The 72089-nt window shown below is 37.5% G+C and overlaps 2 pseudogenes; both read right to left on the bottom strand.

Moving 5' to 3' along the window:
- Nucleotides 1-11907: 11907 nt before the first annotated feature.
- On the bottom strand, nucleotides 11908-12474 carry LOC149230291 (DNA replication complex GINS protein PSF3-like; annotated as a pseudogene).
- A 25921-nt stretch (nucleotides 12475-38395) lies between these two features.
- Nucleotides 38396-39711, bottom strand: LOC149230290 (aquaporin NIP1-1-like; annotated as a pseudogene).
- Between the last annotated feature and the right edge of the window lie 32378 nt (nucleotides 39712-72089).

Here is a 72089-nt window from a genome sequence, read left to right as displayed (position 1 = left end):
TGACATTTTACACCTTTTTGACAAAAAATTGATTTTGGCGGGTTTTGGCGCGCTTCGGTTAGGTGACATCAGCATGATGTAATATTTGTCATGTAGCGGGGTACGGAGGTTGACTTGGCGGTGATGTGGTGGATGCCATGGAAGTGAGGCGGTAGACGACGTGGGTGATGACGTCAGCAATGGGAAGCGGGAGTGGTATATGGTATTATCCCGCACCGCTTTTGGACAAAAGTTGTTTTGGGCGGAGGGGTCGTGATAGCACCGAGCGGGCACCATGTGATTCTTGTACGATGGAAAAACCGTTATTTTCCCAGGCGCTAATGTTCGGTCATTGGAGGGGTTCCGATATCGTTGTCGGTCATCCGATGGAAAAGCCCAGATCGAACAGTCAAGAGTGGATGAAGATGGCGGAAGGGTACGGCGTGGGGACCCGCGTGATAAATCAACGTTTTGTAAGGTTATGCAGTGTATTTAAATTTCGGTTTATCGGGCGGGTTGGTTATTCATTTAATAGAATGTTGAATGAATCCCAATGTTTATATGCGCGCGCGGGGAGGGTTGTCCATAAGGTTTCGTATAAACCTTGGACCCCCTTAAAACATTAATATGTGGCTATAAATAAGCCCGGGGCGGGATATTAAAGTTTTGGGTTTTTTATGTGGTTTATATAATAGGGGAGGGGAAATATTCATGTAGGAGTTATAATATAAAGTTAGTAGGTTAATATGAAAGGTAGGTTTAAACAAAACACTAAGTTTGAAGAGTGACTTAGGCTTTAGGGAAATGAAAAGGATCTAGGTCATTAATTCTGAGAAGCTTAGCATAATGGAAGAAAAGAATTTTTACACAAGAAATGTGGCTTCCTTTGCGTGAGTAAAAACAAAGTCTCACTTACTCTTTTTCATGAAATAAAGTGAACTAGAGGGGAATTAGTAAATGTTGTTGGAGAAATGAGGAGGGAAATTAGTCATGCTCCATTTGTTTTGTAGCTACCTTGCCATGGCATTTATGATATCCATGAGATGCAAAATCTTAAAAAAAGAACAAAATTGTTCACAAACCTGCTTCTGCAACATCAAAACTGCCCACCCAGCCTAATACACCTAACATTTTTTCTTCCTTCTTCTTTGGGTGCATTTGAACTAGCAAACCCTTACTCTCTACTTTTTTTTTAGCTGCGATCCTATCTAAGTCTGCCCTTATTTCTTCCAGGGGCTCAGATTTAACTGTTGAGCTCCCTTGCTTCTCTACCTAACTACTTATCTACCAAGCTTGAACTGTTTGGACAGAATTCATTATCTACCTCTAAACAAGAAATTGAAACAAGGACCAGCCAAGTTTAAGCCGTTTGGACATCCATCAACTGTGACAGAAGTCACTGTTTGCACATTTTGGACTTCTTTGCAAAAAAAAATAGGATAGTAGTGGAATTTTGGACTAGCCAACTTTCCTGGTCTTTTCTTTGGGGTTCATTTCTTTCTTTTTGACCAATTCCTTCTTTTTGCCCTTTGATTTTTCTTTTAGGGCATACCCTCTTTTCATTTTTAAAATTTTTGATTTTTTGAAAATATGCAACCTTTGCAGCATGGAAAGGATGAACATATTTTGCATTTTAACAGTCAATCATGAAATATGACACCTATTGGTATAGGAGCATAACATCATCATCGTATATTTGAAAACAATGTGCGTGTCATTCCAATAAAGGGGCCACCTCACGGGGGTCATCCGTTGGTCACGCCACTGGCATATGACCACAAACGGAGTAGTGCAATGGCCTGACCTATGGGAGTAGGCTATTGGCCTTCGCCCCCATATGGCCACAATTTCTGGAAATAAGGCATTGGAAGCTAATTAAAGCATCCAACAATTTCACCAAATCGGTGAAATTGTCGCTCCGTTAGCGCGTTTTGGGGCAAATTTGTAGGATGGTGCCATATTTTGGGGAATTTGTGGTGTGATTAGCAAAAAACTTGGAAAGGTCATAGCTTGTTCTTTTTTTTACCAAATCAGGATCAAAAAGAGGTTACATAGGCATTTTTGGGCATTTTGGAGCCATTGGAATAAGTTTCAGAGCTTTTTGAGCATTGTAAACTAGTGTATTCATGCTTTTGAGAATAATAGAGAGGGACAAGCCATTGGAAGCTAGACCAAGGAGACAGAGCCGAGGAGGGGAAAACTCCTTCATCATGTGCTACTGTGATACTATTTATGGTGATGTTTATGTCTGTTATAAGTTTTTGTTCAGTCATTGTTTATGTTAATTTGCACATAAAATTTACATAAAAGCATTCAAAAACTCATGTTTTAAAATTGAAATTAACCTCATGAATCCTTAAGCACATTTAACATAATCTGAAAAGAAATTTAGTACGACAAACTAATTATCCCAATAAGATCAAGTTTGGTATCATAGTTCTTTGTTTTCTTTGTGCAAGAAGGATTTAACTGTTTGCAAGTGAATGTCATGCTTACAAGGTTGAAGCTCAAGAGAGGAGAAGGGAAGTTGGTTGAAAGTCTGGAAGTTGGGTCAAGGAGAAGGAGTGAAAGGTTGCAACAATCTCCACCACCTGTTCTTCCTCTAGTTGCAGTTGAGGCTTTAGTGAGCATGTCTCATGATGGAGAGCCTCCAAACATCAAAGAGGATGAGAAGGTATTTAGGAAGGCTTTGTTTGACATGACAAAGATGGTGAAGGTCCTCTATGAAGAGAGGAATACCAGTTTGTAGGGTGAAAACTCCAAACCTCCCAAAGGAGAAGGTTCTTCAAGAGGAGGAGGTAATGGAAATGGAGGTTAACCTCCACCCTCTCCACCAATTTCTTCATCTCCTTCTTCATAGGAATCTTCACCCTCTTCCATTAATACAACGCTTGCTCATAGTCATCAACATACGTCAAAAGGAACTGGTAAATCACCTCTGTTAAAACTTGATGTTAAATTTGAACTGCCCATGTATAATGGTGAAGTGAATAAAGAGAAGCTTGACAATTGGGTTCGTCAGTTGGAGGTCTATTGCATAATTCAAAACCTTCAAGAGGATGACATAAATATTTAGCTAGCTTCATTGAGGCTAGAGGGTGCAACACTAGTATGGTGGGAATCAAAGACATGACAAGAGATCAAAAAACACGGTAAGATCTCAATTTCTTGGTATAATTTCATTACTGCAATTAAAAGACAATGCTACCCTCTGTCATATATGTAGAAATCCATAATGAGTTGGCAGAACTTTAGATAACTTAAAGGTAAAAATGTGCAAGATTACAACCAAGAATTTAGAAAAAGGTCTCTAATGTTAGGTGTATATTTTCAATCACAAGACACATTGCTGAAGTACATAGGGGTTTTACATAGTTACCTTAGGAATACTATCCTTCTATTTAATCTCAATAATCTAGATGAGGTGTGTGTGCAAGCCACTCAAATTGAGGTAAGAGGGAAAAACACTCCAGAAGAGGGTAGTAGAAAGCCATTCAAGGGTAAAGGAAAAGAAAAGGGTTTCAAAGGGAAGGGAAAGAAAAATTCATCCATTAAGAAGGAAACAAATAAATTAACATGCAGTAATTGTTCCAAAGAGGGTCATGATGAATCTTATTGTTGGAAGCTTCATCTTGAGATGAAAACAAAGAAATTCAACAACAAGGGAAAACAAAAGACAACTGCAACCACTCAACATCATTTGAAATCTGATTCGGGTGATGAAACTAAAATTACAACCATGGGTATGAAAGGAAACGAATCAATTTCTAGCACTAGTACTTCAAATTTACACAATGAAACTCCAAATGAAAAGAAGAGGATATAACTTCTTCTCATAAGGGTAATCTCAAAACATAGAAAAAATGATACTCTTTTTTATAGCGTCTCTGAAGCCAATATCATCTCTAAAAACATTGTCAAACTTTTAAACTTGGAAACCATTCCACATCATAAACCATATCCATTAGGATGGGTGTGTGACAATGCACAATTGCAAGTAACTAGAAAGTGTAAACTGAAATTCGCCATTACTACAAATTTCATAGATGAAGTGGAGCTTGATGTTGTGCCATTAGACATATGTGGTGTAGTTTTGGGGAGCACGTATCTCTGTGACAGAAAAGCCATCTTCCATAGACATGAAAAAAATTACCATTTGTTCAAATATGGAGTAGAATATATTGTGAGATCCCATAGCAAGAAACTAAATCTTTCAGTCGTTAATGTAGGGTAGATGAAAATACTAGTGAAATCTAGCAAGAATTTTGTGCTTCTAATAATCAAACACAAGAATGATATTGATAATGAAGCTTTTCAAGGTTGAGACTCAAGATTGAAATTTGAATTGGTTGATGTTGTTAACCAATATTATGAGATGTTTCAGGAACCAAAAGGGCGAATCCAACATGAGATACAGTTGCAGCAAGATAGTACTCTTCGAAACATTGGCATGTACAGGATGTCAGTGATGGAAAGTGCAGAAATTAAAAAGAAAATTCAAGAGTTGTTGGATAAAGGGATCATCAGGCCAAGTTCTTCACCATGTGGTTCACCTATTGTTTTGGTGCTAAAGAAGGATGGAACATGGTGCATGTGTGTGGACTTTCATGCATTGAACAAGATTACGGTAAATAACCATTACCCACTACCTATAATAAATGATTTACTTGATCAATTGAAAGATGCAAAGTATTTTACTAAGTTGGACTTGAGGAGTGGCTACTATTGGACACCTAATCCTCTATGGGTTATTGTGAAAGCGGAATAGACTATGGAATTCCAAGAGACCTTGGGATGTGGAACCCAACGGTAAAACCATGTACTATAAATGTATATCATTTGTTAATAAAAAATTTACTCTCATGTTTTATCTTTCATACTCTTTCTGCCATGTGTGTGTTTGACATGGTATCAGAGCAGGCGTATTCCTACCCTGCATAATTACTCTGAGCCATTTGTTTTATGGCCTTTCTATGCAGGTCATTTCTGCCATCACTTCTGCATTTCATGAATATTTTCTCAGCTAAATTCTAGTTGCAACCTCTGTCATTTCTCCAGTGCCATTTTTGGCATCCATCTTTAATTTGTAACTCCTATTCTGCCTATGTTCTACCTATTTTGCAAAATTCACATCTCTGCTCTGACATGGTATAATATAATACGCTGCCCATCCTCCAATTCAGTTTCCCATATAATACACTGCCCATCTGACAGAATTCAGTTTCCAATATATATGATGCTCCTTGCTCTAATACACAACAAGTTCTCATATAATCTATGGTATCTGTCATATACATTTTACTCTCTCTGAAATGGTCCACCCTCGAAACTGTTATGCTCGGTGATATAACTGGTTCGACTTGCTGGAATGGAATTGCTGGTGGTCTGACTCTGTCCCTCTACCAATTTTCCTGTATCACTTGATGCCCACGTTACACTGGATAAGATTAGTTTCTCATTCCCCTTTTGGACATTTGTGTTCCAACCCACACATGTTTTAGTTAAGTCACAATTATTGTTATCCAGATCCTGGATTGAGGAAACCTTCTTGCCACATTTACATTGACACAACAATTCCTGTGTTATAAGACCCAACAGAGAAGATGACTTCTCCAATCTTGGGCCCTCAAGTTGCCACTTCTTGAAAGCTATCATTGAAGTGTAAGCTACATCAAACAATTGGCTTTCTTCCCTCATTAGAAGCTGTAAAAATTTTGGTGTCACATAAAAAGTGATGCTATAAGCTTTGCAAAGAATGTCTTTGAAATGCCCATGCAATGTGTAGAGAAGAAAGGACCCAAGACTTCTATCTGAAACTAAAGGTGCAAGTTTGCATCCTAGCTCGTAGAAGTAGGGGCATCAACTTCTGAGCTTGAAATAAGTAGGATCAGCTTGCATTTCCTTCCTAATCCTGTGGTTATAGAATGTTAGATTATTGATTGAAACGGCTTATCTAGTGCACAGATCCCGGGCCAACCAGAAGGGTAGCTCCACCCTAGCACCTGCTTCTACATTATTATTTTTAGATCCAGGATCTAAGAGGCCCGCTCCGTTTGTGCCGACCCGAAACACTATAGACATCGGTTCGTGCTCCATGAGAATGTGGTCGATGTCACAGTAATCTGCCATACTCAATCATTGCTGGGTGGGAGATGGATTTCAATTTCAATTTTGGATTGGGCACATTAATCACAGTGATATTAAATGAGTTGAGAATGCATAAACTGTGAACCAGTGGTATTGTAGTGGACCGAAGATGATTCAAACAAGCTGGAGCAAGGAGTGTAATGCCAGTTAGTAAACACAAGCATAAGCAAATTCAGAGATTTGTTCTTCCCTGATCATAGATGCCAAACGACTCTTGGCATTCCCCGGCCAAACGCTTTTGCTCTATGATAAAGCATTACGAGGTTGTGCGTTAAGACCACACCTCCATGATTTTTGCTAGATAGAGGTATGGAGTATCATGTGAAGCCATAAATGAGTGCATATTGATATGGTGGTTGTTGTTTTCTCTAACAGATTGCTATTGGTCCTGTCATCCTTTACATTAAACTACTGGTATAATATTCTGTTTATATATGTTGTGTTTTTCCTCTAGTCATAAGTTGAATCGTTGTGGATTATAAAAGGAAAATAAAAGGAAGAGCATGAATACTTGCTAAGGAACCATTATCACTGTCCTATCATGAAGGCCGAAACGTTTTTTGAATCGACAAGCCCAGTGGCTTCATTAAATTCCCATGGAGAGTACAAGACTCGTGATCTGCGTTTCGGACAAACATGAACATGCATATTTAAAATATGTAGAAGCAAATCGATGAGTGATAATGTTACGATTCGAATTTTGCCGGTTTTGAAAAAAAAATTGAGAATAATGGTTGGAGTTACAGATATCCATCTGAATCATATAAAATTTAGAAATATTTCATAAATAGACAACAGAGATCAAATAAGGAACACATGCCAGTATCCTTCATGTGAATCTACCACTCTGCTTGAAGCAAATTTATACATTTCTTAAATCCTTGGCAAGATTTCTAGCAGAGTTTCCAGCTAGCAGTTGATTGGCATAATAGGCTCTCTAACAGTAGCTAACTCATCCTTGATAACCAACTTAGATGTTGAGGTGGAGCCTGAAATAGTTTTAACGGTTAAATCCACTAAGGAATGCTCTTTCTTTGTATTGAAATATTGATAAGGAAGTTTCTTATGTTGTGGATACTGTTTATTTTTACACAACTAGTGGAGAGTGTTGTGGGAGGTTCTGAAGGAAGCCCTTGGGAATGTTCTCGTGCCCTTTTGCTTGTGTAATCAGATTGAATAAGTTGTTGCCTCTAATATTCTTCTTTATTTCATCACTACAATCTTGTTGTAGAATTAAGGCTTAAGAACAATCCACAAAAAATAAGTCTATGTCGATCGAAATACCTATTATCGTATTACTCTGAGCACTTAGTCATACTATCAATTTGGCATTCCATTCTTTAGATAATTATTCCCACGTACTTCAAATAATTATTTTATTAATTTCAATACTTTCATTTCTATAATTTGGAAGGAAGATAATCCACAAGGGTATTTCCTTTTGATAGCCATTATTTCTGCTTTGAAAGTGAATATGTTGGGGGATTTTTGGGAATGACAGAGTTCAATGTTCATAAGAATTGGGGACTGTTTATATTCTTCAAAGTTACAACAATTTGGCATTATTTAGGAATTCAATGAAAATTGTTTCAGGCCAAGACCATTCTTTGTAGATCAAATTGGTGTATTTTATTAAATGTTGTTCATATCAAAGATTGTTGTTGAACTAGATTGAAGTTGTTGCCAGGATAAGTTCTCTTGGATTTAAGGCTAGTACAGTAACACATCTTTTTGAGGCTTGAATTGCTTATTGCCTTGTTGGAAATTAAATTCTCAGGTGAATTGGAGAAAATTCATTTTTGAATGAGTCGTCTATTTTCCGGATATCACCATTCTTTGTGTGTTGAATCTATTGCAAGCTACCAAGATTGATTTGAAGTTGTTTCCATAAGTTTATATAAAAGAGCAATTGGTGTCCATCTTTTCCTCATTGTTTTACTATTTTTTTGAGGTTGAAAAATGGCTCCAATTGGTGCAAAATTAGAGTCACTAGACAATCCAATACTCTCTACTATGGATAATATAATCAAAATCAGCAAGGATTTTCTCACCGATATTCATAGTTGTTTACAAGATCTACATGACAAGATTGAATTTTTGTAGCTTGAATCTCAACTACAGCAGGAAGAATTACGGAAATGGAGTTATCATTATAAAACTATTCCTCTTTAGAAAATTGAAACAGTCTCCCATAAGTAGAAAGTTCATTCATATCCAGTGCCCAATAAAGCTACAAGGTTACATATAGATGCAGAAATTTAGTTTGCACTTCCCAAGTCGGTCATCAGACCTTGGGAAGAGCTTGTCCACAACAAGCACAGAACTAGTCTTGGATATGACAAGGACGTGTCCTTTCATATTCCAGACTACTCCAAACCAATCCAATTTCAAAGTGCTGGATTTCTTCAGGATAGTTCATCTTCACCTGCTCCTCATGACAGTTCACCTTCAACTCTTCCAGATTCTGCCCCTCTTCCACAACAATAGATTGTGAAATGCCAACACTGTGACTGAGTTGGCCATCTGAAAGATCACTGTTTTGATCTTCATCCATGTAAGCATTGTCATAAAACTAGTCATTCTTCAAATAGATGCTTTAGAAACAAACCTCCTACAAGAACCAAGTTTCATCTTGGATGGATCGCTTCTTGGCAATGGGCATCAACCGCCAAGAAGATATTCTAGTCATATGTCAAAACTTGTTCTAGAGTATTGAACAGTATTGCAGTTGAGTTTTTTCCATCATCTCACCTTGTATCTGACAGGGGGGAAATGATGGTCATCTACAAGCTTCAAAGTCATATCAATTGAGCCTGAGCCACAACCTACCACACCAGTTTTAGAGTTGTAGCCAGAGACAAAGATATCCCTAAGCATGCCTTCATTTGGTAATGCCTCTTCAAAGAATTTAGGACACTTCCTCTAGCAGAAGACATCATCTTCTTGCCAGTTTTGGAAGAGTTCCAGGAATAGAATTGGGGACACTTCCTCTAGCAGAAGACTCCATCTTCTTGCTAGTTTTGGAAGAGTTCCAGGAATTTCATTAAGCATTCCAGAGTTGTTGGTCATCCTTAAACTATCACAAGTTGAGACTTCCCTTTTTAGGTTGAAGTTCTCCTTTTTATGAGGGGTGAGACCTCCCTTTCATGGTTGAAGGTTTCCCTCTTCAAAATAATAGGAGCACTTCCTCTAGCAAAAGACTTAAGCTTCGTGCTAGTTTTGGAAGAGTTCTAGGAATTGCACTAAGAATTCCAGTGTTGGTGGTCATCCTTAAACCACCACCCTTTATACCAACATTTCAGAGATCACATTCAACCTAGTGCTGCCATGCATTTTTTGCACGTTTTGTATTACATGTTAAAAAATTATATATTACAAAGCAATGGAACGCATAGAATATTGCATAAATATAAAGATAGAAAGCACATAAAACCAAAGAGACACAGTTATACGTGGTTCACCCAGTTTGGGCTACGTCCACCCTGAACAGCCAGTCCTTCCTTTCTATTATCCAACTAAATGAGGAGATACAACCTACAACAGATCCACTGTAACACCCTCTTCGCTCTCAATCTCCTCTCTGTTTCTCACTCAGAATATAGATCTACATAGATGCAATACAATTCCCTCATATATAGTGAGGGGTTTCCTTCTAGGGCAAAAAAACCTAAATTAAACATAACTTCTACCGTCAGATCATCCGCCTAATGAACAACCTAGATTGACTAGAAATTACTATACTTTTGCAAGGCAATTTTACATCTATTCTTAGCTTCGGGGGCGCTAGCGGGGGGGGGCTCGCTAAAGGTAGTAGTCACCCCCCCTAGACCCCGCCTACAACAAATATTTTACGGGTGGCGTTGCTGCCCCATTTCCAACTGGGGTCCAATGCGGCGATACCTTTGAATACAAAAGATAATCAGGTTCCACACCCAACATTACAGCTCTCTTCTTGGACTCATACATAACCCTTCAGATTAAGGGGGGAATGTTAGACACCTAAGCCTGTATGGGATAGTGTGGAAGTGGAATAGACTAAGGAGGTCCAAGAGACCTTGGGATGTGGAACCCATCAGTCAAAACATGTATTATAAATGTATATCATTTGTTAATAAAAAATGTACTCGCATGTTTTATCTTTCATACTCTTTCTGCCACGTGTGTGTTTGACAACTACCATCAAATTAGAATTGTTGAAAGAGACATTTGGAAGATAACATTCAAAACAAAACAAGGTTTGTTTGAATGGCTAATTATGCCTTTTGGTTTATGTAATGCTCCTGCTACCTTCATGTGTGTGATGAATGATGTGTTGAGGCCATTTATTGATGAGTTTGTTATAGTCTAATAATATGACAACTTAATTTTTAATAAATCTCATGATGAACATGTCATGCATGTGAGAAAATTACTTGATGTATTAAAGAAGCAACAATTGTATTTAAAGATATCAAAGTGTGAGTTTGGAAAAGCTTCTTTAGTTTACCTGTGTCATATTGTTGGGGGAGGTGAGTTGAAAATAGATCCCTCCAAGGTTGCATTCATTTTGAATTAGCCAAGGACCAAGATAGTTACCGAGGTAACAAGTTTTTTGGGAGAAACCCAATATTGGGGGAAATTCATTACCAACTTTTCTCCTATAGTAGCTCCTTTCCATAAATTGACTAGTGTGAAAAAGGTTTTTCAGTGGGGAGGAAAACAACAAAAGGTCTTTGATGCATTGAAGGAAAATATTCGTTCATCTCTAGTACTTGCACTTCTAGACTTGAGATAGTCATTTGAAATCGAGAATGATACTAGTGACTGCACCATGGGTGCAGTCTTCATGCAACATGATAAGCCTATGTGTTTTCATTCAAAAACTTCCAATGGCACAGTGTTTAATTATCCTACATATGACAATTAATTATATGCGTTGGTGCAAAGTGTGAAAAAGTGGAAACACTACTTCATGTGTAAGGAAACAATCATTCACACTGATCATCAACGATTGCAATACAATCTCATTCTAAGTTGCAGAAATCAAGGTAGTTTTGATGGATGGGTTTTCTTCAACAATTCCACTTGGTAATAAGGTATAAGAAAGGTATCTAAAATAAAGTTGTTCATATGCTTTCTAGGCCTCTTATCAGTGCAACTAAATTGCTCAATAATAATTCTATTTTGCATGAAATTTATAGTGAGCAATATGCATTAGACAATGACTTTCAGGATGTTTATGCAAGCTTGAGTCAAGGTAACCAAGTAGAGGAATTGGATTATCATTTGCATAATAACTTGTTGTACCATCTTGGAAAGCTTTATATTCTACAGGGAGAAAGAGTCAACATTGTAAGAGAGGCACATACTTCTCTTATCGTTGGTCGTTTTGGTGTAAGTAAGACAGTGGAACATCTACAAAGCTATTATCATTGTTCTCGTATGCTTGAAAGTGTGTCATGTTTTATTAAAGGATGTTCATTATGTGCAATCAGTAATCCTAGCAATAGGAAGTTAGGATTCTACACACCACTTCCAATTCCTTCATGACCTTGGGAGAGTGTTTATATGGATTTTGTAGGAGGTCTTGCATTTTCGACTTGCTGGAATGGAATTGCTGGTGGTCTGAATCTGTCCCTCTGCCAATTTTCCTGGATCACTTGATGCCCACGTTACACTAGCTAAGATTAGTTTCTCGTTCCCCTTTTGAACATTTTTGTTCCAACCCACACATGTTTTAGTTAAGTCATAATTATTGTTATCCAGATCCTGGATTAAGGAAACCTTCTTGCCACATTTACATCAACACAACAATTCCCGTGTTATAAGACCCAACAAAGCAGATGCCTTCTCCAATCTTGGGCCCTCAAGTCGCCACTTCTTGAAAGCTTTCATTGAAGTGTAAGATGCATCAAACAATTGGCTTTCTTCCCTTGTCAGAAGTTGTAAAATTTTTGGTGGCATAGAAAAAGCGATGCTATAAGCTTTGCAAAGAATGTCTTTGAAACACCCACGCAATGTGTAGAGAAGAAAGGACCCAAGACTTATATCTGAAACTAAAGGTGCAAGTTTGCATCCTAGCTCGTAGAAGTAGGGGCATCAACTTCTGAGGTTGAAACAAGTAGGATCAGCTTGCATTTCCTTCCTAATCCTGTGGTTATAGAATGTTAGATTATTGATTGAGACGGCTTATCTAGTGCACAGATCCTGGGCCAACCAGAAGGGTAGCTCCACCCTAGCACCTGCTTCTACATTCTTATTTTCAGATCCAGGATCTAAGAGGCCCGCTCCGTTTGTGCTGACCCGAAACACTACAGACATCGGTTCCTGCTCCATGAGAATGTGGTCAATGTCACAGTAATCTGCCATACTCAATCGTTGCTGGGTGGGAGATGTATTCCAATTTCAATTTAGGATTGGTCACATTAAGCACAGTGATATTAAATGAGTTGAGAATGCATAAGCTGTGAACCAGTGGTATTGCAGTGGACCGAAGATGATTCAAACAAGCTAGAGCAAGGAATGTAATGCCAGTCACTAAACACAAGCATAAGCAAATTCAGAGATCTATTCTTCCTTGATCATAGATGCCAAATGACTCTTTGCATTCCCTAGCCAAACGCTTTTGCTCTACGATAAAGCATTACAAGGTTGTGCGTTAAGACCACACCTCCATGATTTTTGCTAGATAGAGGTATGGAGTATCATGTGAAGCCATCAATGAGTGCATATTGATATGGTGGTTGTTGTTTTCTCTAACAGATTGCTATTGGTCCTGTCATCATGTACATTAAACTACTGGTATAATATTTTGTTTATATATGTTGTGCTTTTCCTTTGGTGATAAGTTGAATCGTTGTGGATTAAAAAAGGAAAATAAAAGGAAGACTGTGAATACTTGCTAAGGAACCATTATCACTGCCTATCATGAAGGCTGAAACGTTTTTTGAATCGATAAGCCCAGTGGCTTCATTAAAATCCCATGGAGAGTACAAGACTCCTGATCTGCGTTTCGGACAAACGTGAACATGCATAGTTAAAATATGTAGAAGCAAATCGATGAGTGATAATGTTACGATTCGAATTTTTCCGGTTTTGAAAAAAAAATTGAGAATAATTGTTGGAGTTATTGATATCCATTTGAATCATATAACATTTAGAAATCTTTCATAAATAGACAGCAAAGATGAAATAAAGAACACATGCCAGTATCCTTCATCTCAATCTCCCACTCTGCTTGAAGCAAATTTATACATTTCTTAAATCCTTGGCAAGATTTCTAGCAGAATTTCCAGCTAGCAGTTGATTGGCATAATAGGCCCTTCTGGTCCTTGCACCCAATATTTGACTTTCTCGTCTCCTATGAACCAGGTAGCCCCTTTATGAAGGGAATGCGTTATGAAGATGTCTGGGCTGTTGAGAAATTCTGCATTTAAAAGAAGTTTTTTTGTAATCTAAAGCTTAAATGTATTCTTTACAGCTTACCCTGCTCGCTTAAGAGTGATTTTGTTTGGTAATCGTTTGATTTAATCTAATTTGACACAAACAAAAGAAATGAACCCATTATCCATTCTTTTGCTATCCACTTTGATGAAAAGTCCAATCACGTTTATGATGCTCTTGAGAAAATTTGGGCCAATCCACTACATGGGTAAGTTTGAGAGTCTTACCGATACTAAAGTACCCAAATATTTCATGTCGAAGGTGTTGAACTTCAGGAACCAAGGTTGAATCGAAAGACCAGTTTGACTCTAGAACTAGGGCCTATGGTGAAAAACCCTTTTCCTATCTTTGAGATCCTTAAATACTACCACAAAATAAACTTTAGAGTAGAATAAAAAAATCTAAAATTTGGGTCCAATTTTGATGGACCAATCTTGGAGAGCATCAACTTTGGGCCAAATACCATTGTATCAATGTATGACCACTTGCTTCTCATAGTATGAAATCCTGATTTCAGTAAAGAACTCATTCACCTCAAGGGTTAGGGTGTCAGATAAATGTTCCACCTCAAAAGATGGACCTGAGAACTATAACTTGTCTTAAGAACATCTTTGGATGAGCAGCGTCACGCCGTTGCACCTGCGGTAGTATTTCAACCGCTTATAGCGAGGTGCGACACTACCAAACACTTTCTTTTCGCCAATACTTATGTTCGTGGACTACGCCTTAACATTTGATACTTAGTTTTATTTTTCTTCACCAAGTATTATTATTAGCCTTTATACTAATCAACACCCATACACATTCATTATCCACAGTAATTATAAATATACAACACATTTGCAACAGTATAAAGGGAGGGGTAACTCCTTGAATATGAGTCTTACCCGAATTCAATATATTTTCAATCTTTCATAAAATACAAGTATACCTTGGAAACCCCAAGTTTTATACTTAGCCAAACTTCTGACTTTGTGTCTTGCCATGAGCTGCCCACCTCGTGCATACTTGCATGGTGGTCACTCCTACATTCCACACTTAGCCAGCTTTTCCACCCAGTAACACCTCCGTGAAGCCTCACATGAAACTCCAACCACTGGTGGGCGCCTTCGTTTCACCCCTACCCGAGTTCACCATCTCGCCTTTGCACTGTCGGGCGGGCGCCATCATTCACCCTCCACCCAAGTTCGCCAACTGATGGGCGGGTGCCTTCGTGTAGCCCTCCACCTATGCACACGACTGACTGGCAGGCAGGCGCCTTCGTGCAGCCCTCCACCCGCGATCTTAACTGATGGGCAAACACCTTCGTGCACCCTCCACCCGTGCTACCAACCGACAGGGGGGAGCGCCTTCGTGCGGCCCTCCACCCGTGTCACAAGTGACGGCCGGGCGCGCCTTCATGCGGCCCTCCACCCGTGCTGTCAACCAAACCATTCAACCTGTGTAGTTCGTGCAGTCTGCCCAGCGGGCCGGTAAATGTGCCTCCATGCGACCTGTGCCTTAAACCTGCTCCTCCACGATCAGACCTGCACCTTCACACCTCGATCTCATCCCTTGACTTGTTCGAATGCTTTGATCGCTGTAACTTCAATGCCTTTGCTCTTCAACTGCGCCATCTATATATATGGCGGGTGGGCGAGTCATGCCACCCGGTCTACTCGTCCAACTCATTCATCCGACGCCCTCCTTACTTGCAAACTCGTTCAATTTGTTGGTCGACCTGCCTATCACACGGGACACTGACCAACCTTCACCCACATTGCAAGTCTATGAGGTTGGCCCATAGGTGACTTACCAACTCATCCCCACAATATAAACTCACCCAACCAAGACTCCTCCATGTACATTATCACATGCTCGCTCGTTTTCCTTAGCCGTAGCTCGCCTCTTCGCACTGGATGTGCATCCTGCCTGTCACATGGACCGCAGGTCCTTACATCCTCCTCCACCTGAAGTCATTGTCGTCCTCGACAATAAGCCATCTCAGTAACCATCCTGCCACCAAGATCATCATCTCATCAAGATAATCATCTCATCCTTGGTCCATGATATCAACCAGTCCATACACTGTCACCATCCCTGCAACATACGTAAAAAAATTGTCTCCATCATGTGAAGTCCCATACTGTGAACTATTGTCAGATACTCCAACATAATGCCAACATCTCTCTGCACACTTCCGGTCCTCATGATTCGAACTAGTCGGGTGATTAGTCCAACTGTCACACTCAAACCATAAGAATGCACATCCTTATGTCTACACCAGTCTTTCTCAGACTTTGCCACATCCTGGACTCTCCAAGAATCTCCCCCATGCTCAGGTCCATGGAAACTCCATCCCATTTGCAACATGTCATGATTATAATGCCAAACCATTCCTACACCATTTGTCATACCTACTCAACCTGTTTTAAGGACTTACTTCCATGAGCAGCTAACAATGAGCCCCATATTCTATGTCATCTAAGGAGATGTAGAGGGAGTAGAGCCTGAAGCCTTACCCTCACTAATAAGCTCAATCCATCTGTCAGGATCCTCTATCTCCATCCTCTGTAGATATGCCACTCGATCCTCTTCATGGACATTCGGTCTCACATAAACATCCTCATCATCATCATCCTCGACCTCCTCTAGCCTTCTTGACAAATCCAAGATACTATCAGATAGTGTCCTGATAACCAATGACTACTCGGTAAGCTTTGCCTCAGCAGTAGACAACCGCTTACATACATCATCCAATCGCTTCTCATCCTCCATTTGCATCACTGCTAGTTTACAATCAGGCCTTGTCACACCAATGGTTGGAACACCAATGGGTACATCTTCCCTTCCATCGTAAATGTATAGCTTCTTCAAATGTGGAACAATCATAGCATCATATTGTTTCAAGAATTCCATCCCCAACATAGCCTCATAGTCATCAATCCACACTATAGTGAAGTTGACTTTCCCGGTCCACTCACCTAGTGTTGTGTCCACCCTTTCAGCTACACCAAGTACAGAATCAGGAGGAGAATTCACCGTCTTCATTTGTGCCTTTACCGGTACAAATTTCAGCCCAATCCTTCTCGAAACATCTCCACTCATGAAGTTATGAGTAGCTCCATTATCTATCATAGCGAGTACCTCCATACCTCCAATATTCATCCGAACATACTCCAAGTTGTTCCTTTCAGGATATCTCTGAGAGACCACTTCCGTAGCAGCAACAGCTCCAAGAATCTGCATCATCCCCACAAAAGGTTCTTCTTTCTTCATATTAGATTGTGCAATAGCGGCCACTTTCGGTCTAGAAGGACAATTCTTCACCGTATGTGGTTCAGCACAAATCCAACACTTCAATGGTTTCTTTGTCTTCATCTTCTCATCCAATTTTGAAGCATCATATTTCTTCTTCTCTTTTGGCTTATCGAACTTCTTCTTTTTCTCATCAGAAGCTTCATCATAATGCTCCACCAATCGATCCACAACAGCAAAAGCTTCTTCAAGTGTCTTTATCTTCTGCCTCTTCACTTCATTGCGTGCCCAAGGTTTCAATCCAATAATGAAGTTGAACACCTTGTCCCTCTCCGCCATGTCAGGAAGTTCCAAAACTGCACTTGCAAACTCCCGCTGATATGTCTGTAGGTTTCCTGTCTGCTTAATAAATTTAATCTTCATCCTTGGTTCCCACGTTTCATCCTGAGAATTGAAATGAGCCTGCAAAGATTTCTTCATATCATCCCAAGAAGTAATTTCATCAACACTACCATTAGCAATCTGATCCATTCTCCTTCTCCACCACATCTTAGCATCTTTCGTCAAGAATTGAGTAGCCACTTTCACCATTGTCTCTTCATTGGATAGACCCAAGAATTCTAAGTATTTCTCCATATCCTAGAGAAAGTTACCAAGAGTGTTCACACTTCTTGTACCATCATAAGCTTCCGGTTCCTTGACTTTCACATGAGACACTCCTCCACCTGAGTTATGTCTCATGGCCTTCTTCAACACCATGATCTCATCTCTTGCATCGTCAAGATATTTCTGCAAGTTCAAGATCTTTGCCAGACCTCGATCCCTCGCTTCTCCAATCTCCTTGACTTCATCTTCAAGTTGTGTACACTTAAGATTAGTGTACTCATGTCGAGTCTGGAGTTCATCGAATTCTTCCCTCATCTTCTCATTAGCCTCTAGTTCCTTCGTGACCAGAGTCATCTTTGTAGTCCAGTAAGATTCCAATTCCTCCATTCTCTCTAGTATCCTTTCTATGAAAGCCTCGGTCGCATTGTGGCTAGATTCACCTGATACAACATGAGTTTCACCTGCCATCTCTGCTTCCTCTTTCCTTCTTTGCGATCTAGTATAGACCATCCACCAGCTTCACTAGTTCCCTGCAAACCGAACCAGTTCTTGTTTCACTTGTATGTGAAACCAACTTCCTTCACCTGCAAGTACCTGTTTCCACTGTCACTTTGTCATGAGAAACCCTGCTCTCGATCACCAGCTCCAACTGTGAGCTTTGATCAGCAGCTTCAATACCATGAATCTGCTTTGATACCACCTATCAAGGTGTCTATCAGCTCTTCATTGTTGACCAAATCAGATTCCTGATTAGCTCTGATACCACCTATCACGCCCCTACACCTGTGGTAGTCTTTCAACTGCTTATAGCGAGGTGTGGCACCACCGAACGCTTTCTTTTCACCAATACTTATGTTCATGGACTACGCCTTAACATTCAATACTTAGTTTTATTCTTCTTCACCAAGTATTATTATTATCCTTTATACTAGTGAACACCCATACACATTTATTTATCCACAACAATTATAAATATATAGCACAATTGCAACAGTATAAAGGGAGGGGCAACTCCCTGAATATGAGTCTTGCCCGAATTCAATATATTTTCAATCTTTCATAAAATACAAGTATACCTTGGAAACCCCAAGTTCTATTCTTAGCCAAAATTTTGACTTCGTGTCTTGCCACGAGCTGCCCACCTCGTGCACACCTTGCACGGTGGTCACTCCTACATTCCACACTTAGCCAAATTTTCCACCTGGCAACACCTTCGTGCAACCTCACACGAAATTCCAACCGCGGGTGGGCACCTTCGTTTCACCCCTACTCAAGTTCACCGTCTCACCTTCGCACTATTGGGCAGGCACTTTCGTTCACCCTCCACCCGAGTTCACCAACCGACGGGCGAGTGTCTTCATGCAGCCCTCCACCCGTGGACAGAATCGACTGGCGGGTAGGCGCCTTCGTGCAACCCTCCACCCGCACTCTTAACCGATGGGCGGGCACCTTTGTGCACCCTCCACCCATGCTACCAACCAACTCCACATGTGTCACAACTGACAGGTGGGCTCGCCTTCATGCGACCCTCCACCCGTGCTGTCAACCGAACTGTTCAACTTGTGCAGCTCGTGCAGTCTACCCGGTGGGCGGATGCATGTGCCTCCATGTGACCTGCGCCTTAAGCTTGCTCCTCCACGCTCAAACTTGCACCTTCACACCTTGAGCTCATCCCTTTACTCGTCTGAATGCTTTGATCGTTGTAAGTTTGATGCCTTTGCTCCCCAACTGCGCCACCTATGTATATGGCGGGTGGGTGAGTCATGCCACCTGGTCGACTCGTCTAATTCATTCAGTGAACGCCCTCCTTACTTGCAAACTCATTCAGCTTTGTTGGTCGGCACGCCTATCACACGGGACCACCCACCAACCTTCGCCCACATCACAAGTCTATGAGGTCGGCCCGTGGGTGACTTGCCAACTCGTCCCCACGATATAAACTCACCCAGCCAAGACTCCTCCACGTGCATTATCACATGCTCGCTCATTTGCCTTAGCCATAGCTCACCTCTTCGCACTGGATGTGCGTCGTGCCCGTCGCACGGAACACAGGTCCTTACAAGAGGGGATTTGGTGTCGAAGATGCTCCACCCCCTCTGACACCTCCTTTCACACATGCAGTGAGGATATTAGAAGCCTCTTTCTCAATACCATATTCTTTGAGTTCCTTTGTTGATTTTAATTGCCTCCCTTTGAAGAGGAGCACTATTGCCGCCCTAGGTAAAACAATCGAATTTTGAATGTTATCTTCAAGCAACGAAACCAAATCCCTAACACTTAGACTCAAGAAAAGTAAAGGGATTTTCTGGAAATGGTTTTAACAAAAATTGAGAATTTTTCAATCACCCATATCCAAACCTCAAAAAGATATTAGATGGGGTTGGAGGCACAAAATCCGAATCCCTCTTAGGGAATCACTTTGAAAAATTCAAAACAGACTTGGGGTCCAAATCTAGATGAATCATTAAAACAAACACTTTACATGCCAACAACCCCAAGAAAAATTGGGACTAGCGTTCCGTCAAGCATTTTGAAAGCAAACTCCCCATACTTGTCATTTACACTCTCCAAGGACCATACGAGCGTGAAGGCCTCTAGAGTGGCCCGAAAACCACAACCCGACCTGCAATGAACCCCTTCGGCCAGCCCTAGCACCGCCCACCTGAAGATGAAGGCCATCGACGTGATTTCCTGTACATGTTCTATGATAATCCCTTGAAAACTGACATCGATGAGTTGCCATGGCTCCTTGGCTCCAACCACAACCTGAGCTGAAACATACAAGGGGTTCCATGAGCGAAGCCAACCTTTGTCCACGTAAACTTTAAACAGTTTTACATTGACAGGCGATCACACCACCAATGAATGAACCCAATTCCGCCTTCGTCCAACAGGCTGGGGGAGAAGAAATCGTTATCCACTCAGAGCTCCCTGTCTTCTACAAATCTTTTGGCCTGCGGTGGTGCATTCGAAACAAAGAGCCCTAGCTGTTCACACGGCGACGATCACCGTTACAGTCTTTTTTGTTGTAATTTATAATTTTATTTCATTTTTTTGTATCAAATATTTAAGTTAACAATTTTATAGGTTTTCTTAATATGTAGGTTTTTAAGACTAATTCTGATTTTTTTGATGCGGAGGTTCTCACAATTACTTTGGGAAATCAGAAGTGTTTAAGAATTGTTTCCTTTAACATTTTTAGTGTATATTATATTTATTATTCGAGATATATAAGTTAAAAAAATAAATAATAAAAATGTGTGTTAAGTTGAGAATTTATAAGTTTAAGATAAATGAGGATCAATGTGAAAAAGGGCAAGAGAATTATACAAAAGTATTAAATAGAAAAGGATAAGAATTTATTTATCTAATTGGTCAACAACATTTTTATGTAGTATTTTGAGTGATTGGATATAAATTACATTCATCTTAAATCCATCTTCTGGCCGCTATTTATGAATTTGTTTATTATCATTTTCTATATCATTTTTTTTACCATTTTAATGGACTTTCACCATAAATTCAATTTACCATAAAAACTTAGAAAGTTGACTCCCCTTTTAGATGTCCTCCTCAATTATGAACCAAGTGGCACCCTTATTCTCCAATTTTGCTGTAAAGTGACTCCATTAACCATTATCTTCACTTCAACTCTCACCATTGCCTAATCTAGGAATCATTGCCATTAGACCTTTTCCCTAATTTCTTGAAAAAAAAATTCAGCTTACAAAGGCCCTTATCATGAATGGTTGCTCTATATCTAAGATCAATAAAACTTTTCACTCAACTTTATATTCCAATCCCAAAATATCTATGTCTTATAGCCCTCTCCTAGTTCTCAATGAACTTCTTTCAAAAATATTGACAAAAAATATTAATAATCATTTCAAACCCTAAAAAACCTTAAACAATTAGTCATATACATGAAGGATAAGCATGATTCTCTTCTTAGCTAGGAAGTTTTGTAAATCTCATGCTCTTATGGAGATTCATACATTCGCTCTCTGCTGCCAAGAATTCTGCCAGAAAAGTGTAGTTTTTCCATTTCGGACTTCCTAGAAAGAATGTTGAGTAATGAGATCTCAGTTCCCAACTTCTAAATTCCATATAGAGGATCATTTTTTGGGGGGGGGGGGGGGGGGGGGGGGGGCGCGTCTTGGTACTATAGAATATCCTTAGTTTGCAAAAACATGCCATATTTTCGAGTCCATATTATTTTCCAAAGGTCTTCGCCTTCCCTAATACATCTCCACCATAATTTGCCCCCCATAACTTGATTCAAGATAAAAGGGTCCCTGAGGCTTAGACCTACATTCATCTTGGGTTTCATTAGCTTAGAAAACGAGACTACATCCCATTTCTTTAATTTCTGCACACCTCCTCATAAGAATTTTTTGAAGATATCTGTCATCAAATTGCATGAAGTTTTGGGAGGTGCCATGCTAGAGAGCTGGTAAATAAGAATTGATTGGGGAACAACCTTAAGAAGGATAGTTCTACCTACAATATTGAGCGCTCTAAAAGCGCAATTGCTAAGATTACATTGAATATTTTGAAGAAGACTTTGCCAACACGAAGTGTTTAAGGAGTTGAATGCCAAAGGCATCCCAACATATTTGGTGGGTAGTGAGCCAATCCCAAAGCCAAGTACCCGAGCAATGAAGTATTGAATGTTCACAGGGTATTGAAGAAAAAAGACTCGACTTCTCATTATTAATTTGCATACTTGAGGTTTTCATAAATTCCTGAAGAATATATTTAATCTTTCTGAATTCCTTCAAAAACACTTGACAGAATAACATGATGCCATCCACAAATTGTTGGTGAGTAATGCGGAGATCCTTTCCCCAGGGCCTCAAACATTTGAGTTGGGCGAAGTGAACCATTGATTTTAGATATCTACCAAGACCCTCTGCATCTAAAATAAATAGAAAAGGGGAAATCAGGTCTCCTTGCCTTAGGCCTCGAGAGAGATTAAAAGTTTGAGTAGGAGAACCTTTCAATAGGATGGAGAAAACATGGATCGAGATAAGAGACAAGATTCTATTCAGCTAGTGATGATCAAAACCAAAGACCTTGAGAATAGCAATAAGGTAAGACCAACTTAGTCGATCATATCATTTTGAAAGCTCGAGCTTAATCAACAATCCAACAACTTTATGGTGTTTTAGAGAGTGAACCATTTCTTGAGAGGTAATGATACCATCTCGGTTTTGGCACCCTTCCACAAAACTAGTTTTCTTAGGAGAGATCAGGTTGGGGAGGAGGGGCTTAAGGTGTTTAGTAATGACCATAGAGATGATCTTGTAAATGACATTACATAGAGAAATCGGTCGAAAACCTTGAGGGTCTTTAGATTTATTAGATTTAGGAATTAAGTCTAAGAAAGCAGAGCTAAGATCTGGACATACCTTTTGATTTTGATAGGATTCCTCCACAACCTCCAGGATATCTTTTCCAATGAAGGTCCATGCCACTCGATAGATTTCTGTTGTGAATCCATTTGGCCATAGGGCTTTGTTTTTAGCCATCCCTTTGACAACATCCTCTATTTCCTCCATAGAGATCGCTCACATAAGAGCCATATTTTAATCAGAAGTGATCAATTGGGTAATATTCTCAGAGATTCTTTGAATAACTTCCCTTCGATCCTGTGGGGGTTCCCACAAGAGAGACTGAAAGTGGGTTACCACTATATTTTTCATATCTTCATGACTAATAGATTTGTTCCCCCTTTCATCCTTGAGAGAAGATATTCTATTGTGTTGTTAGTGTTAGATCATTACCTTATGGAAGAACGTGGTGTTTTTCTCTCCCTCCCCTAGTCATTGTATTCAAGATTTTTTCTTCCACATTATTTCTTCATGTTTCCTTCTCTCTTCATGTTTATTTATCAATCGGCCTTCCTCTTCTCTTTCGCCCTCTGATCTTCCTTCATGAATAATTCTCTGTTGGATTTATTGAATTCTATTTCGAAGTCGTTTTTGATCTTTGATAATGTTACTGAACTCGACCTGGTTCCACCTCTTGATTCGGGCTTTCAACTCCTTAAATTTTATCTGGAAGGTGTGTATGTGGTTTTGTCCTTGGGCGGGGCTCTCTTTCCACCATTTTTCCACCTTTGACATGAACGATGGGTCCCTTAGCCAGAAGGACTCAAAATGAAACGGGTAGGTAATTGGGGCTATCTTTATATGAATATCCAATCTGATCAGCCAATGGTCTGATCCTAGGCACGAGATAATGGAAGCTTCAAGAAAAATATCCCTTCTAATAACTTGTTCAAATACTAGGAATCAATCTAGGCGGGACACTACCTGATGAGGACCTCCTCTCCTGTTGTTCCAAGTAAAGACCCTGTTATTAGTAGGTAGATCTACCAGATGGAGCTCCTCGATTGTATCTTGGAAATCCTCCATCTTCGCATCCATGCATTGGAAGTCTCCTTTTTTTCTTGTAAAGAGTTAATCTGATTAAAATCTCCTCCTAAGATCCAAAGATCCTTTGAGTAGAAGGGTCATAGTTTTCCTAGTTGCTCAAGGAAAACCTCTTTTTGTTAAATAATGAATCCATACAGGTGAGTATTGTTTTAACAGGTCATTCCTTATCTATAAAACCTCTTTTTATTAAACTAAAATATTAAATTAACCTTAAATAAACTTTAATAACAACACTAACTTTATTATTAAACTTATTAAAATCAAAGTTATCTTTAATATTAATATTAACTTATTATTAAACTTAATACTAACTTATTATTAAGTTAATAGTTTGATATATTTTTTTATAATATAAAAATATAAAATTATTAAATGTAAATTATATTTAAACATTTAAAATTATTAAATATAAATTATATTTAAACTTTGACTAACATTGTTCAACTAATGTTGTGGACTATGATTGATTATTTTACAATAGGAAGTGTATTTTTTTTTTTAAGTTAAAGTTGACCCGTAACTTTTTTATACATTGTTAATCAAGTGAATGTGTGCGTTTGTAAGACATGCTTAGTGTTCCAATAGTTTTGTTGTTGCAATAGTTTTTTTGTTATATTTATGAAGCCTCTTGCTCTAGCAACCACATTAATATTTTTAATGTGGCATTATATATATATATATATATATATATATATATGGGGAAGATCACATATTTATTGTCTAAATTTTTGAGCCACTAACCTTCTGATTGATGGTGGTTAAAAAATAAATTTAGCATCTACTAATCTTTCTTTATCCAACTTCAATTACACAAAATTGAAAACTATCATATATATTTTCATAATTTATTTTTTATTCAATTTTAATTATAGTTTTTTATCATTTATATTTATGTTAAAGTAATTAACTTATTAAGAAATATTAAAAATTTAAATTCATTTATATATTTGATCAAGTGCTCAAAAAATAGCTCAAAATTCAAAGTTTTCGGATCAGTGTGGAACCTGAACGACCACATAGCACTCGTTATACTGTATCCACGCAACTCGTTTCATGCGAAAAAAACATTATATGTTCCCAAAATCATTTTCTGTTCATTTCCCAAACAAGGAAACTTTTGTAAAAATTTGACAGCTCAGTCAGTAGTCCATACTACTGATGTGGCATTGATTGTGAAAGTCTAAGTGGTGGTTTGACTGGTCAATGGGCTCAACAAATGATGTTGTGCCAAGTGGCACATTCTCATTGATTCATATTCGACGATTTTGATTGGTTGGATTGGCGGCCAACCATGAGCTGACATGTGGCCCACCTAGAGGCAGCCACGTGGCAGCCCGGGGGCCACCAAAATTTTGGGTGGAAGTCTGGGCAGCAATAGCGGGGGTCGAACCTACGACTACCAAGGCACAATTCCATAGCTATACCAACACACCATCGCAATAGAACTTAATATGTTATGTCATTGTTGTATATTTGAAAACAATGTGTGTGTCATTCTGGTAGAGGGGCCAGCCCACGGGGGTCATCCCTTGGTCACGCCACCAGCATATGACCACCAATAGAGTAGTGTGGGGGCCCGACCTATGGGGGTGGGCTGTTGGCCTTAGCCTCGGGCACGTGGCCCCCATATGGCCACAATTTGTGAAAATAAGGCATTAGAGGCTAATTAAAGCATCCAACAATTTCGCCAAAAATTGGTGAAATTATCGCTCCGGTAGCGCGTTTTGGGTCAAATTTGTAGGATGGTATCGTATTTTGCGGAATCTGTGGTGCGATTAGCAAAAAACTTGGAAAGGTCATAACTTCTTCAGTTTTTTACCAAATCAGGAGCAAAAAGAGGCTACATAGGCATTTTTGGGCATTCTGGAGCCATTGGAATAATTTTCAGAGCTTTCTGAGCATTGTAAACTAGTGCATTCACACTTTTTAACATAATAGAGATGGACAAGCCATTGGAAGCTATACCAAGGAGACATAGCCCAGGAGGGGTGAACTCCTTCATCATGTGCTGTTGTGATACTATTTATGGTGTTTTTTATCTCTGTTATAAGTTGTTGTTCAATCATTTGATTATGTTAATTTGCACATAAAATTTACATAAAAGCATTCAAAACTCATGTTTTAAGCTTGAAATTAAACTCATGAATCCTTAAGCACATTTAACATAATCTGAAAGGGAATTTAGTATAACCAACTAATTATCCCAATTAGATCAAGTTTGGTATCAGAGTTCTTGGTTTTCTTTATGCAAGAAGGATTTAACTATTCGCAAGTGAATTTCATGCTTACAAGGTTGAAGCTCAAGAGAGGAGAAGGAAAGCTGGTTGAAAGTATGGAAGTTGGGTCAAGGAGAAGAAGTGAAAGGTTGCCACAATCTCCACCACCAGTTCTTCCTCAAGTTGTAGTTGAGGCTTCAGTGAGCATGTCTCATGATGGAGAGCCTACAAACATGAAAGAGGATGAGAAGGTCTTTAGGAAGACTTTGTCTAACATGACGAAGATAGTGAAGGTCCTCTATGAAGAGAGGAATACCAGTCTATAGGGTGAAATCTCCAAGCCTCCCAAAGGAGAAGGTTCTTCAAGAGGAGGAGGTAATGGAAATGGAGGTAAACCTCCACCCTCTCCACCAATTTCTTTATCTTCTTCTTCATAGGAATCTTCACCCTCCTCCACTAATACAACCCTTACTCATACTCATCATCATACCTCAAAAGGAACTGGTAAATTACCCCTGTTAAAACTTGATGTTAAATTTGAACTACCCATGTATAATGGTGAAGTGAATAAAGAGAAGCTTGACAATTGGGTTCGTTAGTTGGAGGTCTATTGCAGAATTCAAAACCTTCAAGAGGATGACATAAATATTCAACTAGCTTCATTGAGGCTAGATGGTGCAACACTATTATGGTGGGAATCAAAGACATGGCAAGAGATCAAAAAACACAGTAAGATCTCAATTTCTTGGTATAATTTCATTGCTACAATTAAAAGACAATGCTACCCTCTAGCATATATGTAGAAAGACATAATGAGTTGGCAGAACTTTAGACAACTTAAAGGTCAAAATGTGAAAGAATACACTCAAGAATTTAGAAAAAGGTCTCTAGTGTTAGGTGTAGATTTTCTATCACAAGACACATTGTTGAAGTACATAAGGGGTTTACACAGTTACCTTAGGCATATTATCCTGATGTTTAATCCAAATAATCTAGATGAGGTGTTTGTGCAAGCCACTCATCTTGAGGCAAGAGGGAAAAACCCTCTAGAAGAGAGTAGTAAAAAGCCATTCAAGGGTAAAGGAAAAGAAAATGGTTTCAAAGGGAAGGGAAAGACAAATTCATCCATTAAGAAGGATGCAAATAAATTAACATGGAAGCATTATTCCAAACAGGGTCACAATGAATCTTATTGTTGGAAGCTTCATCCCAAGATGAAACCAAAGAAATTCAACAACAAGGGAAAACAAAAGACAACTGCAACCACTCAACATGATTTGAGATCCGATTCGGGTGATGAAACTAAAATTACAATGATGGGTATGAAAGGAAAAGAATCCATTGCTAGCACTACTACTTGAAATTTACACAATGAAACTCCAAATGAAAAGAAGAGTATATAATTTTTTCACATAAGGGTAATCTCAAAACATAGAAAAATTGATACTCATTTTGATAATGTCTCTCAAGCCAGTCTCATCTCTGAATTTTTTTTTAAGTACTTGGAAACTATTCCACATCATAAACCATATCCATTAGGATGGGTGTGTGACAATGCACAATTGCAAGTAACTAGAAAGTGTAAACTGAAATTCACCATTACTGCAAATTTCATAGATGAAGTGGAGCTTGATGTTGTGCCATTAGACATATGTGGTATAGTTTTGGGTTGCCCATATCTCTATGACAGAAAATCCATCTTTCATACACATGAAAAAAAATACCATTTGTTCAAATATGGAGTAGAATATATTGTGAGATCCCATAGCAAGAAAGTAAATCTTTCACTCCTTGATGTAGGGTAGATGAAAATACTAGTAAAATTTAGCAAGAATTTTGTGCTTCTAATGATCAAACCCAAGAATAATATTGATAATGAAGCTTTTCAATTTCATGACTCAAGATTGAAATCTGAATTGGGCGATGTTGTTAACCAATATGACGAGATGTTTCAGGAACCAAAAGGTTTTCCTCCCAAGAGAGGAATCCAACATGAGATACAGTTGTAGCAAGATAGTCCTGTTCCTAACATTGGCATATATAGGATGCCAGTGATGGACAGTGTAGAAATTAAAAAGAAAATTCAAGAGTTGTTGGATAAAGGGATCATCGGGCCAAGTTCTTCACCATGTGGTTCACCTATTGTTTTGATGCTAAAGAAGGATGGAACATGGCACATGTGTGTGGACTTTCATGCATTGAACAAGATTATGGTAAAGAACCATTACCATTACATATAATAAATGATTTACTTGATCAATTGAAAGATGCAAATTATTTTACTAATTTGGAATTGAGGAGTGGCTACCATCAAATTAGAATTGCCGAAAGAGACATTTGGAAGAAAACATTAAAAACAAATCAAGGTTTTCTTGAATCGCTAGTTATGCCTTTTGGTTTATGTAATGCTCCTACTACCTTCATGTGTGTGATGAATGATGTGTTGAGGCCATTTCTTGATGAGTTTGTTATAGTCTACTTATATGACATCTTAATTTTTAGTAAATCTCATAATGAACATGTCATGCATGTGAGAAAATTAGTTGATGTCTTAAAGAAGGAAAAATTGTATTTAAAGATGTCATAGTGTGAGTTTGGAAAAGCTTCTTTAGTTTACTTGGGTCATATTTTTGGAGGAGGTGAGTTCAAAATAGATCCTTCCAAGGTTGAATTCATTTTGAATTAGACAAGGACCAAGATATTTATTGAAGTAAGAATTTTTTTGGGAGCAACCCAATATTGGAGGAAATTTATTGCCAATCTTTCTTCTATAGCAACTCCTTTGCATGCATTAACTAGTGTGAAAAAGGTTTTTCAGTGGGGAGGAAAACAACAAAAGGCCTTTGATGCATTGAAGGAAAATATCTATTCAGCTCTAGTACTTGCACTTCTAGACTTGAGACAGTGATTTGAAATCCAGAATGATGCTAGTGACTATGCCATGGGTTACAGTCTTCATGCAACATGGTAAGCCTATATGTTTTCATTCAGAAAATTTCAGTGACGCGGTGATTAATTATCCTACATATGATGAGGAATTGTTTGCATTAGTTCAAAGTGTGAAACAATGGAAACACTACTTGATGGGTAAGGAAACAATCATTCACACTAATCATTAGCATTTGCAATACTTGTAATCTCAATCTAAGTTGCAGCAATCAAGGTACTTTTGATGGATGGGTTTTCTTCAACAATTCCACTTCATAATAAGGTATAAGAAAGTTATCTAAAATAAAGTTTTTGATATGCTTTCTAGGCCTATTATTAGTTCAACTACTTTACTCAAGCATAATTCTATTTTGCATGAAATTCATATTGAGCAATATGCATTAGACAATGACTTTCAAGATGTTTATTCAAGCTTGAGTCAAGGTAACCAAGTAGAGGAATTGGATTATCATTTAAATGATAAATTGTTGTACCATCTTGGAAAGATATGTATTCTACAGGGAGAAAGAGTCAACATCATAAGAAAGGCACATACTTCTCTTATTGTTGGTCATTTCAGTGTAAGTAAGATGGTGGCACATCTACAGAGGTATTGTTATTGGTCTCGTATGTTTGAAAGTGTGTCATTTTTTATTAAAGGATGTTCATTATGCACAGTTAGTAAGCCTAGCAATAGGAAGTTAGAATTCTACACACCACCTCCAGTTCCTTCACGACCTTGGGAGAGTGTTTCTATGGATTTTGTAGGAGGTCTTCCATTGTCAAAAAGAGGTCATGATTATTTGTATGTAGTTTTCGATAGGTTCAACAAAATGTTTATTTTGATGTCATGTAAGAAGAAAATTACAACTGAACAAACTGCTCAGTAATCCTTTTAGAATCCATGGGTTCATCTTGGATTTCCCAAATCTACTATTACTTATTAAGATTCTCACTTTGTTGAGAATTTTTGCTCAAGCGTGTGGGGATTCATGGGCACTAAATTAAAAAAGAGTACAAAATTTCATCCACAAACAGATGGCCAAAAATAGGTGGTGATCATGACAATGATACATCTTCTTCGTGGTTATTGTAGCAAGCATCCTAGGTTGGGGGATGAACATTTTCACTACATCCAACATGCTTAAAACCGGGTCAAGCACTCTTCAACTCAAACATCATCATTTGTGGCATGTTTGGGATACTTTCCTAAGTATCCTTTGGATTTCATTTTTGGAAAAGATGTTTCTATTGATGGCCATAGTGACATAGACAGAGAAATAAGTCTCATTGAACAAATCCAATTGGTACTCCAAAGAGTTCAAGAACAACTACAAAGGAGCCAAGGCAAGTACAAATCAAGGCACGACAAGCATCATGTAGATCACAAATTCCATGTCAGTGATGAAGTTTGGCTTCACATTAGAAAATAAAGGCTCCAAGGAGAAGGTAAAAAAATGAAACCAATTAGATATGGTCGATTCAAAATTTTGGAAAATATTGGTAACAATTCCTTCAGGTTGGATTTGTCTTCATATATGAAAATTTAGTTTGTTGTTAATGTTGAGAACTTAATGTTGTATGAGCCTCCTTTCATTGAAGATCAATGAGAAAATGTACAAATTCCTTCCATTGAGGATTTTTCTCCTAAATACCTTGATGAACTACAACAAGACACTATTCTTGACAAAATAACAAGGTCTTCAAAATGAGAGAGCATGGAATACCTTCAAGTGGGGCTCAAGGGAGCAAATCCTTCAAAGTCCAAATGGATTGAGGTTGGAAAGGTGAGGGAACTGTACCCCCATCTGTTGGATAACTGAAAGTGATCTTTTGGGGTCCAAAAGGCTTCCAGTGGGGAGGAATGGTCAGGTGCTCAAAAAGTAGCTCAAAATTCAAAGTTGTCAGATTTGTGTGGAACATGAATGACCACATAGTTCTCGTCATCCTGAATTCAAAGCAACTCTTTTTGTGTGAAACAGACATTATATGCTCCCAGAATCATGTTATGTTCACTTTCCCAATAAGAAATTTTTTGTAAAAGTTTGATAGCCCAGTGAGTAGTCTGTACTGCTAATTGTGCAGGTCTATGTGGAAGCTTGAATGGTCAATAGGCTCAGCAAATCATGCTGTGCCAAGTGGCACATTCTCATTGGTTGAGATTCGGCGGTTTTGATTGGTTGGATTGGTGGCCAACTATGGGCTAACACGTGGCCCAGTGAAAGGCCACCACATGGAAACTCGAGGGCCGCCAAAATTTTGGGTTGAAGTCTAGGCAACAACAACGGGGGCCAAACCCATGACTACTAAGGCACAAGTCCAGAGCTATACCAACACACCATTGAAATATAACTTAATATGTTATGCCATCAACGTATATTTGAAAACAATGTGTGCGTCATTCCGGGGGAGGGGCCAACCCATAGGGTTCGACCTTTGGTCGCGACACTAGCATATGACCACTGACGGAGTAGTGCAGGGGCTCGACTGGCAAGGGCAGGCCATTGGCCTTGGCCCTAGGCACATGGCCCCTATATGGCCACAATTTGTGGAAATAAGGCATTGGAGGCTAATTAAAGCATCCGATAATTTCGCCCAAAAATTAGCGAAATTTTCACTTTGTTAGCACATTTTGGGGCAAATTTATCCTAGAAATATAGAAAGGAAATTTAATTCCTTTTCTATATTTGTTTCTCAATTGTCATTTGAATGTCACCTTTATCTTCCCATTCTATTGTAAAGTGACTTGCACTAACAATTACCTTCACTTGCACTCTCACTATCGCCTAATTCAGGAATCGATTAAAACTTTGGTGTGATCTGTGCCATTAGATCTTCTCTCTAATTTATTGAAAAAAAATCTTGCCTTACAAAGGTCCTTATCATGAATGATTACTCTATATCTAAGATAAATTAAGATTTTCACTCAACTTTCTATTCCAATTCCAAAATATCTATGTCTTCTAATCTTCTCCTAGTTCTCATTGACCTTATTTCAAAAATATTGGGAAAAAATGATATTAACAATCATTTCAAACCCTAAAATACCTTAAACAATTAGTAATGTACATGAAGGATAAACATCATCATGTTCTTGGCTAAGAAGTTTTGTAAATCTCATGCTCTTATGGAAAATCATATACTGGCCAATGGGGATATCTTTCAAAGCTCATCTTAAGGAATGAAATCCAAACTGAAATTACAAACATCTTATTTTCATTTTTCAAACTAGAATTATTTTTCCTATATCCTTTAACTCATTTCGTTTCATTGGTGAGGCTCTAAAATATGAAAATCACCCTTAAATTTTCAACCAAGAAGATCACTTCAAATTAAAACAATCATAGGAATTAGACATTCATCATCTAAACCCATGAATTTTTTTATCTTCTCTTGTTTACTAATCCTCTTATATTTGGGTTCCATTCTCTATCTTATCATCCCACCCCTATTTTATCTCTTCTTCCATGTTTCCTCCACTTTTCCTACTCTTCCTTTAGTTTCTTCATTTTCCTCCACTCCCTTTCTCGAGTATATTTTCCTATGAGCTTTACAATACCATGAGTATATTTTCCTATGAGCTTCACAATCACATTAAATATACTTGTCAAATTTGAAATCAAAAGTGTTCCAACTTTTTTCAATTAAAAGGTAAACACATTTTTTTTCTTGACCCACAGGGAGATTTGAACTTTGAATCTCATCGTTTACACAATACTTTATAACAAAAAGATCGCCAACTGAGCTACCCCCATGATTTAAAGGTAAACAAACTTTTCATAATATGTTCTACATGCAATTATCTTTTTTTCTTTATTCACAAGCTTTCTATATTTCAAGATAATTAAGATAAATGTGAACAATTTTTCCCATATCATGATATTTTTATACAATAAAATCTTATAGTTATAGAGCTTATGAATGCACATATCAACTATTTGTGTAAACTTGGGAGTGGGAATTGAATATCTAAATCTTCGGTTGTGGCTTCTCACAAAGAATAAACAATTCCAATTCAAATCATGCTCCCATCCTCTTGATGGTACCTATCAGTCTTATATGGATCCACTTGTAGATCTCCTTACCTCCTACTCCATTTTCTTGTATTCACTGCCTACTTAGCATGCTTGATTTTACTACTTGCTAGGTTGGCTTGAGTTTATGAATATAACTTGCATGCCTTTTTTATACCAAGTTATGTCTGTCTAATATCAAGACACATGAATTGGAACTATGGATCAAAATTGATTCAATGTGGGTTTCATTCGTTGTTATTAAAAATTCAATGCTAAATAATTAGTATTCAATTTAAACATTCATTTGCATTGATGAAGAATAATGTTATTTGTAGGGTCTTTTGAAAGTGATGTTCTACATCATAATGCACATGTGCACTAATTACTTGTTAATATGAAGACACAACAATAAGAATTGGGGATCAAAATTGATTGGATGTAGCTATGATTTTTTATTATTAGAAACTCAAATCTAAATAAGTAGTATTCAATTTAAACATTCATTTTTGTTGACAAAAAATATTTTCTACATTTTTTGCGAATGGTATTCTACATCATCATAATGCACATGTTCGCTAATTACTAGACCTATAATTCTCATAGCCAATGATTTTTTTGTAAGTTATATTTTTCTTATGAGAATTTTTTTGTTGTTGGAGGTTTTAAATAGTTCTTGTTGTTTCTTTCATTGGATATTGTAGTGATATCCATAAAATAATATGTGTAGTCTAACTCTTCAAGTTTTGGCTTTATTGACCAAAATCCAACAATAATTTTTTCAGCTAAACTGTGATTTTATATTGCTTAAAATGTGTTTTTTCAATACATAAATGTATTCAACACCCTAACACTTAGATTGAATAGATTTCATAACTCAAACTTGAGTTTCCAACAAATCCCTACATATTTCAAGTACAATTGAACATAAAATATGTATCAAAAAGGGTCAAAATATATAACAATTAAATTATCCAAAACTAATCATTTGTATTTAATGCTTTTAAAAAATTCATTGCAATTGTTTAAACCATCTTAGATCCATCTAACACCAGATCAATCATGCACCTAGAGGAATTAAATCCCTCGAGGTGCAAACCTTCTTTTCAGTGTGTAGAACTTGAGGAAATATTTGCATCTCGATGGATTTGATCCCTCCCGATGCATGATAGATCCTGTGTTGGATGGATCTAAGCTAGTTCCAATTGAGGGTAACAATATCACATTTTTAGATTATAATTTTTATGTATATGTTTGAGATAAAATTGAAAATTCACTTTATGTTTTCTTTGCTTCGAATGACCATATCATTCTCTTCTTTATTTTGGTATGTGTTTCTTTCCTTAAATGGTTTGTACGTCTGTGTCAGTGTTCCTCCAAATATTACAAAATATATCTTGAAGAGTAGTTTTAATAATTTACTGCATCAAGATTACTCATGAAATAATTTGTTTCTTTGTTTATGTCTGAAATAATTAATTTCATTCAAGAATATTTTGATGATTTTTTTTATATATATAGTCTATTTTACAAAGTCAAGAAATAATGTATTTTAGATTTTTTTTAATGAGTGGCTAAATTTATAAAGCCTTTACATTATTTGTTTCTCCAAACAATTATCGTATATCCTTCAATAACATTTTGATTTGTTTTGATGTTTATAAATATGCATTTTCCTCTTATAAATATTTTGAATACATTGTTGTATGTCATTACTCTATTAATAATTTTGAATATATGTAATTTTGAACATATTTTGAATACATGTAGCACTCTATTAGAAAGTAGTTGGAGATGAATAAGGGACATGATATTGTCAAGGAGGATTGATTCTGCACATCTTTTTCATTTTAATTCTAGGTATTGCAATTTTTGACAACTAATTATTTCTTAATAACATCTCTCTATGTATTACTAAATATATCTTGATCTTTTTTTTAATAACCTATGGTTTCAATATTAACAACATCTAATGCAAACAATCAAATAGGATTAGAAGACAACATCTACATTGAAATCAATGCATCTAATGCAAATGATCAGATAGGATTAGAAAACAACATCTAGACTGAAATCAATGTATCTAATGCAAGCAATCAAATAGGATTAGAAATTAACACCTACAATGAAATAAATGCATGTAGTGCAAGAAATCAAATAGGATTAGAAATCCACATCTACATTGTAATCCATGCATCTAGTGCAAGCAATCAAATAGGATTAGAAAACAACATCTACACTAAAATAAATGCATATAATGCAAGAAATCAGTTAAGATTAGAAACCAACATATATATTGAAATGAATGCACCTAGTGCAACCAATCAAATATAATTAGAAATCAATATCTACACTAAAATCAATGCATCTAGTGCAAACAATCAAATAAGATTATAAATCACCATCTACGTTGAAATCAATGTATCTAGAGAGAACAATCAAATAGAATTAGAAATCGACAACTAAACTGAAATCAATCCATCTAGTGCAAGTAGTCGAATATAATTATAAATCAACATTTACATCGAAATCAATGAATCTAGTGAAAGCAATCAAATATGATTAGAAATCATCATCTACACTGAAATCAATGCATATAGCACAAGAAATAGTCTTCCCTCTCTCCCCCCTCCATCTATATTTCTATCTCCCTCCATATCTCCTTCTTCCTCTCTCTATCTCACCCCCCGCCCACAAACACACACACACACACTCTCTCTCCATATCTATCTATCTCTCCCTCCCTCTCCCTATCTCTCTCTTCGTCCATCTCTTCACCTCCCATCTATATCTCTATCTCCCTCTGCCTCTCCTTTGCCTCTCTATATCACCCCCAAAACATACACACTCTTTCTCCATATCTATATATCTCTCCCTCCCTTTTCCTCTCCCTCTCTCTTCCCCTTCACTCTCTCTCTCCCTTCTATCTCTCTTCCCTCCTACTCTCCTCTCTCCCTCTCTCTCTATCTCCCTTATCACTCCCTCTCTCTCCACATTTCTCTCTCTATGTACTTCTTCTTACCTCCCTCTCTCTTTCCCTCCAACTCCATCTCTCCCTTCCTCCTTCTCTCCTTCTCTCTCTCATGCTCCCTCTCTTTTTCTTCCTCTCTCCCCCTCTCTCTCTTCACCGTCCAACTTTGTCACTATCTCCCTCCCTCTCTCCTTCTTCTCCCTCTCTCCCCCCTTCCTTCCATCTCTCCTTCTTTGTCTCTCTATCTCACCCCAAAACATACACACTCTCTCTCCATCTGTCCCTTGTCACTCCTCTCTCTCTCTCCACTTTTCTCTCTATATTTATTTCTTCTTCACTCCCTCTCTCCCCCTCTCTCTCAAGTCCTCTCTCTAGTCCTCACCATTTCTCCTTTTCTCTCCTACCTCCCTTTCTCTCCCACCATCTCTCTCTTGGTCTCTCTTCTCTCCAACCTTGTCCCTCTCTCTTGATTTCTCGCCCATTCATCTTTGTGTCTCCCTCTCTCCCTCTCACTCCTTCCTTTTTCTCTCTCTCTCTCTCCCCTCATTCCTCCTCCCTCCTCTCCTTCATTTTATCTCCCTTGTCACTCCCTCTATCTCTCCACCTTTATCACTTTATGTCTTTGTTCTTCCCTCCATATATGTATCTAGATTTAATATATATATAATGATATATTAATATATATTATAATACAACAAATTGAATATCATATTAAATTTAATATTGTATTAATCCAAACTTATTAAATTTATTAATATTAATATCACATTTATAATGATTTTTATGGCATTATAAGAAAATTTATAATAAAACTACATTAAATTAATATTTTCAAATATTAGAACTTTGATATGGAAATATTTATGTCTTTAAAGACTTCAATATATCCATAGGAAATGGTTTTTCTATTTAAAGATTCATTTTACAAATATTTAGTTAAAAGAAATATTATAAGATTTTTTTGTGTTGAATTAACCTTTTCCATTTTATTTAAGATATGATATTGGCTTTAGTAAATCTGAGTAAAGATGTTTAATAATTTCCTGGATTTGGGATTTTAATGTGCTAAAACTTTTTGTTAAAGGTGAATTTATGATTCATTCAAATTATATATAATAATACATAGTTATCTTTTAATAATTAATCTTAGTCCATTAATATGATTAAAAAGCTATATATAATTTAAGATTCAAGCTAACGTTTGGAGAGACATTAGTAAAAAATATTTTTATTATTTTTTGAGGAAGTGTAATAAAAAATAATTTTATTGTTTTTTGAGGAAGGGACATTAGAATGCATGGAGAGATGTAGATGTAGAATGCACCTCTTGGCGCAATGAGTAAACCAATGGAAGAACAATTTAATTATATTTGAGGAGAGATGCAGAAGTAGAATGTACATTTGGGTGCAATGACTAAACCAATTGAAGAACAATTTAATTGTATTTGAGGAATGAGGAATGAGGTCTATCAAATAAAGAAATAAATAGTCCTATTGATTCCCTTCCATATAATAATTCCTTTAAATAATATAAATAAATACTCTAATTGAAATCACTCCAAGTAATTCATATCTAGAGTGTACTTACTCTAGTTCCCCAAGGAATAACTCAATTCACAATTGTCCTGTTATGATGTACTATATAAACTATCTGATTCAAAATTCAAATCCTATGTAAATCAAGTCAACAAAAAGAATATTTTGTATAAATTTTCTTTAGATAATTTCTATACAAATTATAGTATTAGTAAATAAATACTATTTACATATACTAAATTTAAATATATTTATAATTTAATATAACTTTTTTTAATATTTATAAATCTATTATAATATATAAAAAAATCAAAATCATAAAATAAAATTAAAACTTAATTTTTTTTTCCCTCTTTCCTTCGAATTTGATACCTCTTATGCTCCCACAACCCTTTCAAATCTGACCCCTCAGATCTCCGACATGAACGACCTCTCAAATTAAAGGGTAAATTAAAATGTAAATAGGTCAAGCTGTTCATGAATGTCCAAAAGATATAAAAATCAAAAGGTGCCCTCCAGAAAATCAAAGTATATACAAAGTACATGATTACATCTGCAACATAAAGTTGGATTCTATGTCTCCGTTGAATTGGAAGAAACTGCGACTACGGAAGAAACTACGACTATCACATCCTCGGATGTTTTGGGTAATTTTACATGCCTGCCTCACTATTAATACCCCACGACAATACCTACTAATCTCCTCAGACAGATTACATGCGACACAGAAAATTCTTGTCAACTGTGCTCCTCTGAAAAAATGACTGTACAAACAACATTTCAAACACGAAGGTTTAAGTATCTAAAATATTGCAAATCGTTTACTCCAAGCTAGTCTCAAACGTGACTGCACATCTGAAGATCAGCATTGGAGATTTCTGCTCCTTAGTTTGTGGGGTTCTATATTGATCCGGATCCACTCGAGCGCTGGCTTATCAGTAATCTCTTGGAGCCACTCTTGGTAATCTCTCGCACAGGCTTATCAGTCAGGCGAATCATGTTGTAAGATATTGCACCTAATATGAACCCAGAGGAGGTGCAACCATGTATATCCAAATGCTTGTATATTTGTTGCCAGGCACCGCAGAACCTATGGTCCTTGCAGGATTCATCGAAGCTCCTGAAATTGGGCTGCCAAATGGGAAATAAAACATGGTAACTGGTAATCTGTGCTTGATTTCTTAAAGTGTTTTAGTCCCACAAAATCTCATAAAGAATTTAAAGTCAATACCCTGATATGGCCGCATTCATGACAATGGTGGTGCCAATTGCCATTCCCGCCAGTTCCCCTATCTGCATTATTGAATATTCAACGGTCAATTATTTGTTTCTGTCTTTTCCATAGTTGATTGTAGATTCTGAGATATTCTTAAAATTGATGGTAGAAGATGCTATAAGATATTCTTAAAATTTGATAGTCATGAGAGAAATCAATTTTGACAACTCCATTTTTAATTTTGAAATATTCCTACAATCTACCGTCCACATAAATTCAACATATTCTATCTGCTATTTATAATCAGTAATTATAAAAATTGGGGGATTCCATAGACATAGACAGTTGCTGCAATATGTGACACATCTCCAAACATCAAACGGAGGACAAATGCAGCAGTGATTGCTGCAAAAAGTTGAGCTCCTATGTATGCTGGAACCTTTGACTTCAAGCCAAGCAATAAAAGTCCAGCAGCTGTCAATCTTCATAACTATATTTCTTACATTTTACTAACCTTCTTGTCATACAATTGCAAATGATCTCTTTCCTGATATTTATGGGAATATTCTGAAATCTACAATGTAATATCCATCCAATCCTTCTAATTCATTTGGCTTGATTGTCATTTAATTTTGGAGAATTACTGCGTACATATCTGATTCTTCAATTGGCTTGAATGTCACTTAATTTTGGAGAAATACTGAATACATACCTCATTCCAGGGAAATCTCCGAACTGCTGCAAAGACTAGGGTTACTGCAGGATTCAACTGACCTCCAGAAATATGACCTATGGAGTAAATTATGATCATCACAGCCAGTCCCCATACAATGGACACACCAAGATGAGTTAGGGAGCCATTAGTTTTTTTATCGATAATCGCTGATCCACACCCTATAAATATCAGGAAAAATGTCCCAATAATTTCTGCTACCACCTGCAAGAAATTGATCCATGTCAAAACAGCATCAGTGGTATTGTTAGTGGATCCTGAAATCATATCAGAAAATACAATTTGCCTTTTCAGGCCGGGAAAACCAATATCAAGCAGTATTTTATTTGTTATAAGTTCTGGAAGTTTCTTTGTTATAAGCTATGGAGATTTTTCTGACCTATTTCCTGGTTTAATTTTCTTAGAATTTAGTTAAAAATGGTTTCAAATCCCAGTAGCTCTTGTATTAAAAAAAGTGGATCATCATGGACCAAATTTAGTAAAAGTTTCTCCATCTTATGGAGGCACTCAACATAATGGTGACCCTTACTTCTAAGGAGGGAGGAATGATGTAAGTGGATATTGGTGACCATCCACCTATTCCACTTGAACTCCTAATATTGTTTCATTTCAGTTTCGTAATTTCCTACACAATTTCTTATTTTGACAATCTTTTATTTTTGATAAATTTTCGGGTCCTAAACTTCCGAGAACCATTTAGAGACATTTTTTTTTCAAAAACCCGTAAACAATAAGACAACAAACCCCATTTGTAATCAAAATTTGTTTTCATTGATAGATATTTATAACAAGATACTGCCAAAGCTACGACCATGAAAATTTGATGTTCCAACTAACCCGAATCTGGCCCACAAACTTTCAGCGCTTCATCTCCTAGGGTTAGATTTTTAGATGATTAGGATTTTTCATTGTTTCTTAATGATAAGAAAGCCTCAAATTCATTGTAACACAATTCAAAAAACATATAGCCATCACTTCTTTTCACATAAATAAGCTACAATAACTCAAGCTAATTTACTTCTTTTTTCTGTATGTAAATTTTTTTTTAGTAATTACTATTTATTAATTCAAATTATGTTTCATTATATCTCTATATTATTGTTACACTAAAAAATGTCACCATGACTATTTACAGTTAGTATGGCTCAATCAACAGTCATGCTACCCTCTTAGGCAAGTCTTATGCCTCTGCTATCCATCTCAAACTCAAAGAAGAGAGAAAGTTTTGTAAAAAATGTGTTTATCTCTGGGGTCGCAGGTTCTCTCAAGCCTTACCTGCGGGGACGCTCACAATGTTCACAAAGACTGCGTCCTTGGACGCTCTGTATGTTAAGGGACAGGTGCGTCCTTCTGTAAAAGGCAAAATGCGCAAGTTTCATCTTAAAAAAGTTACTTGTGGTTACTTCTAGAACTTTCTAGAGGTCGGTTTGATGAAATGGATGCGCCTCCAGTTGGTTCATGTATCCCTATTAAGGAGGAACTTATCCCATCAATAAGGGAACTATCCCACCCAAAGAGGGGGATTATCCCATTGATGGTGGACCTGAATAACCTCTTTACAGCACTATAAATAAAGGCATTGAGCCAGAGGGAGGGGAGGTTGAAGCTATACATTTTCTTTGGGTAAATGCTGCAGGAATTAGGACTCCCATTTAGAACCTTGTGAGGAGAGATTGTCTTTGCTTGATTCTACTTGGAAGTGGGTGAGCTTTGTCAAAGTAGAGGAAAACCCTTGATGGACCCTGGGAGGAACTTGCACAACACCAAGGCCAGGTTGTAAGAGTTTCTTTGTTTCGTTATTAATACAAACTGGTTTATTTTTCTCAATAGCTTGTGTTAATGAGTTATTTCATGTGTTCTTTGGTCTGCATGTTGAATATATGTTTTATTATATGAAATGCAAGTTCTTGGTAATTGTTTGATTGTTTGTGGTTGCAGGAATTGATGTGAAGGAGGAGCTCATCCGGATCGGCAAGGACGGACTACAACAACAGCGTTTTGGAATAAGGTAAGCCTAAACACTTGTAGTTTTCATGTTTTAAAAGGTATATTTAGAGAAAGATCACTCCATTTTGTCTTGTTTGTCGCTAGAGAGTTTAGACTCCTAGGGAGGTCAGTTGTGTCCGCACAAACGACTTTTTCCGCCACGACAAATTGGCGACTCCGCTGGGGAATCCATTAATGAGAAAGTCTTTTCCTTTGTGTGAACTTTGCTCTGAGAAAATCATTTTTATTTTCTGGTTTTTGACTGTGAGAATTAGTATTTGGGTGGCTTAGCTTTAGATTTAGTTAGATTTGGTTTTTCTTAACTTTTCCAGAAGGACGCACCCTCTGAGTACTGCACAGTGCGTCTTTGGACGCGCTGTTGTCATTTGCACAGAGCGGGCCCGCGCCTGTTCTAACGGGTTGCCTGCGTCTTCCTGTAAAATTTAGGAAAATTCCATTTTTTGCTTTAATTGCTTTTAGATTTTGATTTTTCTTAGTGTTTTCTGCCCAGATCCTTTAGTACCCTGTCAAAAATTTTCACCTGAACTTGTTTTGTGAGCTTTGAGTGTTTTAGTGGATTTCAACGAAGTTTAGGCCTAGGGTTTGATTTTTGCATAGGTCCTGTAGTGACTTTGACGGTAGAAAGTTGTCCAGCCTTAGATCTCTCTGGTTTGTCAGCCTTCTTAGAAGTCGGGCCTGTCGTAAAGTCTCCTTGTGTGAGCAGCTTACCATTTAAGTTGTTTTGGGTCAAATTTCGAATTACTTGTTTATAAAGTGTTGATTTCCATTTTACAAAAGAACAAAAAGATTAGAGTTTTGTTTTGGCTAGTTTTTGGTTCTGCAATAAGCTAGTCCTTGATTTGATTGTGATCAAGTAAAACACCTTAGAATAATCATTGTTGGTTTTGGCCTCGTTAAGATTTCTTAGAGTAATTTTACCTTTTAGTTTGCTTATGAGTGAATTTTCGTAGATTTTAATAGTTGTTAAAGATTGATTTTTGTTACCTTAGATTTATTTGCTTTATTAAAAGAAAAATACAAAAACATCTTCTTTAAAAGTCTTGTTTCAAGTAGCTTTTTGTTTTTGAAAGAGAAAAAGAGTTTTTTCGTGCAAGTAAAGAGCGGTCATGTTTTTATGCTTGGAAAAGACAAACGAATTGTTTCTTTGATTGTCTTCAATTAAGAAGTTGCTTTTATAAAGATTGCATTCTCTCAACTTTTAGTTAAGCAATTCATCGAAAAAGTAAAGTAGTGGGTAAATCATCCTAGGTGCATTTTGTAGTGGTTTCGAGTCGAGTCAACACACCACTGGTTTCACTTCCATCACCTTTTGACTTAAGAAACAACCTTAAAAGTAACGCTTAAATTAAAATCAATCTAGTAATTTTTATTTTTCTAGGGCTCTGAAACACCGACATAGCTTAGGCTAGGGTCTTGGAGTAGGTGAGTACTTAACTCTCCAAGACTACAAAACCAAACAGATAGTTTATCTTGAGTAGATTAAATCCAATTGTTTCAGTTGCACTCTGGGAAAGCTCCTCTTAAAGGAGAAGCACGAGCTCGTGTCCGAACCAGTGAGGGGATCATTCCCCCCTCGTTGGGAACGACGCCAGACAGTACGTATTACAAACGGTAAACCTCGGATTAACCATTGTCGAGGAGCCAGGGGTCACTTATCGGTAAACCTTGGATTATCGTCAAGGAGCCGGTAAGGGGATTGAGCTTGTTACTCTGCCCTTGCGTGCTGTCGGAGTTTAGACTGTTCCCCCAGGTGTAATTGTTGTGATTGGTAACTTAGTGACCATAATCTTTAGGGTTCTACCGAGGTGACGGTGGAGGGAAGGTCCCACTGTACCTGGAGCAGACGTCGGTTATACTCACTTGGATTTTCCGGGAGGTTCACTTCACTTCGAGACGGTTAAAGTGGAGGAACTTGTGCCGGTCTATTCATTAAGCAGGTTGCCGGGGTAACTGTTCCACCCGCCATTTCTGTACTGAATCCTGCGAGGTTGGGCCTAATCACCAACTAGCGCTTTTGGTCCGGAAGACTACTGTTTGTGTTTGGTTTGATGCTCTAGATTATTTAGGCGTGTGCTTCAAATTTGTTTGCTTCTTTAGAAGACTTTAGGTGGTTTGATTTGAAATTTTTACTTTGTTTTCGTGTGTTGTAGTTAAAAATCTTTAATTGTGGCGGAATTACCGAGACAGTCCCGTAGACTTCGGGGCAAGTCTCCTGAGATTGTTACCGGAATAGATTTGTTAAGAAAACTCCGTAAATCGCGGGGTGAATCTCCTGAAGACATTCCGGGTCAGTACGAAGGGTTAAAGGTCCTTGTAACTCCTCCTAGTGACAGTAGAGTAGGTTCACCTGAAGAAGGAGAATCTTCCTTGGTAGTCCATCCAGATTACCAAAGTTTAGAAACAGGTTACAATCCCGAAACTGTTACAGTTTCCGAGCTTGCTGGTAGTTTTTCATCTGCCAGTGAAACAGGCGAAGAACCTGAAATTTCCGAACCTGTTACTCCAACTTCTAGTGTTCCAGATTCACCAAGAATAGAAAGAATTATCACCGAAAATCTACCTTCTGGTTTGATTGCTATAGAAGAACTTGCTCCAGAAGAAGATATAGGTGTCTCTCACCTTGAAGGTCAACTTACTATTGATCTAAGGGAGCGTGAATCCATCTTTTACAGTCCTCCTAGAAGTACTTCTTGGTACCTTGCGTTAACCAATTTTTTAGACAACTCAGTAGGTTTTTCTACACCTCGTACTCCTTTTCCACCTGGAGGTATTTATACTCCTGTAAATATGTCTGGTCAGTCGTCCGTGTTTACTCAAAGTCCTGAATCTTTTTTACACGGCGGTCCTTCTGTTCCCACTGGGTATCAGTCACTTTCTGGTACCTTTGCGGGGGCATCTCCTCAACCCGTTGATCATGGGTTATTTGCTGGAAACAGTGGTAATATACCATTGGGTGTAGGAGACATTTACATGATGTCAGGTTCAGTTCCCGTTTCCCAACCTCAAGGTGGCCAATTACCGCCTGGGGGGCAACCGCAGTTAACGCCTGGGGGGCAACCTCAAGGTACACAAATCGTGTCTGGGGGGCAACCTCAAAGTCAGTATGTACCTATGGTGCAATACGTGCCTCAAGGTCAACCTCAGCCTCAATATGTACCCCAAGGTCAACCTCAGTATCAATATCAACCTCAAGGATGGCAACCCCAAGGATGGCAACCTCAAGGGTATCAACCCCAAGGTTATCCACCTCAAGGGTACCAACCTCAAGGTCAAGGTCAACCCCAGTATCAGTATTTACCTCAAGGTTATCAACCTCAAGGTCAATACTCAAGTCAAGGTTATCAACCGCCTCAAGGTCAGTCATATGTTCCAAGTATGGGAACTGCACCTTACAATTATCAATCCTACCCTCAATCTGGTTATGGATCTCAGTATCCTCAACCTGTTACGGGTCAATACCCTGGAATTTTAGTGTGGGATCCATCACAGGGTCAACAGGTGTTGCAGCCAAGTGTACAGATGGTTCCTCAAGCTGGACAACCCGTAGTTTCTGGTCCAACCCAGCAACCGCAACCTGTCCAGCCAAATGTTCAAACTTCTGTAGCTTCGGTAGTTACTCAGCCGTCAATTGCACCTAGTACTCCATCTCAAACGGCTGCTGCAACTACCGCTACATCTACCATACTTACTTCTGGAGTATCGACGGCTCCAGTTTCTACTGTCCCTGTTACCACACCTCAGACATCTTTACCGTTGTCTGGATCTACGATTCAAACCATGGTCCAGATGCCTGTAGGTCAGCCTGGTATAAGTACGGTTGTCACTACTCAACCTCAATTTGTTCAACCTCCGTACCAGGGACAGTACCAACATGGACAAGCTGTCCAACAACCGGTTTACCAGTATCAACCGTATCCTGGGTACACTTATCAACAACCTCAACAACCCCAGTACGGTCCGGTTAATCCTGGTTTTCCAGGAGGATATAATATCCCAAATGCGACTCCTGTTCCTAGTTATCCTGGATATCCTCCTCCTGGGGCTGGTATTGTGACCCAGAGTTTTAGAGATCCTAACCGGCAGTTACCGTTTATCGCAACTTTGGATTTACCCGACTTGACGCGCCTAACGAACGATCCAATTCAATATCTTCAGTTCTGGCCGCCAATGCCAAATAAGTTGCCCAGTGATATACCCAAGTTCGAAGGTAAGTCTGGAGAGGATCCGTCCAATCATGTGATGACTTACCACCTCTGGTGTGCTTCGAATTCTATCTCAGATGATTCCATCCGCTTACGTCTTTTCCAGCGTACACTCATTGGTCTCGCAGCCAAGTGGTACATTGAGTTACCACGGGCCTCTTTTTACAACTTTAGCCAGTTAGCTACCTCGTTCTTAACTCACTTTCAGTTGCCGGTCAGATACGATAACGGCACGGAGTTATTAACTTCACTAAAACAATCGACGTCCACGTATATTTCTGATCACATTCATGAGTGGAGACGTCGAAGGAGATTAGTGAAAGTTTTTATCCCGGACCAAATCTTAGCTGAATGGTTTGTCAAATCATTATTACCGAAGATTACTGAAGATGTAGCTAAGGCTGGAGTAGTTACTGAGGAGCAAGTCATTGCTCAGGCACAATACCTTGACTTAGTTTACACTCAGTCGGGTACGTTACACGAGAAGATTCCGGATCTTCCAAAGTCGAATCAAATCGCTGCTGCTCCTTCGGGATCTCATGCCGCTGATGGTATGATTGGTATCGTGACTACGAAGAGCAAGAAGAAGTCTTCCAAGGCTTCAACTACTCCAATTATCACTTTGCCTGATTCTCCGACAGGAGAGTCTTCTCCTGAACTCACCGCCGACATTCACGCTGTAGAGTCATCTACGGCCAAATCAAAAAATGGTGGAAAGAAGAAAGGAAAGAAGAAGGCTAAAGCAGACAAGGCTCCAAAGGAGAAAACTGAAAAGTCGGAAACCAATGACGAAAAACGCAAACCTCGATATCCTTGTCTTATTTGTGAAGAGGATCATTTTACGAGAGATTGCCCTCATCGGGCCGAGGTTGTGAAAATAGTCAAAGGTTCTCCCACTCCTGCTGTGTTAAAGAATCCATTTCCGGAGCAGGAGAATAAGATGATAGGTTCTTCTTCGAATGCCAGTGAAGAACCCATTTTGATGATGTCTCATGTGAGGATTGCGACTCGATCGCAAGATTATGGTAGTAAGGCTCCTGTTGATGGTAAGGAAGCAGAATCTTCTCACTCTAACCCATCAACCTCAGCTCCTGGTTCCGATCCACTACAGATCGAAAAACCTAACCCAGACTTAGTGATTAAGCCGCCCGCCAAGGGTGTACTTCGAAGGTCTGCTTTCAATCCACATGCGAGAGCAGCCCAGAATTACAACATTGTTGAGGACTTAGCTGTTTCACCTTCAGCAATGTCGGCACTCGAAGTGCTGCAATCATGCCCAGCACAACGGAAATTACTTTTGTCGGCTATCGGAGCTGTCGATGTTCAGGACCCGAACCTAATGATCTTTGATCTAGAAAATAGTACGCCACGTCTCCCCCATCAAATGGCTTTCCAAATTCCAGTGATAGTCAAAAACAGGCCTATTCATCGGACTGTGATTGATGAGGGAGCTTCTACGTGTATTATGTCGATTCAATGTTGGAGATCGCTTGGTTCTCCTTCGTTGAACCAATCCCCCACCATCCTTAAGGCCTTTGATGGCCGTGGGTTCCGTCCGTTTGGTATTCTACAAGAATTGCCTATAGGGGTTGAAGGTAAAACCGTTAGTCTGGATGTGGAAGTGGTTGATGCCCCTCTAGACTACAACCTTCTTTTGGGTCGAAGTTGGTCATATGCTATGACAGCGGTCGTTTCATCGGTCTTCAGAGTAATTAAGTTTCCACACAACGGTAAGATCGTGACTATTGATCAGCTGACATACTTTTCATCCGACCCAGCCTCTTCAGAGAGTATCCAGCATGTCGGTAAGACGACAATCCCTTATAGGGACGTTGGTGTAGGTTTAGTTAAGGATTCCGGTTTACTGGGAACTTTTCCTCTCCCTCCACTCAGCGCAGATCCTTCGTTTGCAACAATTCATATGATTACATCAGAAAACATTATTTATGATGATCCTTGGTTCGTCCCATCTGACTCTGAGATAGACTCACTCGGTAATGCTATGCCTTTGAGTCCGTATGAAATTGCTTATGAAGCTCTCATGTCTTTTACCGACTTTCATTCAACCGAAGTCGACCAAATGAATGTGGTCAGTGAAGAGTCACTTTTCACCTCACCCTTAGAACGGATAACGTTTCCCGAAGTCGTGTCATCTGACGAACAACTTCGCGAAATCCTAAGTGTAGACGATCTACCATGGGAGGATCTCCATCACAGATCTTCGTTTTTACCTAAGGATGATGCATTTGAAAATGATTTTTCATCTATCTTTACCGCTGAATATGTCAAAGACGCTCAGGATCCAACGAAACATTCTGATTCAGAGTTGAATTTGGGGAATATTTCTCGTACTATTCCCATTGATATTTCAGTGAAGCCCGGAATCGAGGAAAACATTCATATAGGTGCCGCTTGTACAGAAGATGAAATCCAAACTTACAAGGCCCTATTCCAAGAATTCCGCGACGTGTTTGCCTGGTCTTACGAGGAAATGCCGGGAATTGATCCTGCCATTGTTGTTCATGAAATAAAGACCTACCCGGATGCTAAACCCGTCCGGCAACGGTTGCGTCAAATTCACCCTCGAAAAGCGGCTGCGATTAAAGCAGAAGTCGAAAAGCTGTTGAAAGCAGGTTTCATTTATCCGATCCCGTTAACGGATTGGGTATCGAATATTGTTCCGGTCAATAAGAAACAAGGAACAATAAGAATCTGTATCGACTATAGGGATATAAATCGAGCTTGTCCAAAAGACAACTATCCTACGCCTTATATCGATCAAATTATTGATGATTGTGCCGGAAGTGAAATGTTTTCCTTCATGGATGGTTTCTCGGGCTATAATCAAATCAATATTCTACCTGCCGACCAACCAAAAACGGCATTCATTTGTCCATGGGGGACATTTGCTTATTGCAAATTACCTTTTGGGCTTAAGAATGCCGGGGCTACTTTTCAACGGGCGATGTCTTATGCATTTCATGACATCAAGCACATTGTGCAACCCTATCTCGATGATTTGCCTGCTCATTCTTTACATCGAGCTGATCACCTTGTCCACCTACGAGCAATCTTTATGAGGTGTAGGCATTATCGAATTCGGTTGAATCCCCACAAGTGTGTTTTCTGTATAGAAACAGGTCGATTGCTGGGATTTGTTGTTTCAAAAGCCGGCATTCGCGTCGATCCCTCGAAAGTCGAGGCTATCATCAAATTGCCTCCTCCTTCGAGTTTGCGCCAACTCCAAAGTTTGCAAGGGAAAGCGAACTTTTTACGCCGATTCATCCCAAACTACGCCGAGGTCACTAAAGGTTTTACACAGTTGTTGAAACAGAACGCACAATTCTTTTGGGACGAGATTGCCCAACAATCTTTTGATGCACTTAAACACGCATTGACCCATGCACCGTTGTTGCATCCTCCCAACTACAACCAGGACTACTTCTTATACCTCGCAGCTTCGCATTCCACCATAGGAATGGTGTTAGTTCAAGAAGATGAATTCGGAGCGGAGCATGTGATATATTATCTTAGTAGGACCTTGAATCCCACTGAGCTAAAATATTCGCATGTGGAGAAATTGGCCCTGGCAGCCGTTCAAGCTGTCCAGCGTTTTCGTCACTACATTCTTCTCCGTAAAACTACAGTTATTTCGGATTGCAACCCTATGATTTACATTTTGACAAAACAATTGCTGGGGGGCAAGTACTCTAAATGGATCGTTATCCTGCAAGAGTTCGACTTGGAATTCGAGAAGTCCAAGTCTAAGAAATCCTTAGTTTTCGCGGAATTGATGTGTGATTTCCCGAGTGCTGACACAGAGACTGTGGCAGAAGAGTCCATTGCGGACGAATCTTTGTTTCTTATCAGTACTGTAGATCCGTGGTACGGGGATATAATCATCTATCTCCAAACCCAAACCTTTTGGCCTGAAACTTCCAAAGCGGAACGTCGAAAAATTCGGTTTCAATCCCAGCCATACAAAATTATTGGAGATACACTTTATCGCCGGGGGGCAGACTTAGTTTTTCGACGTTGTTTAACTCACGAAGAGGCTGAGAGGGTTTTGAATGATTGTCACTCTGGAGCATGTGGCGGTCATATGTCTGGGTATGCCACAGCTCAGAAGGTGTTGCGCGCTGGCTATTTCTGGCCGTCTATGTTTAAGGATTGTATCATTGCAGTCAGGAAGTGCCACAACTGTCAAGTGTTTGATCGCAAGATGCGCGCTCCACCTGCTCCTCTCCACCCTATAATTGCCGTTGGTCCATTCGCCAAATGGGGTATCGACTTTATTACTTGTAACCCTCACTCGGCCGGGGGGCATGCGTATATCATCCTTGCGGTTGATTATTTTACTAAGTGGGCCGAGGCGATGCCTACATTCGACGCAAGCGGCAAAACAGCTGCAGTTTTCGTATTCAATCATATCATAACTAGGTTTGGTGTCCCACAAGCAATCATTACTGACCATGGGAGCCATTTTCGAAACGTCATGATGACTGAGCTTACAAGCCAGCTTGGTTTGCGCCACGATAGCTCTACTCCTTATTATCCGCAAGCCAACGGTTTGGTTGAGTCTATCAACAAAGTTCTAGTTATCATGATCCGACGAACCATTGGTGTTCATCGGTCGAATTGGCACAACATGTTATTTTCAGCGCTATGGGCATACCGAACCTCAGTGAAAAATTCAACAGGGTTCACTCCTTTCCAGCTAGTTTATGGCTTAGAAGCTGTGTTACCCATTGAATGCGAAATCCCATCACTTCAAATGGCTGTCGAATTACTTCCAGCTACTTCCGAAGAGGAGAAACGTTTATTGTACTTGGCTAAATTAGATGAGACTCGACGTGACGCTACATTGGCAATCGAGACTCACGCGAAACGAATGAAAGCTCAGTATGATAGAAATGTAACCCCTCGAAGTTTTTCGGAAGGAGACCTAGTACTATTATATGATCAAGCTAACGATAAGCTAGGTGCTGGAAAATTCGTTCCCATGTGGCATGGGCCCTACATTGTAAAGCGAAAGCTAGCAAAAGGGGCTTATGAGCTAGTTGACTTTGATGGGGACTCTTTGGGTAAACCCAGAAATGGACTTTACCTAAAGAGGTATTATGCTTAAATGATGGGTATGGAGAAATTTTTAGATAGGTTAGATTTTCTTTCTAGCTAGCAAGTGTGTTAGTTTAGTCAGTGTGCTTAGCTTAGAGAGTGTGGTTTTTCGTCGTTATTCTGGCTTATCTTGGTTTTACTCTTGATATTGCAGATGTCGACGCCTCTCCAAACATACATTGGATTTGCTGATGGTGCTTGTCGTAGTACACGGAATATCTCTTCCGCAGCTTGGGTTATCTATTCGCCCTCTGATGAGTTAGTTTCTATGCATGGGGTAAGCCTCGGTCAAACAACGAACAACATTGCAGAATACAGTGCAGTGATTGAATTATTATCCGAATCTATTTCATTTGGAATTCGACGTTTGATAGTGAGGTTAGATTCTGAACTTGTTGTATTACAGCTTAATAGAGTTTATGCCATTAGGAATCCTGTGTTATTAAGGTTGTTTTTGAGAGTGCGTCTCTTGGAACGTGAATTTGATTACATTGAATATCAACATATTCCAAGGTCTTTGAATACATTAGCAGATGCAATTGCTTCTCGAATGTTGGACAGACATTTACGATAATCATGCAAGTAAATTTAAAAAACATTTCATCACATATGTTAAACAGATAAGCCGGTAATAGTGATATATATAGATAGAAGTGTGTCAAAAAATATATACATCGTCTTCGATCATAGGTTGAAAACACCTTATGATCGGCAAAATGATAGTACAAAAAGTCAAAATGTCACATGTGACTACAAAAGTGACTAGTCAATCACTGGTGGTGCTCTCTGTATGACACCACTGCGCGGGCTACCTTACGCAAAAATCTCCTAAACGGTCCAGGGACCACGACTACGAAGCGCTGAAGCCTGATAGGAATGTCGTCCATAGTAGTCTCAGGTATATCTGCCGTGAGACGCTCTAGATCATGCTCCAACTCAGCTAGTACTTCTGCAGCCGCGTCCTGTGGGGCCGGTACCGGTGCAGCTGGATGTAGTCTATCAAAAGGCCGGAGGTTGGCTGGACGCTGTGGACCAACATCTGCATTTTGAAAGTTTTACTGTTAGTTTTGAGACGATATATATAAAAAATAAAAAAATACATAATTAGAAAACTTGTGAAAATAAAAGTACCTCTGTCATCCCATTGTTCTCCCGGTGGAAGAACCATGTCCGGATCACCTCTAAAATCCACTCCGGCATACGGAAAGTCCTGTATCGAAAAAACCTGGTCCTCTAACCAGCGAAAGTAACTATCTGAGAATCGAACCACTGTCGCACCCTCGTCAGGATGCCGGGCCATCACCGCAACCCATCGTATCAGCTTTGGCTCCCGAGGACCCAAGATATCAACAGTGAGTTGCTGAGGGATCAGCATTGGAACTCTCTCCAAGGCAAAGCTCACGACTAGAGGCCCATATCCAAAAGTCTTTAGTCGTCCGTTCTTTGCCTTGGTCAGTTGGCTCTTCATATGAGCCGACACAGCTTCACACCAGTTGAAAATGGTGCCTTGGTAACAGTCAATTGCCATCCGCATTTGGGATCCGGAAGCAATGTGTAAAGCGGCCGCGCCGCAAATTCTGGTAACCGTGAACGCTATGACTTTGAGTTCAGGCAGAGTGATGTGTTTTATCTCTATGCCTTTCGAATGGCGAGCCCCAGGTGTGCACCACTCATCGCGGAGACTATCAAGGGATTGGCCACCCGGCCTAGTCCCCGCAAGACTGAGTTGCTCACCTCTGTTCGGCAAGCCAGTGAGAAAGTATACATCCGAGGGCTCTATCTCGAGCTGGTGCCCTCCTATGTAAAAGCATTGTTCTTGAACGTTCCATCGCTCAACCAGCCATTCCAAGAATCTTACCTGGCCCCTCATGCCCGGTATGGTCCAATATTTGTATAATCCGCATGCTCTTAGGGCATCCAGGGAAGGTTGATGATTTATTGCAGCTTCATCATCCTCTACATGCTCTCTTTCTCTCCAATCTAACATGGTTAATACCCTGCACATCAGAAATAGTCATTAGAAATTGATTTGGGAATTTTTAGATAGTTTTTTGAGGGGGTTGGGGTTTTGAAATGCGCGTTTCACGGAAGACGCACCCCGACTTTACAGCACAGGGCGCCCGGACGCGGATGCCCTGAAGGCGGGCTGCGTCTTCCGACCATTTTCCTGTGTAGGAAAAAGTCGGGGGACGCGGGTCACCCGAAGGGCACCCGCGTCCGCCGAGAGGCGCATTCCAAAACCAAAACCCCCCCAAAAAATGAAACTAAGACCTAAAAATTAATTCTAAACGGATAGAAATGCAGAGTAGGATGTGTAAAATACCTGGATAAGACGGCGTTCGATTCCGACGGTCGGATTTTCCGCAGCAACCACGGGAAGTTTCTTGTCAAAAGCTCCTTTTTCAACCTCAACAGTCAAACGGTAAAAATGACATGGTAAAAGGTCTTTTTATAGGTTTTTTGGGTGAATTAGTTCATTTTTTACCATGAAAAGATATTTTTCGATGTATTTTTGCCTATTTTAAACAGGTATGAGTAATGTGTTGCTTTTGTGCAGGACAAAGGGATTTCGAGGGAAATTGTCATTTTTTCACAAACAAAATATCAGAGTCATCTTTTAAGCCCTTTTCTGACTCCTAAAACATGAAAAGATCGCCGAGCGTTTCTTTTACACTCGTTAAAACGGAATTAAAAGACGGTCCCCTTTTAGCTCTTTTCTGACCGCAAAATCAGGAAAAGATTGCCGGGTTTTTGTCGTTTCAAACTCGATAAGGAAATAAAACGACGTGTCCTTGATCGCTTTTTACTTTTCAGGTCAACGACACTATTATGAAAGTACTCCTTGGTCGCAAGATCAAGCGGTTCCCCCAGGTATTATTTTATACTTTTTCGGGCTTGAGGGACACAAATATACGAAAAAGTTCAACGTGGAGTCTCCTTTTGTTTTTTCAGACTCTCTAAAATTGAAAAACGCCGAGTTTCTCCTATACTGGGCTCGTTAAACTTTTACAGTAGAGGACCTGTTCAATTACAAACAGGAACGAACCACTCCTTCCTAGGGTTCGAATTTAAACTAGGTTGGACTCGTCCGAAGGATGAGCTTATAATCAAGCATATGTTATCCTCCTCAAGCTTGTTAAAAATAAAGAGGTACTTGCCAGAAATGGTGGGGGAAAAGAGAGAAGCATGAACCTGTTTGTTACCTTTTGTCTCAAAAGAAACTTTATTACCACTCTTGAACACGACACTTTTCATTCACCTGGGTTGGGAAATCTTTTACCTCACAGTTGATCAAACCACTTTGAAAGTCTTTAACCGGGTTCCGGGGATTAACTTTGAGTTATTCGTCACCAAGCCATCTGTCGTGTCGTTATGTGTTCAAGAGGTCTGCAAGCAAAACTTTCATCTGCAAAATACTTGTCATCCATTTGACCATCCCTGAGTCAGTCCTTACAGCAACATTTCTTCAACTTGAACAATGATTTCGTGTTGCGGGCTTGCCTGCAACGGGTCGCTTTCTATCGACATCGACACATTATCTAGAAAGATGACTTAGGAATCGACAGTACCTTGAAGTCTGCATGCATCAATGGCAGGTTTCTCGCCTTTGACGTCAGTTTACATCATTGACTTTCGATCAAAGGATTCCGTGAAGTGTTCGACATCAAAACATCTATTCACATTTCACGGGTTGTGCTTGGTACTTTGAGAACCATTGACATTACTGGTGGTCTCTCTCACGCTTGTTAACAGTTTACATCATCGACTGGTAATCAAGTGGTTTCTAACATGTTCGACATCAAATCATTTAATCACATGGCTAGAATCGTACCAATTCGGGAAGTAGAAGTGAAGACCCTGGATCTAGTTTCTACCATCCAGGCTGCGAGGAGTTTTGTATTCATTATCTATGTAGACTAATCATAAACAGATGGCTGCGTCCATACTGTGTCTACAAAAGTCTATAAAAAATGATGTACTGCAAGATCATTCCTGTATCAGAATAGTTAGTCCATTAGTTAAAGTTTTGAATCTGAGTATGGGAATGCCTACCTCAGTGATGATATAATCTTATACATGTATTTTGTGTTGAAAATTGCAGGTTCCAACCAGGTCATCCACAAGACAATCCTTGAAATGATAAAGCGCTTCACCCTTCCTAGAATTACAAAACCCTAATCTATTCCAGGCTTCGCACTTTAGGGGGCAATCTGTTACACTAAAAAATGTCACCATGACTATTTACAGTTAGTATGGCTCAATCAACAGTCATGCTACCCTCTTAGGCAAGTCTTATGCCTATGCTATCCATCTCAAACTCAAAGAAGAGAGAAAGTTTTGTAAAAAATATGTTTATCTCTGGGGTCGCAGGTTCTCTCAAGCCTTACCTGCGGGGACGCTCACAATGTTCACAAAGACTGCGTCCTTGGACGCTCTGTATGTTAAGGGACAGGTGCGTCCTTCTGTAAAAGGCAAAATGCGCAAGTTTCATCTTAAAAAAGTTACTTGTGGTTACTTCTAGAACTTTCTAGAGGTCGGTTTGATGAAATGGATGCGCCTCCAGTTGGTTCATGTATCCCTATTAAGGAGGAACTTATCCCATCAATAAGGGAACTATCCCACCCAAAGAGGGGGATTATCCCATTGATGGTGGACCTGAATAACCTCTTTACAGCACTATAAATAAAGGCATTGAGCCAGAGGGAGGGGAGGTTGAAGCTATACATTTTCTTTGGGTAAATGCTGCAGGAATTAGGACTCCCATTTAGAACCTTGTGAGGAGAGATTGTCTTTGCTTGATTCTACTTGGAAGTGGGTGAGCTTTGTCAAAGTAGAGGAAAACCCTTGATGGACCCTGGGAGGAACTTGCACAACACCAAGGCCAGGTTGTAAGAGTTTCTTTGTTTCGTTATTAATACAAACTGGTTTATTTTTCTCAATAGCTTGTGTTAATGAGTTATTTCATGTGTTCCTTGGTCTGCATGTTGAATATATGTTTTATTATATGAAATGCAAGTGCTTGGTAATTGTTTGATTGTTTGTGGTTGCAGGAATTGATGTGAAGGAGGAGCTCATCCGGATCGGCAAGGACGGACTACAACAACAGCGTTTTGGAATAAGGTAAGCCTAAACACTTGTAGTTTTCATGTTTTAAAAGGTATATTTAGAGAAAGATCACTCCATTTTGTCTTGTTTGTCGCTAGAGAGTTTAGACTCCTAGGGAGGTCAGTTGTGTCCGCACAAACGACTTTTTCCGCCACGACAATTATATCTCTGTATTTCACTTTGTTACTTAATAACTTTGGATTACTAAAAATAATATAAAAATAAAAAAATAATAACTCTTTGTTACTTAATAACTTTGGATTACTAAAAATAATATAACAATAAAAAAATAATAACTCAATATCAAGGACTTTGACATCAAACTTTATATTTAATATAGAAAATTTTCTATTGAGGTGATCATAGTGGAAATTTAATAAAGAATTTTCCCCATAACCATAGAAATCGTGTTAAACATACCTATTGGTTATGACAAGAACACACTTGGCATATGGGATTGGTTATCTAATGTTTGTTTCCCTTCTGTGCATGTGGGATATATATTTATCATTATTACGATGTTATCTCAACTATTTGGATAAAAGCTATTTAAAGAGTTATTTTTAATTTTTTTTAATGAGTAACCATTGTTTAATATATTTTTCTAAAAAAAAAAAAAAAAAAAAAAAAGTTCTTATAGATAATTTTATTTAGTCATTTTATGATGATGATGATTGATGACGTCCACTGAGACCAAATAATGGTCTATCGGACCTAAAGAAACAAATTATCTATTTTGATTTAAGATTTTATTCCTATGCTCAAAAAGCTTGGAGAGAAGCCTCCGAGCTCACTATAATTTTGACATTGTAAAAGGCTAGGAAGGTCAGTATTGTAACAAAGATTGTGAAACTGAGATCTAATGTGGTTATACGCAGGGCATTCTAAGAGGAAGTGGTTTTCATCCTCGATGTTCCTATTCTCACATATATGGCAAATCCTTTCCGTCCATGGCGTTTTAGGAACTGCCCAACGACCTGTTTCACTATGGAGCTCATGAGAATTCGTTCTAATCTTTGCTGTATTAGTTTTCTTCTTTGAGCTAGTTAAAATAGAGAGATACTTTTGATCTTCTAGGGTGGGGTTGATGACTTTCTTATAATAACTTAATTTTCTTTTAGCCGCTAAGTCTTTCTCACACCACATTTTTTCTTTGAACTTAGAATTAAACATGGTGGTGTAAAAAATAAATGTGACGAAAAAATTTTATGAGGCTTTATTCGGGGAGCAATACCATACTCTATGTATTTATATTGAAGAATATTTATTGAGGAAAAAATGACATAACATATTAAGCATATAATAGGGGTAAAATATTTTTTATATCAAATTAAAAATATTCTTTAGTATGCCATGAATGGGCATGCTATGTTAGAGATTCATTGAATTAAGCTCTCGTGAAAAATTCTAATTTTATTATTTATTGTGATTTTTTAATCTTATAATTACAACTCAAGCCACATAAAATAACTAAATTCTTATAAACTCAAGTGAATATCTTAGAAATTATTCAAAATATTTGAGCCAACCATATTGAGTGCTTAAATGTCTCAGACTTAAAAATACAAATTAAAAACAAACACATTTTACTTATGTATATTTTATTATTATTTTTCAATAATGTGTGCAAATTGTGTACGAAAGAAATTATATATATATATATATATATATATATATATCAAAGGTTTTGAAAATTTATATTAATTAATGTATTCATATAAATTATATAAATCATAAAATTATTTATTTAATAATATATTTTATATTATTAAAAAAATAAATTACAAAATTAACTAAATTATAATTTTATTTTAAATTATTATTATCATTATTACTAGTTCTATTTTCGAGTATGCAAGAGACGTTGTAATGCCTTTTCGTGTAAATATTTTGACTTTGTCAAAATAAAATAAAATAAAAATAACCATTTTTTAAAATAAAAATTCCAAGTTGTTATTTTTTTATCAAGTTTTGTTGGATAGTCAAGGTAAATTTGAAATAAAAATAAAAATAACCTTATACTAAAATTTCTACATTTCTTTTCTATTATTATTAATTTTTGTTGGGTAGTTAAGGTAAAATTTACTTGGTCTACTAGTAGTTTTTGAGCTCTATGTTTATGAGAACCCATAGTATTCATGTGGAATATAGTCTATTTAAAGGGATGAATTAAACCAACTAGTATCCATCTTAACTCTAAATATACTAAGCACTTGGAGGGATCAAATCTCTTGAGATGCAAATATCTTAAGATGAAAAAAGATTTTGATCCCTAACGAACTTGGTAGACCCATAGTTAAGATGGATCTAGGTTTTTTAACTATCAAAAATTAATATATATAATATATACATTTAAAAAAACATGTAACAATATTAGGGTGGTTCACTCCAATTTACCATGGATATTCTTAACTTATAAATAAGCTTTCTTACAATATAAGACTATGACTTACTAATACCACATGTCCACAAGATTATCACTCATTCATATGATAAATTATTACATGAAGAAAGAGTTTAACTACTTCGAAGATAAATCTCATCGTTTGATCTATTTATCCTAGTAAGAATATTCTAAGATATTATTCTATTAGGATATTATATAAGCAGAATGAAAGAGAAATTACTGCACCTCTCTAAGTCTGAAACTAGTTAGTCTTGGAGGAAAATTTTCGTTTGAAAGACTAAAAAGATCACTTGATTCCCTTGAAAAACTAGAATATTTACCTTAAAAACATGTATTAATCACTTAAGGGCATGGAAACTTTTTTGGATGCCCTTATAGAGGATGATAAATTTTCTATAGAATACATTGATTTTTTGGTTAAGTAGCTCGCTAGTGGGAAAGATAAGAAAATTGAAGGCTACCTAGTTAAAAAATTTAAAATAGGAGATCATATTCTCATCTTGTGCATGCATAAACTCTTTAATTTAGCAGTGAAGAAAGTCTTTCCTAAGCCCTAGATGTAAAGTCTTATTTTCGTATCTTTGAGAGTGGGGGTAAAAGAATTCCCTCTATTTATAGGATCATGATGATTAACAAGAAAGTCTTGCCTAAGACCTGGATGTAAAGTCTTATTTTTCGTATCTTTGAGAGTGGGGGTAAAAGAATTCCCTCTATTTATAGGATCATTATGATTAACAAGATTAATGGTAGAAGTTTCCCGAGACACATAATTTTATTAGTCAGAAAAAATTAATTACATATTTGATTTTGCAAGATTTTACACCCAAACTACCTCTAATTATGGGTCACTTATTAAATAACAAGTGTCCATTTACAATAAATTCTATTCAAAGCAACTAGCTAACTAATCTCCTAAAATAAGCCTAAGATACGACACATTTGGAGAGTCATATCTTGTTACAACAATATACTAATCCTAAATGTCTCCATTAAATAATTAAATATTCTAGAATAATAAGTATTAATTTAATATCTTAAATTAATAATTATTTTATTCCAACTTTATAACCTATGATAATATTTTATTTTTGTATCATCTAACATCCCCCCCCTATGATCCAAAGATACATTACAACAGATACCAAGTTCATCCTTGAACTTAGTAAATTTTATTCTGCCAAGTGGTTTTGTGAAAATGTCGAAGATCTGATCTTCGAAAGGACAATAAACTGGCTTGAGGACATCTTTGGCAATGAGAGATCTAATAATGATACTTGGTGTCCACATGCTTTGTCTTTGAACGAAAAACTGGGTTCTTGGCAAGTTTGATGGCTGACTGGCTGTCAATGAATAATGATGTAGCTTTTGCCTGAGAAATACCCAAGTCCTGCAAAATTCTGCGCAACCAAACAATTTAACATGTTGCTTCCCATGCTGAAATGTACTTTGCTTTTGCTGAAGAAGTAGCCGTTGTAGCTTGTTTCTTACAACTTCAAGATACTGCTACTAACCCCATGTTCATTAAATAACCTGATGTTGATGCTTGATCATCACTACTTCCAGCAAAGTCAGCATCGAAATATACACCAAGTATAGAGTTTTTAGTCTTTGTGTAAAGAAGACCAAAATCTTTTGTTCCTTGGATATATCGATGAACTCTTTTGGCTGCATTGCAGTGGTTATCTCGTGGTTCCTGCATAAAATGTGCAAGAATATTGATTGCATAAGATAGATCAAGGCGAGTATTTGTCAAATAAATCAAGTCGCCAATCAACTATCTGTAAGTAGTACTGTCCACCTTTCCCACCCTTCAAATTTTCAAAGTTTCAAGTTTTGCTCCATGGGGGTAAGAACGGGCTTGCAATCCTGCATGCCAAATCATTGAAGAACCTATGCTACATACTTACTCTAAGAAATGAAAATATGATGTGGATGTTGGAAGACTTCAACTCCAAGATAGTAGTGAAGTAATCCCAAATCTGTCATCTTAAAACTTGCATGTAACTCCTTTTTCATCTGTGAAATATCATCATCATGGTTGCGAGTAATGATCAAATCATCTACATACATAACAACAATTACCAAATATTTTCCTTATTGTCGCACATACAAAGTATCATCAGATTCACTTCATTGAAAACCAACTTTCTTAAGGTATTCATCCATCTTTGCATACCAAGCTCGGGGAGCTTGTTTTAATTCATATAAATCCTTGATCAATTTTGAAAACTTTATGTTCTTGTCCTTCAATTTCAAAACCTGGTAGTTGTGTCATATACACTTCCTCCTGTAAATCCCCATTGAGAAAAGCACTTTTCACATCCATTTGATGAACTTTCCATCCTTTCTGAGCGACCAATGCAAGTGTTAATCAGATGGTGTTCCATTTAGTTGTAGGAGCAAATGTTTCCTCATAATTAATGCCTTCCTGTTGCACAAATCCTTTTGCAATAAGTCCTGCTTTATACTTTTCAAGTTCTCCCTTTTGATTATACTTAATTCTATAAACCCATTTGCATCCTATGGGTTTAACATTTTGGGGACAATCAACAAGTTTCCAAGTGTTGTTATCAGTTACTACTTGATATTCTTCAACCATAGCGTGTTGCCATTCTTTATGTTTTACTGCTTCTTTGTATGTGTAAGGTTCAGTAAAATCATTTGCTATCAAGGCAAAATTTCCTTCACTTTTGTGCGATCTTTTGGTGCCTGTTTTATTTTGCTCATCAGGCTTTACATCTTTCAAAAGTTGAACTGCCCATTTTGGTAGTTGATGCTCAGTTGTTTGAGATTTTGAAAAGTCTCCATCATTGTAAAGAGGATTAATATAAACTGATGTTCTTCATTCAGGTGAAGGGTCTAGAGATTCACTGTCAGAAGAACTATTGCTGCTTGGAGATGCGGATGAACTGTTAGAAGACCCAGATGATGTTATTCAAGTAGATGGACTTGACGACTCATCTTCGAAGGAAGGAAAATCAAGTTCTTTGGTGAAGTTGGTTGACTTTGCATTTTCCTTTTCTTTTACTCCCCTTATTTTCTAACTTTTGAAGAAGGCTTTCGATTTATTTAGCACTCTTAATTTTGTTTCATCAAAGATTACATCCCTGCTCACAATAAATTTTCCATTGGTCAAAATATGGTACCCTTTCTTCTCATCAAAATAGCTAATCATTGTGCATTTTAAACTTCTTAAGTCAACCTTAGTTCGTTTTTCTTCCAGAACTAAGGCATAACATACTAATCCAAAAACTCAAAGATGTTTAACTCGAGGTTTGAAACCAAACCAAGCTTCATGAGTTGTGATTCCATCTAAAGAAGTAGTTGGAGATCTGTTTCTTAAGTAGATAGTTGTATGTATTGCTTCTACCCAATATGTTGGACTTAACCTCTTGAAAGTTAACATGGATCTCGCCATTCCTAATAAGGTGTCATTCATTCTTTCGACTACTCCATTTTTCTGTGGAGTGTAAACATTAGTAAGATGTTGTCTTATGCCATTTTCACTGCAATAAGTTTTGAATTCATTTGAAGTGAATTCTCCCCCATTATCTATCCTAAGAGTACCTTTCTTTTCTTTGTCTTCATTTTCAACAAGTTAGCGAAAAATTTTAAACTTCTCAAATGCTTCTGACTTGTTCTTCAAGAAGTAAACCGAAGTCATTCTGCTGAAATCATCAATGAATAGTGAGAAATATTTGCAACCACTAAATGAAGTTTGTAGTGGTCCACAAACATCACTGTGGACTAGTTGTAGCTGCCTGTTTGCACACCATGAACTTGTTGGAAAACTTTCTTGAATTTGTTTCCCATAAATGCAAGCTTTACATTTTTCATTTTCCTTTTTGAAAGTTGGCAGTCCCTTAACCATCCCTTGTTTCTGCAATTGAGAAAGATTGTCAAAATTTAAATGTCCATATCTTACATGTCATAGCCTCATAGGTGAAATACCTGTAGTCACTGCCCCTACAAAATCAGAATGCCTTGGAATAATTGTCCCTTTCATCCCTAACAATTTTCCATCTTCATAACCTGTCATCACTATTTGCAAGCTTTATTTGAATGAATTAATATTGACTAAGCCATCTTCCATAATTACCTGATGTCCTTCTTGTCGAATCGTGACTAAAGAGAGTGAATTTTTCTTAAAAGTTGGTACATAGAGTACATTGGAAATCATTTTTTCTCCAATTCCAGGGCGAAAAACTTTAACTGCTCATTTTCCATAAGGAGTTTGTTTTGTATCATCTGCAAGAAAAATGGAATTAAGTTGGCAATCTTGAAAATTCCAAAAAAAATCACGTCGACAAATCATGTGCTGAGTTGCCCCTTAATCCAAGATCCAGGCATCTTCATAATCACTTCTAAGATGAGATGAAAATTGTGATGCTGGTGAGGAAGTAAAAACATATTCTGAGTTATCATCATCTTGATCATTTGCAAATTGAGTTGAGTGCTGCTGAAACTTGGGAATTTTATTAAGAGAAGTTCAATAATCTTCATCATAATGGCCAACTTTGTTACATCTTCAACACAAAATTTGACTTAAGTCTCTTACTCTTCCTGAAGACTGTCCTCCGCCTCTGCTTTGACTTCTATTTTGATATTTTCCTCTACCTTGATTATTGTTTTCTTGTCCTTGAAAATTGCCTCGTCCTTGGTTGTTTCCTTTACCTTGAAAATTACTCCTTCCTGAACTCTTGCCTCTATTAAAGTTGTTTCGTTTGCTTTGGCTTCAACCTCGACTTTGTACATTATGTGTTGCTTGATTCTGATTGAAATTCCCTCTGCCTCTGCCTCGAGAAGTGTTAGCTGATGATTTACTAGTGTTGGCCTCTGTGAAAAAGACATCTTCACCAACGTTCTTCTTCTTCCCAAAGGTTTTATTATGTTGGGTCAAAATTTCACAGAGCTCATCAAACTTTATTTTCTCTAATTTCCCAGTTAATTTTAGAGTCTCCAAAAAATGCATGTAGGAAGAAGGAAGTCTAGCAATTACAATTGTGACCATAAAGCTATCATCTATTGCTGGAAAACCAGCATTAATGATTTCCTGCCTAATATTCTTAAGTCTTGAGATATATTCAAGAACATCACCTCCTTCATTCAATTTTTGTTGCAACAATTTTAATTGTAGATCAACTTTTTTTGATTCAGGCTGAGTATCAAAGAGGTCTTTAAGATTTTTCGAAGCAGACCATGCATCTGTAGCATTTTCTATATGGACATACATTTCATCATTGACAAAAGATTTAATAAGAGTTAAGGCTTTGGAATTCTTAACTTCCCATTTCGCTAGTGTAGCTGCATCTGTGGGTTTATTTGGCTTAATATCACCATCACATATACCCTACCATAATTCATTGTAAATGAGAGTGCTTTCGATGAGGCGGTGCCATGTTTTATAGGATTTTGTACCTTCAAGTTTGTCGGAATCAGAGAACAAATTAATTAACTTGGACATTGTAGTGTTGAGGCTTCGCATTAAGAATCATAACAAAAATGTCAAGATGGGCAACACAACATGCAACACACCATGCAAAAACACAATCTATTGGGGCTTGGCCTTGACCCTTGTATAGTCGTTGAAACAAGAGAAAATGACTGAGCTTTGCACTTGGCTCTAGTCAATTTCTCAAAAATTACAAGGTAACTTTCAAAATTTGTTTTTTACAACGATGCTCTTGCAAAAATTGATTAAAAAGTTATCCCCCCTCAAAGTAAAATTACTTTGAGTTACAATGTCACACTTATCCCTCCAAATAAAAATTATAATTAAATTCCCTTATTACTTCAAAAATTTACAAATTACCTTATTACTGCACAAACAATAAATTAAAAGATCATCAGACCTCTCCAAAATACAATATTCCTTATTTCTCCAAAAAATTTACAAAATTGATTACACCAGAAAGCAAGAAGAAAGGCATTTTGGAGGAGATATTACTTTGGAGGAGTGATCAAATTTTGCTTTACACTTGTTGATGCCATCTGCTAGCTGGAGTAAACTAAACAAAGGAACATATGTTAGGTACTGGCTCCAAATCGTTCGTCAAAATCAGTCTAATAGTACTATTTTTCGTTGTTTTAGTGCATTGAAGTACTAAAAACATCAGCAAAAATCCATCTCCAAACTTTTAGTGGCAGATTTGCTTCAAAACTGAAGACTTTCTGAATGGAATGCCGACACATGTATTTTCGGTTAAAGAAATCTTGATGGAGAACTTATATTATTTGATAATAGATTTGCAGCCATACCAACTCTTGTAGTCACAAGACCACTTCGGGCACCTATAATGTCATCTGAATCCGCTCATATGACCAAGGAGAAAGACGATGCAATCACCATCACTGCAATTCGAAACCCTGAAATAACAGTTCCTGCGTTCTGAGAGTCCCTAAAAGTGGGGTTACATGCGAAAAATGATCCCAACAGAGGCAACATATATTCCTTCTACCATGGTACTGAGAAAGGGCAATCATCCACTGTAAATAATCGATCATCGAAAATCCTCAGGCGGTCCATTTCGTCAGGATTTGTTGGCCCAAGGAGGACAAGTTGGTGATATCGGTGAGGGATGTTGGATTTACCAGCGCAATTAAAGCACAAAAAACATTAAAATATGGGAATTCCATCGGTAAAATACACAGAGCGGTCTTGGACCAGTTTTAAACCCAATAAACTAAAAAGGTTAAAAAATTGGGAAAAGAAATGCAGTCAGTTACCGGTTGTAGGCACATGCATGAAAATTGGGAAGAATTGAATGGCATTGGCCCTAAATCGCATCTAAAAGGCCAAAACAGGTAGACTACCTCAGAGACGGCTTGGTTATCATACGAAATCCTTTAAATCATTGGATGTCAAAATTCTTGTTTTGTAATAGTCATTTCTGCCAGGTTTTGAAGCGAGCTCGGAGTGGAGAAAATAATACAAATTCATGACACAGCAAATTGTGATAACAATACAAAAAAAAATGATTTTTAGATTTAAAAAATCTAAAATCAATAAAATAATAAACTTTCTTTTCTTTTGAACAAAAACTGGACAATTCTCATACCAATCATTCGCTGAAACAATTCAATGGAGTTTTCCAAAAACTTGTAAAGATGTAATCTCCTCCTCACATCCACTACAGCATTATTGAAGTTGTGATACCACAATAATGGTAGAAGTGTCTTCAGACACGTATTTTTATTAATCAGAAAAAATAATTACATATTTGATTTTGCAAGAGTTTACACCCGAAAAACAAAACACTCTTGCAATGAGCTATTTATAATCTCAATGTCTTAACTATCTCTAATTATGGATCACCTATTAAATAAAAAGAGTCCATTTATAACAAATGCTATTCAAAACAACTAGCTAACTAATCTCCTAAAATAAGGCCTAAGATACGACACATTTGGAGAGTCATATCTTGTTACAACAACATACTAATCCTAAATATCTCCATTAACTAATTAAATATTCTAGAATAATAATTATTAATTTAATATCTTAAATTAATAATTATTTTATTCCAACTTTATAACCTATGATAATATTTTATTTTTGGATCATCTAACAAAGATTTTAACCAAATTATACGAGCTTATTTTCAAAAAGGGGATTAACATTTGGCTTGAAAGTAATGATAAATGAGCTAAAGGCAAAGGTAGGTTTAGTAGATGTCATTCAATCATAGACCATACTGTTACTCTTAGGATAATTATGGATGATTTCCATAATAATAAAAAATGATCTCCTTTGTATTTTTATTTTTACCATAGAAGAGATTTTGACACCATTCCTAGAACATGGGAATGGAAGAGACTATAAGTGATAATGTTTCTTCTCAATTTGATGTTTTTTATAGCAAGGTTGTACAAGAATGTTATTTCCAAGCTTATCACCACTGGGAGATGGTTGGAAGAAATCAAATTCAATATCAAAGTCAAGAAAGGGTATCCCTTAAGCCCTAATATTTTTAGCACATTCATTAATATAAAAGAATTTTTTTTTTCGAATATGCAAGTTCGGTTTGCCCCATCCTCACTTATATGTTCATAACTTTTCTCCTTTATGCTAAAAATATTATTCGTTTGGAAAGAAGTAATTACAATGTTGATAATGACTCAAAATGCTCCAAGATTTATGTTCCTAGTTGGGTATGGTTGTGAATACTAACAAAGATAAAGTCATAACACTTAAATATAAAGATATTACCTATGACACATTCATTTATGATGACAAAGCCATGATAGAAGTTCGTTTATACAAATATCTAGGAATTTAAATCCATCATAAGCTTAATTGGAATTATAACATTTGGAATAGGATAAATGGAGGTTGGAAAGCTTATTATGGGCTTCAAAAAAATTGTAAGTTGGAAGATTCTAAAATTTGAGATTCAAAAATCTCCCTCTTGAGACTCTCGTCACTTCTATTATTTTATATGGATGTGAGTTTTGGTAAATCAGTATAGCTAGAGAGTCATGAATGAAGAATGACTAAATCTAAAAGCAGATTATAACCTAAATCTCCAAGATTAAAGGAAATAATTCCCACCCTATCCTCCAAATTGAAGCAACATTTTCCTCCTTTCACAACATGGCTATGATTAGATACCCTATGTATGAAAACAAGTTGTAGGACATGGACATCAAGAGGATTTGCAAAATTTCTTTTAACTTTAGCCAAAACCCCCACCTTGAGCTCAAGCCAAGGTGGTATAAGGATGCCCAATCTTGGTTTGAAAATTGGGGAATGAAGGAGGAGATGAAATTGAAAAATTTGGATAATATTAAAAGCATCATTACTTCCAAATTAGAGGAGGAACTATGGCATAATAAAGATCTAGAAGCAAAAAAAAAACTAAGATATTATGAGGAGGTGATCAACCTAACCTTGAAAACTAAAATTATCTTTCTTCCTAAGAAAAAAATGAATATTTTCAAGATAAGAGCTAATTCTCATGAGCTTCATAGTGACATTGAGCATTGGTCAATTCCCAAACATAATGGGATAAAAGAGTTTGACACTTGTAAAACCCTAAGATAGTTGAAGATGAAAAACACATTCTCTTAAATTATCTATATTATTCTCACATTTAATTTAATTTTTAAAATATTTTATCACATTACCAACCTTATTTATTTTTTAAATAAACAAATCTATGCCTATATAAAAATGCTTCAGTTAATTATTGTTGTTTATAACTTTTCCTTTATTTATCTACTTAAATACAAATTAAAAACGAACAATCATTTTACTTACTTATGTAATATTTCATTATCATTTTTAAATAATGTGTGCAAATTCTGTATCAAAAAAAATTATATATTTTCTTCTTGAGATATATCCATATATATTAAAAGTTTTGATACTTCATATTAATTTATGTATTCTTATAAACTATATAAATGATTAAAACATTTATTTTATGATATATTTTATATTATTCAAAAATAAATTACAAAATTAACAAAATTATATTTTTATTTTAAATTATTATTATTATTATAGTTGGTTCTACTTCTTCTTCTTTTTTCTGTATAAAGACTATTCTATTAAAAATAAAAGAGAAAAATATTTACAAAGAGGTTTGAACCTCTGAGGGGGCTGTAGCCTACCCTCTATCAAAAAGATTGTTGCAAGTAGCACATTGCCTCCAGTTTACAAAAATGAAAATCATAGACCCAAGACTAAACAGAGCTAGGTAAGATCGACGCTTCAGAATGAGCTGACCTTTTACAAAATGATGTCCTTTGTCACTATTACAAAAAATGGAAAACCAAAATTATGTCCTGGAGAATGTAAAATTTCATGCTGATAATAACAGAAGCCATGCACATTGAGAATTACACACAAAACCCAGAAATCACAAGATGTCTTGCTGTCATGTCGCTGAAGCCAAAAGTAATTAAGCCTGCGGTGGCAAGTCTGTAGCGTTCTCATTTGCCTCGTTGGGGGAGCTTATCCAGGTTACCATCACATTATCTTCAGCTTCCATCATGTTGCATTCTGGAGGAAGCACAAGGTGCAGAACACTGCCAAAGAGGCTTGCCGGCTCACAAGCTATGATTTTCTCTTGAGGAGAGTCTGGCTGAGGGTGAAAGTCTTCCTGTTGGCCCTCTTCATGCAGCGCAGCGGAGTCATTGAGGACAACACCAGCCAAGCTACCCTGAAAATCACTGGAATTTTGAGAATGAGACTGTTCCTTGGAGGTTTCAGATGAGCTTGTAAGCTCATCTTCTTCCTCCGAGAAGATAACAGTTATTGTAGCTAAGATAAGAGGCTTGTTAAGCCTGCTTCTGCACTTGAACCGGGTTGTTTGAAAAGAGTTGTTTAGGGAAGGTCTAGAATGGTCAGAGGGCGGAGAGGATGGAGAGACAGAGGCTAACAGATTTATACGTCGAGGCACAGAGCCACCACAACCCCGAGAACCTCCACGGGATCCTGAGTTGCTACCACGCCTGGGGATGCCACGACGACGGGCCATTACAGAATAGATCAGCGGAATGAAGGTGCCGGGGGACAGAGGGTGAGAGTGAAGCGGCTTGCCACAAACTAAATGAACCCAGATTGAATACCAGACCTCTGAACTGAAGACCCAAAAGCAAAGCACACAGTGGATAGAATCGACCACAAGAAAAAACCCAACAACGACTGAATAAACCCAATGCCCAAACCAGACACTTTTAGCAAAGACTAAATCGAAACACCTTACAGAGATGGGCAAGAAGACTGACTTAATACACCAGACGCCTATTGAGAAGACTGACTTAATGCACTAGACGCCGTCAGAAAGAAATAGAACCATATACCTGAAGCTGGCAAATGGGAGCAATTATGAAGCCATGGGGGCTTCCAAATTCTCTGGGCTGCGCAGAGGCTATGAGGACATAATCACCAGAGGAGAACAATGCCTGAAGAACCCAGAGCCACTATGTCAATGCCTGAAGAAACCAGAGCAAATGTGCCATGGAGAATGCGCGCCATCCTAAAATCTTTCGCCTGCGTACCTCGAGCTTGATGATCCATTAATGCTTGTTAATGACCTACCTCGAACCGCCGAAACCTGCTTAGTGGATTTCCAGTTGCCTGCTTCGCATGCCCAAGCATTAACACATATTTAAGGCAGCCACATCCTGGTTTAGCTGGTTCTACTTTGAGTATGCAAGCAATGTTGTAATGTCTTGTCCTATAAATATTTTGACTTGGTCAAAATAAAATAAAATAAAAATAACTATTTATTATTGAAATAAAAAATCTAAGTTGTTATTTTTTTATTAATTTTTGTTGGATAGTCAAGGTAAATTTGAAATAAAATAAAAATAACCTTATACTAAAATAAAAATTCCACATTTATTATTATTATTATTAATTTTTGTTGGGTAGTTAGGGTAAAATTTACTTGGTCAAGTTAATAGTAATTTTTGAACTCTAGGTTTATGAGAATCCATGGTATTTCTCATGGTATTCATGTGGAATATAGTCTATTTAAAGGGAGGAATTAAACCAACCTAGATCCATATTAACTCTAAATCTACTAAGCTTTTGGAGGGATCAAATATCTTGAGATGCAAATATCTTCAGACGAATAAAGATTTGATCCCTCTTGGCACTTGGTATATCCGTAGTTAAGATGTATCTAGGTTGGTTAAATATCAAAAAAATAATATATATAATATATACATTTAGAAAAACATGTAACAATATTAGGGAGGTTCACTCCAATTTACCATGGATATTCTTAACTTATAAATAGGCTTTCTTACAATACAATACTATGACATACTAATACCACATGTCCACGAGATTATCACTCATACATATGACAAATTATTACATGAAGAAAGAGTTTAACTACTTCGGAGTAAATCTCATCCTTTGATATATTTATACTAGTAAGAATATTCTAGGATATTATTCTATTAAGATATTATATAAGTAGAATGAAAGAGAAATTACTACATCTCTCTAATTCTGAAACTAGTTAGACTTGGAGGAAAATTTTGGTTCCAAAGACTAAAAAGATCATTTTATTCCCTTGTAAAAGTGGAATATTTACCTTAAAAACATGTACTAATCCCTTAATGTCAGGGACACTTTTTTGGATCCCTTTATAGAGGATGATAAACTTTCTTTGGAAGACATTGAGTTTTTGGTTAAGTAGCTCACTGGTGTGAAAGTTAAGAAAATTGAAGGCTACCTAGTTAAAAATTTTAAAGTAGGAGAGCCTATCCTCATCTTGGGCATGTACACACTCTTTAATTTAGCAGTGAAAAACGTCTTCCCTAAGCCCTAGATGTAAAGTCTTATTGTTCCTATATTTCAGAGTGGGGTAAACGAATTCCCTCTATTTATGGGATCATTATGATTAGCAAGATTTAGCCAAGTTATATGAGATTATTTTGGAAAAGGAGATTAACATTTGGCTTGAAAGGAATGGTAAATGAGCTAAAGTCCAAGGTAGTTTTAGGAGATGTCATTCGATCATAGACCATCTTGTTACTCTTAGGATAATTATAGATGGTTTTCATAATAATATAAAATGATCTCCTTTGTTTTTTTGTTTACCATAGAAGAGATTTTGACACCATTCCTAGAACATGGTAATGGAAGAGGCTATAAGTGATAATGGTTCTTCTCAATTTGATGTTTTTTATAGCAAGGTTGTACAAGAATGTTATTTCCAAGCTTATCACCACTGGGATATGGTTGGAAGAAACTAAATTGAATATGAGAGTCAAGAAAGGGTATCCCTTAACCCCTAATATTTTTAGCACATTCATTAATATACTATAATTTTTTTTCGAATATGCAAGTTCGGTTTGCCCCATGCTCATTTATATGTTCATAACTCTTATCCTTTATGCTAAAAATATTATTCTTTTGGAAAGAAGTCATTACAATGTTGATAATGACTCAAAATGCTCCAAGATTTATGTTCATAGTTGGGTATGACTGTTAATACTAACAAAGATAAATTAATAACACTTGAATCCAAAGATATTACCTATGACACATTCACTTATGATGACAAGGCCATGATAGAAGTTTGTTTATAGAAATATCTAGGAATTGAAATCCATCATAAGCTTAATTGGAATTATAGCATTTGGAATAGGATAAATGGAGGTTGGAAATCTTATTATGGGCTTGTAAAAAATTGTAAGTTGGAAGATACTAAAATTTGGGATTCAAAAATCTCCCTCTTGAGACTCTCGTCACTTCTATTATTTTATATGGATGTAAGTTTTGGTATTTCATTATAGCTAGAGAGTCATGAATGAAGATTGACTAAATCCAAAAGCAGTTTATAACCTAAAGCTCCAAGACTAAAGGAAATACTTCCCACCCTATCCTCCAAGTTGAAGCAACATTTTCCTCCTTTCACAACATGGATATGATTAGAAACCATATGTATGAAAACAAGTTGTAGAACATGGGCACCAAGAGGATTTGCAAAATTGCTTTTAACTTTAGCCAAGACCCCCACCTTGAGCACAAGCCAAGATGGCATAAGGATGCCCAATCTTGGTTCGAGAATTGAGGAATGAAGGAGGAGATGAAATTGAAAAATTTGGATAATATTAAAAGCATCATTACTTCCAAATTTGAGGAGGAACTATGACATAATAAAGAACTAGAAGGTAAAAACAAACTAAGATATTATGAGGAGGTGATTGACCTAACCTTGAAAGCTAAAATTATCTTTCTTCCTTGACTAATGTTAAGAAAAAAAAGATAAGAGCTCATTCTCATGGCCTTCATACTGAGATTGAGCATTGGTCAATTCCCAAACATAATTTTAAGA

This window comes from Pinus tabuliformis, chromosome J, assembly GCF_031772625.1.
Source record: "Pinus tabuliformis cultivar Carrire ecotype Pingquan chromosome J, CPIR1, whole genome shotgun sequence".
In the NCBI taxonomy this organism is placed as follows: Eukaryota; Viridiplantae; Streptophyta; class Pinopsida; order Pinales; family Pinaceae; genus Pinus; species Pinus tabuliformis.
Note: the sequence above shows the minus strand (reverse complement) of the source record. Positions and strands in the feature narration are given on the sequence as shown.